The sequence below is a fragment of the Zingiber officinale genome, chromosome 1A, assembly GCF_018446385.1.
Source record: "Zingiber officinale cultivar Zhangliang chromosome 1A, Zo_v1.1, whole genome shotgun sequence".
NCBI classification, from domain to species: Eukaryota; Viridiplantae; Streptophyta; class Magnoliopsida; order Zingiberales; family Zingiberaceae; genus Zingiber; species Zingiber officinale.
In genome coordinates this window covers 142,476,500-142,548,336 of record NC_055987.1, presented here as the reverse complement: position 1 = coordinate 142,548,336, position 71,837 = coordinate 142,476,500, and the positions used below count along the sequence as shown (strand labels likewise).

Sequence of the window (71,837 nt, the reverse complement as noted above, 5' to 3'; positions counted from 1 at the left end):
AATATCTGATATAAAAAATTAAATTAATTTTTTATTAGGAAGAGTTCGTTACAGTAGATTGCTGTAGGGCTTTTTAAGCAACTCATGTGCACGATAGTTATTATACATGAAACTACATCCATTCCACAATCAATAGACTGATAGATGAAGTTTTTATTCCAAAAAATGTGAAACTGTCATATTAGTGGTCTTTCTAGAGTCTGTCCCACAAATATGAAAGGAGGTAAATGTAAGTACATAGTTGAAAGTACATGACCGGGACGCTAACCCTAGGTAATGATACTTTGAAGTTCGAACTCTAGAGTTCTCGACTATGAAATCATACGCCTCAGTTGTGCTATGTCCTAGGGACGATGAAGTTTTTATTCCAAGATATGATGGATTGTTATTATCCCAATAAACGATAATTAACTTTGGGATTGCCATTGATCCTGTCCGAGCGCTGAGTCGACGGACGCTGGGGACGTGGCACGCTCCGCTATCTTCGAATGGTGGTGTAGCTCTCCGACGATCCTGCAAAGAAGCCGAGCCGGGTGGGGTTCCCCGGCGATGACCTTCCGACGCTCAAGTCAGGTAACGAACAAGGCAGAGTAACGTGGCTACAGTAAATCGTTGCCCATACCTTCGTCGACGTCTAGGGTCTTTATATAGGACCCCGGAGAAGCGCGGGCACGTTTCCCGTCACGTGCACGCTTCCCCAAACATACCTTAACAAGCCTGTGTCAGAAAAGTGCTTCTGGCGCCATTCCGCAATCGTCCGAGCATATCCCGAATGCGACGGTGGAAGCTTACACCGTACGATTCTGTGTACGGCTCGGTCGCCAACTCTGCTGCTTGTCGGCGGCAGGCGTCTCGAGGATGACGTTACCCCGTATCCTCTGTCCTCTTGCGCTCCTTGTCTGTTCCAGGGCCGAGCGGATAGGCTGCTCGGCAAGCATCTCACTCCTGCACCGATCATATGCTCGGCTAAGACTGCTCCTGCCTGTGTTGCCTTGCGCACCGGCTGAACGGTGACCCCGCTCGACCCTTGAACCTTTTTATCGTGAGCATCGGAAACCCGAACCCTAGTCAGGTTGTACTCCATTCGGTTCGGAGAACTCCAGGCCGGTAGGCCAGTCTTCGGGTTGCTTCGTCCGATCGGCCAGTCTTCGGGTTGACTATCTTGACCTTTGACCTCCACGTGTCGTTGACCCTTTGCCGACGAGGATCCCCCGTCCTTATCACCGGATCACATGTCTCCCCTTCAAGTCTAGTCGAAGGAGGCGCCGAGTCTGACTGACTGAACTATGAATTTGGTCGAGCGACCTTCACTTCGCCACTTCCGAAAGTGTATTTCCGATCGGCTCTAGGAGGTCCCCTAGGCCGATCGGCAAGTTGATGGCCATGCCTTGTAGTTTTGATCTCCTTTCGTTGTTTGTTACGCTACTGTTCTGGGGGCGGTCGGCGTTGTCGGGTCTCCTCGGAATTCGTGCCAATCCTCATTAAGCTGCCCACGCGCGGGTAATGGCGCTCATTAAATGTCGTCCAATCGTTGATAGCCACTTGGCATATCCGCCGTCATCGTACGGCGAGGGCGTAAACTTCGATGGGACATACGTCGGTTCAAATCTGACGGTCCGATGTCCTCGCTTCTTTCGATGACTTGGATCGGACGACTGTTGTGAACCGAGACCGGGGTTTAAGAGGCGCCGTCACTGAACCTCCTTCTATCACCTTTGCCTTTGCGTTTTTGGCGACTTCTTCCTCGACCATCCTCCCAGTGTCCGCTTGCCTTGGTGCTCCGACAAACTCTCGGCCTTCTCCCTCGCATTTTGCTCCCAGTAAGCCCCTTCCTATCTCTGCGTTCTTCCGCTTTCTTCTTTTTTGGTGACCTTTGCACTTGTTCACTGTAGTTTCAGCCTTCTCCTTCAACCCTTTCATTTTTCTTTCCTCAGCTTTTCCTTTCCTGCTATTGTCCCGGCGATGGCTAGCACTTCGCATCCTTCTGGTCCTTCCCCTAGCCTATGGTACATGACCATGGTCAGCCGCTTCGACGAAACTGACGTCGGACGTTTCCTTAATGAATTTGAATTGCCTTCCGACCATAGACTATGATCCTGTCCGAATCAGGAGTCAAGGGACGCTGGGCACGTGGCGTTTCCTGCGGAATCCTCGAATGCTCCGGTGAACCTGCAACAAAACCGGGCCGGGAGGGGTGTCCCGGCGACGGCCCTCCGACGCTCAAGTCAGGCGAGGAATAACAAAAAGGTGGTTCCCAAATCAAGATTTTTCATACCTCCGGTGAAGAAATGGAGGCCTTATATAGACCTTTGGAGGAGACCCGAATGCCCCGGTCAAATCAACAACATGCCTTTGACCATGCTCAAGTATGGGTCTGTCAGAAGGGCCATGCACAAATATGGATCTATCAGGAAGATGTTCATGAGACCATACTGCTACTGTACCGACCATTTCACGATGTGACGGCGAGATCCTCCATCGTGCGATTTTGTGTACGGCCTAATCATCAGACATGCTCCTGCTAACATCCTAGATCCAGGGCCGAGCGGATGAGCCGCTCGGCTACCTTTTACCCTCGCCCATATTTCTGCCGAGCGAACTCCCGCTCGGCCCTTATGCTTCTGCCGAGCGGACTACCGCTCGGCCCTTCGATCTCCCAGCCTTGACGTCGGAAACCCAAGCCCTTGGATGGGTTAACTCTAGCTCCGCTCGGACCTACCCCAGCTGCTCGGCTCGCTTAGTTAGCCTACCCTGGGTCTACTGCCGGATCACTTGCCTTCCCTTCAAGTCTAGTCGAAGGAGGCAGTAAGTCCGACTGACTGGACTGCGTGTCCGAGCGGGTAGTCGTCGCCTATAATATTCTTTGAGCCGTTCGGTCCTTACATCAGGTTAGGCCGTTCGGCTATTCAATTGGGATGCCTTGTCGTTCCAGATAAATGTTTATTCGCCTGCATTTCCCGAAAATCGCGCAAAATCTTTCTCATTAAATCACAGCATGCGCGGTATGACGCGCATTAATTGCACTCGGTGACAGAGCGCCACGTGTCGATCCTGGTGTGGCGGCGACGTCACTTACGAGGGGATGCGCCCGTTTGAAATGGACGGCCCGATGGCGTCCTTGTTTCTCGTGCCCTGGATCGGACGGTGGAGGCTGACCTGCCTCTGCAGTATAAAGTCTTCCTCTCCTTCCTTCGCCGCACGCTTGTTTGCGTGTTGCCTTCTGTTCCATTCCATTGCTGCGGCCTCCGGTGATCTAGTGTCTGGGTTTAGGCGGCGATCCCCTCATCGGTGATTCTTCCGACCTCTTTCCTTCCCCGTGAGTCCTCTGCCTTCACTTATTAGGTTTTTCCTGCTCCTTTCGCCCCTTTCCTTCCCCTTTCTTCAATTTCTCGCCATTCTTCCGCTTTTCTGAGATGGCAAGCTCCTCCGCACCCGCTGGTAGCGCTCTGGGCCCTTGGTACTTGACCATGGAGAGCCGATTCGATGAGGAGCATGCCCGGCGCCTCATCCGGACATATGAGCTTCCTGATGACCACGAAATAATCCTAGCCGACGCGACCGATCGGCCACATGACCCGCCGACCGGCTCTATTTGTCTCTTTTTAGACCAATTCCAGGGCGGCCTCAGATTTCCCACTCATTCTTTTATTTTGGAAGTTTGCAACTACTTCCGCATCCCGCTCGGCCAGCTTGTGCCGAATTCCTTTAGGTTGCTGAGCGGGATGGTCGTCCTCTTTAAGTTGCACAGCATTCCTCTCGACCCTAAGATATTCCATTTCTTCTTCTACCCCAAACAATCAGAACCGGGCACTTTTATCTTCCAAAGCAGAATAGGCCAAGTTTTTTGATATACATGCAACTCCGCTAAGGAAGGAGTTCTTCTTTACATTCGACTCGATGGCAATGAGATATGAACTAAATGGATGGACTTCTAAGTTTGCACCAGGAGGGATGGTGGAACAACCTGCCTTCACTGGTTATCTTGCAGTGACAAAATTGACCATTATCTCCAAAGGGTCTTGTACATTTTGGGTTGTCTCCGTTCAGACAATCTCCCATCCGCATGGGTAAGGATTCTTCATTCCTTCGCTTTTTTGTCTAGCGATTTTAATTTTTTCCCTACATTTGAAGTCATGTGGCTCTAAGGCTCTTGCTCATTTGGCTAAGTCCAATGAGATTGGCGGCCACCAAAGGAGCTCGCGGCGGGTCTTATCCTAACCGCCCGTAGATACGGAGGGAGGGCCTGATCCGCCCACAAGCAGGCTGCCTCTTGGATCTGCGGTTGGGAAATCGATCCTGTTCCTCGGCTCCCGCCGAGGTTGGGCGTTCCGCATGTCGAGGATCCCCATTGGAGATGCGGCGGAAGCGTCGAAGAGACCTGAACCTTCCGCGACCCAGGAGGAGGGACTCGCGCCGATCGGCGTGACTTTGCCCGGCCATGCGCCATCACGGATCGGGACCATGGCGTCGCCATGCCTGACCTTCAGTTCTCCTCCCGGGACTCGTCGTCGCTGCGGCGGTTCGGAAACTTCCACTATAGGGGTCTTGGGCGAGCCGCCCGGTGCAGGCGGCGTCCGCCATCCAACCATCAAGACCACCTCCGTTCCCGCCGGAGGAGTATTCTATCCGCCCGTCGGTGGTCGAGCCCCTGTTCACGAAATAACCGCCAGGTCCGCTCGCTAAGCTCTTCGGGCGAGATGGTGACTGATGGCCTTAGCGACTGGCGATAATAATGCGGCGAGTAAACCCATCTTCATTCCGTGTCATGCTATTGTTTGATTCTGATATTATTATTTCCCTTACTTGGGTGAACAAATTGCCACTAGCCGTCGGTGGCCGAGTTAGAGGGCCCTTGAAAAACTTCAAGTGTCGGAGGTTCCACGGCCGGCGGGAGACGCATCTCGGTAGAGCGGAAAAAAGTGGGCGGCTAATGAGGTGGCAGGAGCTAGGAAGCAAGGCGCGACAAAGAGGTGACGTAGTAGCCGGAAGAGGCGGCGATCGCCGATGGACAAAATGAAAGTGGAGGTCCGTGCTAGGTCAACAATCCAAGGATGGAGGCCCGGTGAGCGCCGAGCAGGAGGCCCGTTCGGTAGAGGCACAAAGGTGAAGCAAACTTGAAGGCCCTCCAAGATTCTTTAACTGGCTCCCGGGCGGTCCTCAAAAAATATAAGGAGGAAGAACCGAGTCGCCTGGCTGCAGCGCGCCAAGAATACCTTCAGTCAGAGAGGTTCGGCGTAAAGTTTGGGGGCCACATCTCTTCTACTTTCGCCGAGGCGGTTAAGGTCACCGTGGCGTATCTGAAGAAGAGCGGCCACCTTCCTGAAGGCATGCATATTCCCGCCTCCGACCTGACGGCCCTGCTTGATGATATCCCCGATGCTTTCTTTAATTTCGAGGACCCGGAGTGATGTGCGTCATTTAAGCACTCTTTGTATTTCATCCGCTGGGCGGATGTTAAATTTTTGTAATTGCCGCTCGGCGCAACGGCCTTTGTTAAAATTGTTTACCCTTCATTGCCTTTGTATTCTTGGTGCTCGTTCGTAGAGTCAGTTAAGCTCTATTCGTTTAAATCGCTTAGAGGATTCACACTGCTTGTATTCAGCAAATGCCAAGTGTTGGCAAACTGAAAACCGGTCGGTGAGGCTCTCGATGTCTAACGACAGTTTGTCGGTCTCGAGACTACACTCCCGACGGCACGGGGTCTTCCCATCGAGCGTTTGGCTCGGTCCACATCCTCCCGGCCGAACAGCTCGGGGGTCTTCGGCATCGAGCCCGTGGCTCGGACATAATCCTCCGATCGGCTCGGGGTCTTGACATCGAGCAGGGCTCGGACATAATCCTCCCCCGATCGGCTCGGGGTCTTGGCATCGAGCCGGTGGCTGGACATAATCCTCCGGCGAACGGCTCGAGGCGCCGGTGATAACGCGACCTCGAGCGGGAGAGAATATATGATATCTTTGTCCGTGCGGTCCGGCCGGGAGGTTTATAGTCGGTCCGGCTGCGTCCGACTCTTGGTCGGTCGCCGCGGTTTATAGTCGGATCCGGTGCGTCCGACTCTTGGTCGGTCGCCGGCGGTTTATAGTCGCCGATCATTGCGTCCGACTCTTGGTCGGTCGCCGGTTATAGTCGCCCGGTCCGTGCGTTCGACTCTTGGTTTGCCGCGCGTTTATAGTCGCTGGTCATTGCGTCCGACTCTTGGTCGATCGCCCGTGGTTTATAATGTGGATCATTGGCGTCGACTCTTGGTCGGTGCGTGATTTATAGTCTGGGTCATTGCGTCCGGACTCTTGGTTCGGTCGCCCGTGGTTTATAGTCGCCGATCCGACTCTCGATTTTTAAGACGGTGCTCGTCGGTCTTCAAGTGATACCATATACCCGGCCGAGCCCGTAGCAGCTCCGGGCTTGCATATAATCCTCCCGAGGTAGTCTCGGCTATAATGTACCTGCCGAGCGGCTCGGGCATTCGCTCCTAGGCAATAACCTCCCTCTATCACCTGAACAGTGAGGGTTTTAGTTTCCCATCTGCCATAATAGTATGCAGCCCGGCCGAGCGGCCTGGGGTCTACAAGGCAACGATGCTTATGTTCTATACGCAGCCCGGCCGAGCGGCCGGGGGTCTTCTAAGCGACGATGCTTATGTTCTATCTGGCCCGAGGGCGGCCCGGGGTCTTCTAGTCTTGATGATCCGGTCTTATTTACGCTCCTCGGTTTTTCATTTCGCATTTTCAATAATCACCGAAAAATGTACACGTAGTGGTTTCTGATGATACCCCTTTCTGGTAAGGTGGAGGTGGTTCGCTCCAGCCTATCTAGTTGTCGACGCCCTCATCTTCCGGATAATACTGGCGCCCGGCGGAGCTTTCGATGATTTTGAAAGGACGCCCATGGAGCCTCGACTTCTGGGCGTCGTAGGCCAAGCAGCCTTTCCGGACAAGATCGCCGACTTGGAATGCTCACAGGGAATGACGCGTCGGTTGTAGTTTTGTTTCATCCATGACGATATGCCATCGCGAACCGACGCCTTGGCCTTTCCTCTTCGACCAAATCTAGCTCCATGTTTCTCCGCTCGGCGTTGCCCTCATCGTAGCATTGTATCCGGCGGATTCAACGCCGACTTCAACCGGGATGACGGCCTCACATATACCAAATGGAGCGGTGTGACTCCGCGTCCCTTCTTTCGTCGTCAGGATGGCCTGAGCGCTCGGCACTTCATCCGCCAACTTCCTCCCAAATGATCGAGAGCCTTGCTTAAGGATTTCCGGTTGGCGACTTGACTTGACCTGCATTGCGAGGATAGGCCACGGATGTGAAATGTTGCTCGCCGTAGCTATTGCACCAATCTTCTAACATTTTATTTTTCACGTCCACCCTTGGTAGTCGACACATACTAGTAAAATTTCCTGGATATGCCATGGCAATGGAATATCCATTCATCGAGCGACATGAGATGGTTGATGCCTTCATCTCCTCTGAGTCGGTGGGAATTGTGATACCGGCGAGTGAATCTTGTCGGCGGCGTCTGTAAGGTTGGCCAAAAGTACTGCCAGGAGGATCTTCTTGCTAACGAGGGATGGCCAACATGATCCTTGGTGTACTTCACGAGATATGCGGAATCTTAATCACATTTCAACAAAGGCGCGAAAGCTTTCTTATGCGATTGATCTCCAGTGAGTGTAAACGGCCCTCCTCACGAGTTGGGCTTCATCCGATCGGCAGTGTTTTCCCGGAGGAACTCTATGATGGATGTCCTCCAGTCGTCTCATGAGAGCCCTCCATCCGATCGACGTGCGCCACCAGCTGCGTTTTTTCAATCGGTCATTGAATGGCGATCGGCGTTATTGAGCTCGCAAGTTTGGCTAATTCGCCGGCCGCTGGTTCTCCGTTCGGGAATCTTCGAATAAGCACTTCTCGAAAAGTAGCAGGTTTTCAAAGGCTTGACGTGAAACTTAAGCGAAACGCTATTGATTTCAAAGGTGCCGAGAAAAGTTGTTGAGCGCCAACTGTGAATCGAATAGAGGATCACCCGCCGGCACCCACATGCCGTCTTTGTAATCCGGCTATAATGGCCTCGTACTCGCTTCATTGTTGGTGGCCTTGTAGTCCAGCTGATAGGTGCATCTTTTCTTCTTGCGGTGAGATGAGCAATATCCAATCCCTTGCCGAGTGGAAGACCCATCCACATATATCCTCCATGAGCTTCATTACCGCCTCTGCCTCGGTCACAAAATCGAAGGATTGGGCTTTAATCGCCGGGCGAGGCAGTCTTGGATATCAAATTAAACTCTGTTGTCCACTTGATAAGTCGTCCGGACCACGGATTCAAGGACTCTTAAGTGGACTGTTCGTCCACAATGATTGTGTGGGCTAAAATGCGTCGGGCGGCTAGAACGAGCAAAGCCAACTTCTCGAGTCGGTGTAGCGAAGTTCGACATCTTTCAAAATATGGCTCGGAAAATACAAGGGCTCTTCATCGGCCTCACAAGTCACAAGCCTCTGACATGCTCGATTGATGATGAGATACATATCCTGATGATTCCCTCGGCTTCGCAAGTATAAGGGAATTTAGGTATCTTCAACTCTTCAAATGCTAGTCACCTCCTCATCCCTGGAACTTTAGCTTTCGCAGGATCTTGAAGAAGGCGAGGCTCGATCGGAGGTTCTAGAGATGAATCTGGATAAAGCAATTATCCGGCCGGTCAACCTTGCACTTCTCTTGTATTTCTTGGGGGCGCTTTCACCTTGTTTGGATTTGCTTCGATTCCTTCGGTCACTATATACCCCAAGAAACGCCCTCCTTTAGCTCCAACATTTTTTGGGATTTAGCTTGACTCCATATTTAGTTTGGAAGGTTTCTTCCATATCTTTGAAAAGATCGGTAGCTCGGACGGTTGATAAGGATGTCTCACATAAACTTCTAGATTCAGCGTCTGCTCCTTGAACACCTTGTTCACAAGAAAATAAGATTGCAAAGACAAATACAATTGGCACGACTTTACAACAATTAAGCTTACTTTTCTTGATCTTTTCTTGCTTTAAATTATCTCTTGGTGGTAGGACATGTAGCAGCATTTGTCTCGCAAACCCTCAAAAATTGGTTACTCAAAATGTCCATGAGAACCCCTTTTCTAGGGTTCCTTTCGTGTTGGAAAATGTCTTTCAATTGATTGGTCTTACCCTCAATTGATTACCATGTCAGATCGACTATTCAAAACTAGAACAACTCTTTTTCGTCTGACCAATTGATTGGTGAGTCATATATATTAATATGAAGATTTATATTTTATTTTTAGCAAAAAGCTTCGAGGTGAATTTCCTCCTTTTCAAATTAAATATTGAAAATAATAATTTTCATATATTTAGATATTTGAAATTTTGTTTCTGATCTTTAAAAAAATATATACGATACACCCGCGACGCCGTAATATCTCGCCGCAAAATTCAGTTCCCAATCGGCTCACCAGGAATGGACCGATGAATCATTGACGAATCGGACCAAATCTCTGGCCCACTCGAGTTTAGCAGGGAATAAATGCAATGATCCTTCTCTCTTCGACCCAAATCTTTTCAGATAATTATATTTGATTTTTTTAATTAATTATTTATTTGATTCTCCCTTTGTCAGAAATAAAATATTTTTTTCTTAATTATTTCCACCTCCAAACGGCAAGAAATTTTAATTGACTGAGTTGAAAATGGAATTTATTACCTGTGAAATGTTGCTCAATGCCGTAGCTATTGCACCAATCTTCTAACATTTTCCCCGTGAACCGCCGCCCGTTGTTAGACACTAGTCGGCGGGGGATGCCGAACCGACAAATGATGTGTCGCCAGATGAATTTTTTCACCATTTGTTCAGTAATCTTTGTGAGCGGCTCGGCCTCCACCCACTTGGAGAAGTAATCACCGCCACTAGTAAAATTTCTGCCTTGGCCGCCATCGAATGGACTCACAATATCCATTCCCACCGATCGAACGGACATGAGATGGTTGATGCCTTCATCTCCTCTCACGGGCTTGGGAGAAGTTGATACCTGCATGAAAGGCGTGTAGATACGTCCGACTGCTGTCCGCTTGTAAGGCTGTGCACCCGGCCAAGAGGATCTTCAGCTAACGAGCGCCCGCCCGATGACCGCACATGATCCTTGGTGTACTTCCAAGGATGTATCAGCTCCTCCGAGCTCACACATTTCAACAAAGGGCGCGAGAGCTTTCTTGTATAGCTGATCTCCGATGAGTGAAACCGCCTCCTCCCCGGAAGTCATTTCATCCCGACGGCAGTGTTTTTCCCGAGCGGAGGAACTCTATGATGGATGTCCTCCAACCGTCTGAAATGAGAGCCCTCCATCCGATCGACGGCGCCACCAGCAGCTTTTTCAACTGAATGGCGATCGCATTATTGAGCTCGCAAGTTTGGCTAATTCATCGCCGGTTCTCCGCTCGGGAATCTTCAATAAGCACTTCAAAGTAGCCTTGAGTTTTCAAACAGAGCTTAAGCCGAACGCTATTGATTTCAAAGGTGCGAAAGTTGTTGAGCGCCAACCGTGAATCGGAATAGAGATCACCCGACCGCACCCACATGCCGTACGCCTGTAATCCCGCTATAATGGCCTCGCATCGCTTCATTGTTGGTGGCCTCAGAGTCCAGTCGATAGGTGCATCTTTTCTTCTTGCGGTGAGATGAGCAATATCCCAATCCCACTTCCGAGCCGAGTGGAAGACCCATCCACATATATCCTCCATAGAGCTTCCACCGCCTCGACTTCGGTCACAAAATCACCAAGGATTGGGCTTTAATCACGGGCGGGGCTGGTAATGGATATCAAATTCGCTTAACTCGATAAGTCGTCCGGACGCTTCGATTCAACAGACTCTTCCGAGTGGACTGTTGGTCCTGACAATGATTGTGTGGGCTAAGAAATACGGCCGGCGCCGAGCGGCTAGAATCAGAGCAAAGGCCAACTTCTCGAGTCCGGTGTAGCGGTTCAGCATCTTTCAAAATATGGCTCAGAAAATACACCTACCGCTTCTTCATCGCCGCCTCACAAGTGCCGAGATACAGATGCTCATTGATGATGATACATATACATGATTCCCACGATCGGGCCAAGTATAGCAGGAATTTAGGTATGTCTTCAACTCTTCAAATGCTCTGGTCACACCTCATCCCATCGAACTTTGTAGCTGCAGATCTTGAAGAAGGCAGCTGACTGAGGTTCTAGAGATGAATCGATAAAGCAATTATCCGACCGTCAACCTTGCACTTCTCTTGTATTTCGGGGCTGATGTCTTGCGTGGCTTTCACCTTGTTGATTTGCTTCGATTCCCCGCCGGTCACTATATACCCCAAGAAACGCCTTCCTTTAGCTCCGAACATGCATTTTGGCTTGACTCCATATTTGCGCAGTGTTTGGAAGGTTTCTTCCATATCTTTGAAAAGATCAGCCGTTCGGATTTGATAAGGATGTCGCCCACATAAACTTCTAGATTCCGCCTGATCTCTCCTTGAACACCTTGTTCATCGCGCTGATAAGGGCCCCAGATTCTTAATCCGAACGCATCACGCTGTAGCAATATGTGTCATTCGTTATAAAGCTTACTTTTCTTGATCTTCCCAAGAAAGCACTGATGATACCCTTGGTAGGCATCACATGCAATTAATTCGCAACAACCGAGAGTCCACTCAATGATCTATCCGGCGGAGGATAAAATCCTTGGGCATGCTTTGTCTCAGTCCTCGAAGTCGATGCAGACCTCCACTTGCCGCCCCTTGGAGACCAAGACTACGTTGGCCACCTGAACCGACTCGCGACATGTGGTCCCTAGAAGTTTTTCTACTCGCCCGGATACGGTATTCGCCTCCGTCAAGTCCCTTTTTCTCTGCTTCATCGCCGAGTCCCCGGCCGACATGCACCATGCAAGATCGTGCTGCGAAATGTCGGCAACTCATGTGTCGACTGTGACAAAGACATCATGATTTTGCTGGAGGCATTGGATCAGCCCTCCTTCGCTTTTCCCGTGCAGCCGATGAAAGTGGTGGCTTCCGATCGGCTCGGATGGATCTGAACTCCTCCTTTCATCATAAATTAAAGCAGGGGGTTTCTCGTTATGGCGTGCACCTCAATTCGGGGGACCTTCCGAGCGGAAGAAGCTTCTGCTCGGATCATCTCTATATAGCAACGCCGAGTTGCTAGTTGATCTCCCCGCACTTCTCCAACTTTGTCCTCCACGGGAACTTTATCTTCCGGTGGAAGGTTGAGACAACCGCCGGAATTCGCCGAGCGCCGGCCGTCCCGTAATGACATTGTATGAGAGAGTCGACCACCACGAAGTTTATTGTCCTGGTCCTCCGAGCTGGTTCTTCTCCTGAGATGGATGGCCAAATTAATCTGTCCGACCTACCGAACTTCATTGCTGAAACCCGTAGAGCGGGGTTATCATGGCTCGGTCGATCAATTTGCAACCGATCGAACGCCTTCTGAATATGATGTTGACCGAGCTCCTCGTGTCAACAAATATGCGTGAATGGTGTAATTTGCTATTACCGCTTTAATGAGCAACGGTCACGGGGTACTTCTACACTTCTAAACCCTGCCCGAAGTGATTTCTGGTCCGCGCCTGGCTGGCACCAAATCACGCTGGATCTCGCACCGGACGCCCGCCTTTCTTGCTCTGGTGAGTCTCCTCCGCGGCGCCAAAGAATAACGCTTGATTTCGCCCGGAAATATTGCTCCTGCTTCCTCCCGAGTGGATGGTCGGACTGCCCAGACCCGACGATTCTCTTTGTCTCCGGTGATCGGCCGATCCAAGGCCCGTGATGTTGCCTCCATGCGCCCGCGCCGGCTTCCCGAGCCTCCTCGCCTCCGCCGGGAGACCGCTCACCTCCGGAACTGGATTAGTCACGAAGGAAGACTCCTACTCGTGTTGTGCGATTCGACCGGTGGAAGGAGCGACATAGGAGTCCACCTCTTCTTGCTTGCCGAAAGGCATCCACTTTCGTACATGCGATCCGGTGGGAGATCAATTGTCACCCTTGGTCCTCCTAGGTGGTTCACGAGCGGAGTGCCGCCCGCCGGCATGAATAAGTGCACGCCTTGAGCTTTTTTTCCGAGGCGCTTTCCACGCTTATGTCGCAAGTAGTCTGCGTATGTGCGATCAGTCTCGGGCGGCTTATGAGCGATCCAAGAAGTCCCCATCAACAAGGCCTTGTGTGAAGGCGTTCATCGCTTCCCATGTGTTGTTGGGATGTCCATCGCCACTTGGTGAATCACCGATGTAAGTCAAGCGATCTTTGGCTCTTGTTTGATGGCGAACAAGTCGACGCTTGTTTTCCGATAACGCCGACACCGGCGAAGTGGTGGAGGAAGGCCTAAGTCCTCAAGCTTGTGATGGATCCGTCCTGATCAACACCGATCCCGAGAGCGTGGTAAGGAAGACTCTGCACTTCACTCCATCGCTGTATTGGTGGAGCGTTATCAAACTTACCCAAATGATCATCCGGTCCGTTGTTCCATTATACTCGCGATCGTAGGGGGCACGAGTGCTTGGGCAAAGGATCTCAGAATGGCTTCCTAAGGCGTTGGTCCGCCGGGAGATGAGTCCGTCCGGGCTTTTTTTCTCATCCCGCCTTGGCATTTCGTCTGAGGAAGAGCCTCTATCTCTTCGAGCTGGTGCTGCTTCAGGGGTGCGAAATAGGGCCCGATGGAATGCGATGGTGGCTTGAGGTGCTTCCGCTCGGCCACCAGACGCAGATGTCGCTTGTTGTTCCGCTCGCTCGGCGGATGCTTTTTGTTTTTGCTCCACGAGTTTGGCGGCCCTTATCTCGACCAGAGCGCCGAGTTCCTCCCTTGAAAGCGCCACCGCAGGCCGCCGCCCGCTCGCCCATTGTTTCCGACGGAAGGTGAGCTGCTCCCACAGACGGCGCCAATTTGATCCCGTCCGAGCGATGCTGGGCACGTGGCGTTTCCTGCGGAATCCTCGAATGCTCCGGTGAACCTGCAACAAAACCGGGCCGGGAGGGGTGTCCCGGCGACGGCCCTCCGACGCTCAAGTCAGGCGAGGAATAACAAAAAGGTGGTTCCCAAATCAAGATTTTTCATACCTCCGGTGAAGAAATGGAGGCCTTATATAGACCTTTGGAGGAGACCCGAATGCCCCGGTCAAATCAACAACATGCCTTTGACCATGCTCAAGTATGGGTCTGTCAGAAGGGCCATGCCCAAATATGGATCTATCAGGAAGATGTTCATGAGACCATACTGCTACTGTACCGACCATTTCACGATGTGACGGCGAGATCCTCCATCGTGCGATTTTGTGTACGGCCTAATCATCAGACATGCTCCTGCTAACATCCTAGATCCAGGGCCGAGCGGATGAGCCGCTCGGCTACCTTTTACCCTCGCCCATATTTCTGCCGAGCGAACTCCCGCTCGGCCCTTATGCTTCTGCCGAGCGGACTACCGCTCGGCCCTTCGATCTCCCAGTCTTGACGTCGGAAACCCAAGCCCTTGGATGGGTTAACTCTAGCTCCGCTCGGACCTACCCCAGCTGCTCGGCTCGCTTAGTTAGCCTACCCTGGGTCTACTGCCGGATCAGACTAGTTTTAGCCACCTTTTCCAATCGGCCCCATAACCCGCCGACCGACACTGTTTGCTTCTTCCGCGATCAATTTGTGGCCGGTCTGCACTTCCCTCTACACTCCTTTATCCAGGAAGTTTGCAATTATTTCCGCATCCCGCTCGGCCAACTTGTCCCTAACTCTTTTAGGCTGCTGTGCGGCGTAGTAATCCTCTTTAAGCTGCACGGTATTCCCTTAACCCTCAGAATGCTGTGCGGCGTAGTAATCCTCTTTAAGCTGCACGGTATTCCCTTAACCCTCAGAATTTTCCATTACTTTTACTACCCAAAACAGTCCGAGTGGGGTCCTCGTCTTCTTCGATAAGATGCCGACCTCGAACAAGCACTGGAAGGAAAATTATTTTTTCCTTCGTTTTCCCGAGCTGCCTTCCTTTCGTACCAAGTGGCAAACCACCGTGCCGGACCCGCCTAACCTCGGCAAGTACAAGAACCAGCCGGAGTATCTTCATGCGGCTAATCTACTGGCCGGCCAGAGGTTCAATATCGACAAACTACTTCACGAGGGGGTGTTGTATGTATTTGGCTTGAGCCCGATCCGCACAAAGCTCCCGAGCAGCTTGGGTAAGTACTTTCCTTGTCCTTTTTCCTTTTGGTCTAACTGATTTATTCTTCTGTTATGCAGCTGACATCATGTGGCGTGCCAAGGTTGCCGAACGGCTGAAGTTGAAAGCCACCGAGATTGAGGCGGTGACATCCAAGGAGATGGCCGATCTAGGCATCACGCCGGTCGGCTCGCACGAGGGCGAAAGTGAAGAGGCTCCAACTGAGGCTCGAGAGTCTGCCGCTCAGGGTACCGCCACTGGAGCGACCAGGGATGCTATTTCTTCGGCCGGTCAGCAACCCGCATCAGAGGACACGGAGCGATCAGCCGACGATTCCCTATTGATAACTCACAAACGTCGCCGGACCGCCATTGCGCCCGTTGAGCCGGTGCTTGGGCCAGTCGACGCCCTCCCAGAAGCAATCGACCCGCTGCCTGCCGCGCACGAGACCATTTCTTCTGATCGGACCCCCTCCCAGCTTGACCAGCCAACACCCTCGACTGGAGCACCACCCGTTAGCTCCGTGCCTCGGGTCCGCCTTCGGCTCAAGCGCTCGGACATTACTTCTGCACCAGTCGGCGAGTCTTCCAGCCGAGCCGTTTCTACCCAAGCCGATCCGAGCGGCCGCCTCCGCCTCCCATCGAGGAGTTCCCCACGGCAGATCACCGCCGCCTCGAGCACCGTGTCACCATCCGGGTCCGCCGCACGGAAGATGCGAGGGCTCGCTCTCGATGACTCTGGCCACCGCGATGCCCACGCAAGAAGCCACCGGGTATGTTTTTAACGCGCTATCATGATGACTTTATCGTTATCGACGTTATCCATCCAAATGCAGATTGGGTGGAGAATATCAGTGCAGAATCGTCTCGAGTCGAGATGGAGAGGAGTCAAGAAGCCAAATTTTGAGCTAGAGTTATCGTACAAGAGCCAAGTCGAAGTGGCAAAATGGAAAACTACTAGCAATGAGCACAAGAGCAACTAGAAACCAGGGTGGCCGGACTTGAAAACCAAGTCAAGTCCCATGACCACCAGATCACTGTGGCCACCAACAGAAAAAACAGGGTCGTTGCTGATCTGGATGCGATGAAGGTGGAGGTTCGAGTGCTGAATTGACCGACTTGCTAGTCGCTGAGAAAGAGAGTCGATCGACCACTGAAGTTAAATCACAAGCTGATTTGAAAGATCTTCAGGAATCTCTTGATTCATCCCGCGCGGCGTTGAAGGAATATCAGGGCGGAGAGTCCGACCGCTTAGAAGTGATGAGACGGAACTATCTCCGATCGGACAAGTTCGGTAACAAGTTAAGCGATCGGCTCGTCTTGTCCTTCGAGGAGGCTATCCGGGCGACCATTGCATACTTGAAGGCCAAGGGCCATCTCCCAGAGGATACCTCCATCCCCCGAGATATGGCCGGCCTGCTGGAATTCGTTCCGGAGTCCATCTTCGAGCCCCTGGAGTGAGGAGAGTTTGTGGGTTTCTTGGTGTTTTTTGTAACTCTTCCGACCAGCTCTAAGGGTCAGGCTTTTAATGGATATATCATGTCCTGTTATTTAACTTTTTTAACTTTGTCAATACTTGTGTCCTCCGATCAGAGCGCGAGCTACAATCGTTATGTCTCCTCCCTTTCTTTTCGTTAATCGTTTCTCGTGTTTATAACTAAGCCGCTCGTATGGACCCCCTCACTTCTTATACTGGAATTTTCGTTAAATGGTCACGAAGTACCTTTGGTAACTGGGCCGCGCGGCTGCTCGGCTCACATGCCGACCCCCAGAGTACCTTCTCGTCGATGTATTCGTACGGAAGTACATTATCACTATTTTATCGCAGAGTCGGGCCCCATATGACTTGTCGCGTCTACACCAGAGAGTCTTCCGACCGGGGGATTTATAGTCGCCGGTCCGACTCTAGAGTTTAACGTCGCCGCTCGACAGTCTTCAAGCCGGGGGTTTATAGTCATCGGTCCGACTCTAGAGTTTAACTTCGCCGCTCGACGGTCTTCAAGCCGGGTGATTATAGTCGCCGGTTCGACCCTAGGGTTTAACGTCGCCACTCGACGGTCTTCAAGCCGGGGGGTTTATAGTCGCCGGTCCGACTCTAGAGTTTAACGTCGCTGCTCGACGGTCTTCAAGCCGGGGGGTTTATAGTCGCCGATCCGACTCTAGAGTTTAACGTCGCCGCTCGACGGTCTTCAAGCCGGGGGGTTTATAGTCGCCGGTCCGACTCTAGAGTTTAACGTCGCGGGGTTTATAGTCGCCGATCCGACTCTAGAGTTTAACGTCGCCGCTCGACGGTCTTCAAGCCGGGGGGTTTATAGTCGCCGGTCCAACTCTAGAGTTTAACGTCGCCGCTCGACGGTCTTCAAGCCGGGGGGGTTTATAGTCGCCGGTCCGACTCTAGAGTTTAACGTCGCTGCTCGATGGTCTTCCATGGTGAGCTCATAGCTCGAATAATATATTTCCGCCCGAACGGCTCGGGGTCTTCGCCATCGAGCTTTGGGCTCGGATAATATACTCCCGGCTGAGCGACTCGGGGTCTTCGCCACGGCATCACGCTGCTACCCGCTTGGTGCGTCAACATCATGCCCTTGTTCTTATAGCTTTCATTCCTGCAACCAAGTAATACATCCGAACAGAATATTTCAAAGTATATTACATCAGCGCACCTTTCATCCAGCCCGATAGAGCTGGAGGTGGTTTGCGCTCCACGGCCTCTCTAGCTTTCGTCCATCCTCATCTTCCAAGTAATAAGCTCCCGATCGGAGCTTCTCGATGACTTTGAACGGTCCTGCCCAGGGAGCCTCCAACTTGCCCACGTCCCCGACCGGCTTGACTTTCTTCCACACCAAGTCGTCCACTTGGAATGTTCGAGGAACCACGTGACGGTTGTAGTTCTGCTTCATTCTCTGCCTGTAGGTCATTAGCCGGACGGATGCTTTTGCTCGCTCCTCGTCGATCAAGTCCAATTCCAGCTGCCTCCGCTCGGCGTTATCCTCATCGTAGTTCTGGATCCGGGCGGACTCTACGACGACTTCGACTGGGATGACCGCCTCCCCTCCATATACCAGGTGGAATGGGGTGACTCCCGTTCCCTCCTTAGGGGTCGTGCGGATGGCCCATAAGACTCCCGACAACTCGTCCACCCAGTTTCCTCCCATGTGGTTGAGCCGAGCCCGAAGAATTCGGAGTATCTCCCGGTTGGCTACTTCGGCTTGACCATTGCTTTGGGGATACGCCACGGACGTGAAATGCTACTCGATGCCATATCCCTTGCACCATTTTTCGAGTTGATTCCCGACGAACTGCCGCCTATTGTCTGACACGAGCCAACGTGGAATGCCGAACCGACAGATAATGTTTTGCCAGATGAATTTTTTGACCATGTGCTCGGTTATCTTGGCCAATGGCTCAGCCTCCACCCACTTGGAGAAGTAATCTACCGCCACCAAAAGAAATTTCCTTTGTCCGGTCGCCATAGGGAATGGTCCTACGATGTCCATGCCCCACTGGTCGAACGGGCAAGACACTGTGGACGCTTTCATTTCTTCCGTCGGCCTATGTGAGAGGTTGTGATACTTCTGACAGAAAAGACACGTTGCGACGGTCTGAGCGGCGTCCGCGTGTAGTGTTGGCTAGAAGTATCCGGCGAGCAGGATCTTCCTAGCCAAAGACCAGCCGCCCGGATGGCCTCCGCATGACCCTTGATGTACCTCCTGGAGAATGTATTCGGCGTCTTCCGAGTTGACGCACTTCAGCAGAGGTCAGGAGAATGCCTTTTTGTAAAGTTGCTCCCCGATGAGCGTGAACCGGGCGGCTCTCCTTCTTAATAGCTGAGCTTCGTCCCGATCGGAGGGCGTGGCACCCGAGCGCAGAAACTCCGCGATGGTTGCTCTCCAATCGTTCGGGAATGTGAGGTCGTCCATTCGATCCACGTGTGCTACCAAACATATTTGCTCGACTGGTGGCTGGATGATGACTGGCGATATTGAGCTTGCGAGTTTAGCTAACTCATCTGCCGCATGGTTCTCCGTTCGGGGTATCTTCTGGACTACTACCTCGGTGAAGCCGGCCTTGAGTTTTTCAAAGGCCTCCGCGTACAATCTGAGTCTGACATTGTTTATTTCAAAAGCGCCCATGAGTTGCTGAGCGACAAGCTGTGAATCCGAGTGGATCACGACCCGGCTGGCTCCAACATGCCGCGCGACTTGCAATCCGGTTATGAGAGCTTCGTATTCTGCCTCATTATTTGTTGCCCGATAGTCCAGCCGGACGGATAGATGCATCCGCTCTCCCTGAGGCGAAAGTAGTACTATCCCCATTTCACTCCCGAGCCGAGTGGACGATCCATCCACATATATTTTCCATGTAGCATCGGGCTCGGGCTTCTGTACCTCTGTCACGAAATCCGCCAAGGATTGTGCTTTGATCGCCGAGCGGGGTTGGTATTGGATATCAAACTCGCTTAACTCCGTCGTCCACTTAATAAGCCGTCCGGATGCTTCGGGGTTCAGGAGTACCCTTGCTAGCGGGTTGTTTGTCATCACAATAATTATGTGCGCCAGAAAGTAAGGGCGCAACCTCCGAGCTGCCAGAACCAAGGCGAAAGCCAACTTCTCGAGACCGGTATAGCGAGACTCAGCATCCTTTAAGATATGGCTTAAAAAATACACTGGCTGCTCCTCGCCGCTCGGGCTCACTAATGCTGAGCCCACAGCATGCTCCGTTGATGATAAATAAATGCGAAGCGGCTCACCTACGGCTGGTTTTGCCAGCACGGGTAAAGAATTCAGGTAAGTCTTTAATTCCTCGAACGCCCGATCACACTCCTCGTCCCATTGAAACTTGGTGGCTTTACGGAGTATCTTGAAAAACGGAAAGCTCCGGTCGGCGGTCTTAGAGATGAACCTTGACAGCGCCGTTATCCGACCGGTGAGACGTTGCACTTCTCGGAGGTTTCTGGGAGGCGGCATGTCCTGCAGCGCCTTTATCTTGCTGGGGTTCGCCTCTATGCCCCGCTCAGTCACAATGTAACCCAAGAAGCGCCCGCCCCTTGCTCCGAACAGGCACTTCTGTGGGTTAAGTTTGACGTCATACCTCCTTAATGTTTGGAAGGTCTCCTCCATGTTCGCGTAGAGGTCGACCGTCCGGAAGGACTTGATAAGTATGTCGTCCACGAACACTTCCAAATTGCGTCTGATCTGCTCTCTGAAGACCTTGTTCATCAAACGCTGGTAGGTGGCTCTCGTGTTCTTCAATCCGAACGGCATTACATTGTAGCAATAAGTGTCATCCGCCGTGACGAAGCTGTCCTTCTCTTGGTCTTCTCGGGCGAGCGGCACTTGATGGTAGCCTTGGTATGCATCCAACATGCATATTAGCTCGTACCCGGCCGTGGAGTCCACCAGCTGATCGATCCGGAGAAGAGGATAGATGTCCTTCGGGCACGCCTTGTTCAAGTCCCGGAAGTTGATGCAGACTCTCCACTTGTTGCCCGGCTTGGAGACCAGGACCACGTTTGCAAGCCAACTCGGGAATTGTACTTCCCTTATGTGGCTGGCCTCCAGAAGCTTCTCTATCTCCGCCCGGATGATTACGTTTTGCTCCGTGCTGAAGTCCCTCTTCCTTTGCTTCACCGGGCGAGCATCTGGCCGGACATGAAGTTCATGCTGCGCTACGCTTGGCGAGACCCCAGGCAGCTCATGGGTCGACCAGGCGAAGACGTCGTAGTTCCGCTGGAGGCATTTGATCACCTTTTCCTTCTGCCTCTCCTCCAGATCGGATGCTATGAAGGTGATGGCCTCCGGTCGGGATAGGTCAATTTGCACCTCCTTTTTTTTCTTCATAAACTAAAGAAGGTGGCTTTTCAGTAATAGCATGTACCTCGACACGCGGCACTTTCCGAGCGGACTTTGATTCGGCCCGGACCATCTCCACGTAGCATCTCCGAGCGGCCAGCTGGTGTCTCCCCTCACTTCCCCTACTTGATCCTCCACTGGGAATTTGATCTTCTGGTAGAAGGTGGAGACGACCGCCCGAAACTCGTTGAGAGTCGGTCGCCCCAGGATGACGTTGTATGCAGAAGGAGCATCGACCACGATGGAGGTGGTGGTCCTTGTTCTTCTGAGCGGCTCTTCACCCAACGAGATAGCCAGCCGGACCTGGCCGACCGGCAAGACTTCATTCCCCATGAATCCGTATAGGGGGGTCGTCATTGGCAATAGTTCGGCTCGGTCAATTTGTAATTGGTCGAAGGCCTTCTTGAAGATTATGTTGACCGAGCTGCCTGTGTCAATGAAAATACGGTGAATAGTGTAATTGGCTATTACCGCTCGGATGATCAGAGCGTCATCGTGAGGGACTTCAACTCCTTGAAGGTCCCTGGGCCCGAAACTGATCTCGGGTCCGCTTGCCCTTTCCTGGCTGCAGCCGACCGCGCGGATCCTCAGCTACCTTGCATGCGCCTTTCTGGCTCTATTCGAATCTCCGCCGGTCGGACCCCCGGCGATGATGTTGATCTCTCCCCGAGACACGTTGCCTCTGTTCTCCTCCTCCCGAGCTGAAGGTCGAGGTCGTTCATTTGACGCTCGATGGTGGGCTTCGCGTGGCTGATGGTGATGTCGCTCGGGGGATCGCCTTTCTGTCCTTTGCATGGGGCTCCGTTGCCGATGCTGCCGATCTTGTGAAGGCGATCGACGGTGGTAACTCCTCGGTGCAGGATGAGCGATGGGGGGAGGCTCCGACAATCGCGAGTATTGTGAGTGACCGACTGATGGTGTGAGCAAAACATTGGGGTCCATACCTTCCCCTTGTGTTTGGGTCGATCAGCCGCAACTTGTTGGACGGCGTGCGGCCGAGTATGCTGATGAGGACGGGCGGTTTCGGCCCACGGTCCTCTTGGTGGCTGGTGACTGATGGGTTGCTTCCGCTCGGCAGGAGCAGGTTGGTCGCTCGGGGCTTCTTTCCTTCTTGCCGCCTGGGCCTCCTCCACATTGATGTATTCGTTGGCTTTATGCAGCATGTGATCATAGTCCCGAGGCGGCTTCCGGATGACCGATCGGAAAAAATCACCGTCCACGAGCCCTTGCGTGAACGCGTTCACCATTGTTTCCGAGGTGATAGTTGGAATGTCCATGGCCACCTGGTTAAAGCGCTGAATGTACGCTCGGAGCGGCTCCCTTGCGCCTTGCTTGACGGCAAACAAGCTAACGCTTGTCTTCTGGTGGCGCCTACTGCTAGCAAAATGATGAAGGAACGCCGTCCGGAATTCCTTGAAACTGGTGATTGAGCCGTCCGGTAGTCTTCGAAACCACCGATACGCCGATCCCGAAAGAGTTGTGAGGAACACTCGGTATTTTATACCATCTGTGTACTGATGCAGAGTGGCGGTACTGTCGAATTTACCCAGGTGGTCGTCTGGGTCGGTCGTCCCGTTGTACTCCCCGATAGCAGGGGGCACATAATGCCTCGGCAGTGGATCGCGGAGAATGGCATCTGAGAACTGCTGATTGGTCCGCTCGGGCGATGCGTCCGATCGGGGCGCCTTTCCTTTTCTGACGTCCCGGATGGGTGCCTCGTCTGATGAGGATCCCTTGTCTTGATTGGCTTGCGCCACCTCCGAGGGCGTCTGGAACAGAGCCCGATGAAAAGGTATTGGGGCGGGCGGTACACCCATCTGTGTGCCGGCCGACCCCTTGTTTTGCCCCCATATTGAGCTTTCTGCTGTTGCTCCACAATCTTCGCTGCTCGCGCTTGGACGAGTGCTTCGAGCTCTTCAGGGGAGAGCATTACCAAAAGTTGACGTCCAGCTTCTTCCATCTTCTTGGCTCGGATTCAGGTGCGTTCCCACAGACGACGCCAATTTGATCCTGTCCGAGCGCTGAGTCGACGGACGCTGGGGACGTGACACACTTCGCTGTCTTCGAATGGTGGTGTAGCTCTCCGACGATCCTGCAAAGAAGCCGAGCCGGGAGGGGTTCCCCGGCGACGACCCTCCGACGCTCAAGTCAGATAACGAACAAGGCAGAGTAACGTGGCTACAGTAAATCGTTGCCCATACCTTCGTCGACGTCTGGGGTCTTTATATAGGACCCCGGAGAAGCGCGGGCACGTTTCCCGTCACGTGCACGCTTCCCCAAACATACCTTAACAAGCCTATGTCAGAAAAGTGCTTCTGGCGCCATTCCGCAATCGTCCGAGCATATCCCGGATGCAACGGTGGAAGCTTCCACCGTACGATTCTGTGTACGGCTCGGCCGCTAACTCTGCTGCTTGTCGGCGGCAGGCGTCTCGAGGATGACGTTACCCTGTCTCCTCTGTCCTCTTGCGCTCCTTGTCTGTTCCAGGGCCGAGCGGATAGGCCGCTCGGCAAGCATCTCACTCCTGCACCGGTCATATGCTCGGCTAAGACTGCTCCTGCCTGTGTTGCCTTGCGCACCGGCCGAACGGTGACCCCGCTCGACCCTTGAACCTTTTTATCGTGAGCATCGGAAACCCGACCCCTAGTCAGGTTGTACTCCATTCGGTTCGGAGAACTCCAGGCCGGTCGGCCAGTCTTCGGGTTGCTTCGTCCGATCGGCAAGTCTTCGGGTTGACTATCTTGACCTTTGACCTCCACGTACCGTTGACCCTTTGCTGACGAGGATCCCCCGTCCTTATCACCGGATCAGCCATCTTTAGGAAAAAAATGATAATTAATTCAAATTAATGAAATTGGACAAAGGAATCAGCTGCAATTAATGAGATGATAAAAAGAATTTAATGTATTAACTCTTTCATTTTATTATAAAAAAGAGGTTCAGCCTAAAAGAGGGGAAAATTGAGGCAACTTTTCTGCTTTCTAGATAGGTAATAGGTAGTCTTTAGGATTACGATATTTTGATAGGATATCTAGATTATCATTCAGATATTTATAATTTGATCTTTAGCTATGATGTATTTATAAAAAAAAATTCTTCAAATGAGGTACGTAATCAAAGGATGTTGGACTTCTCGGTTGCCTGCCGCGCGTTTCCTGATTTATCATGTTGGCCGGTTATTCTTAAGACTAGTCAATGAGACTAACTGAATTTATCATTTTTATTTTTTTTCTAAATAGGTATTAGGTAGCTCACAGGTATAACCCAGTTGATACACGGATGATAAATTTGTCAAATTGGACATGAGTTAATTCTCAGAGACTTCATTGCCCTAGGTTATGCTCTCCCACTTAGGAGTTTATTGCATATCATGATTTACCTTTTTTTGTATTTTATCCGGGTGTTGGTGATATTAAGTTGCTTGGGTAGAACAATTTCACCTTTTGCCTATATATAGATACTAAATAGATTCGTCCATCATAAATATAAAAAATAATATTATTCTCAAATTTAAGATGAAAATCAACCCTCTATCGATATTGATATTATTTGCTTTTTTTTCTCCTTCCAACTTTTAATCACTTGCCGATCAATTATAAGTTAAACCTATAATTTATCTTCATTCATAATTTGATAATGAATTATGAGAGACCGTTTGAGATAAATGTAATAATCTTTTATTACAATGATTTGTTTTCTTTGTTTTGAATAATTGAAGCTATTATTATTCTTAAAATCTTAAACGAAGCTATTAATTTATTTATATTTGATGATTAAGACAATCCATTCTTACAGGATTGCAAGGCAAGTTAAATGTTTTTTTCATAGTAATACAAATGAGTAAATATTATTTTTTTTTTTTAAAAAAAGGGAAAAAGAACAAGAACAAGAAAAAGTGCTTCCACTACGGTAACCTCCGTCATCAACCGTTTTCCGTTTTTCAAATAGTTGGCAGCATAGTTATTTTCAGTAAGATTTCTCCCTTTATAGCAAAGCCAAAACAGATCGATCTAACGAAGTTCCTTGATTAAGGTTGAGTAAGCAAATTGCTTTGCTTATATCTTTTTCTTCTTCAAAAAAGGAAAAGAACTTGGCCAAATCTAACAAGAATCGTAACTAAATTTAACAAAATCCAACAAAACAGCCTATAAACAGGCAACAGCAAATCATATAACACAACCTTCTCCTTTAACAACGAGATAAATTCAAAGTGTACCAAAAAAGGTTGTCTCCAATAAAAGAAAGAAGTAAAATGGCCAGCTCGGCGCCTCGTCTCTCTTTTGCTTTATCGGTTCGCCCCCTTTGTTGATGCGATTTCCAAGTCTCCATTCATCTCCTCGTTTGCTCGACATCTCCGCAGCCTCCTCCTGCTCACAACTCTCCTGCTTCTTTGAAACCGTAGGAGATTGGTAAGAAAATGAACTCAAAATCATTGCCTTTGCCCCTCTCTCTTCTCTCTCTCTCTCTCTCTCTCTCTCCATCCCCCTCTCCTGTCGATATTTCCTTTTTGTTGGAAGATTAGTTCATGCTTTTGTGGTTTAAGAAACGGTACTTGTGCCCACATTCAAGTTAATGATGTTTAAAATGTCTTCACTATAACGTCGACAATGTTTACCTTTTTTATCTCTTCTCTCTTGACTACTTGCAGTAACCTGGCTGCATGCTGCCTGTGTTGCAGTTTAATGATTTTTATCTATGATCATCAGGTAAAAATGCCAGATATTCAGATGGGGCCCCACACACTGAGATCCCATGGAACCAAAGTCTTAAGATTTCACATGCAAGACTGGATCATACTCATACTCCTTGCTATAATAGACGGATGCTTAAATGTCATAGAGCCTTTTCACCGGTTTGTGGGAAGAGATATGATGACAGATTTGAGGTATCCAATGAAAAAGAACACGGTGCCATTTTGGGCTGTTCCGGTATGTTCTGTTTTCCATTCAAACTAGTATAAAGAGTGTTTCTTCCATCGTGGAATAGTAAGATCGTCTTCTTGGCAGATACTTGGAATTGTGTTGCCATTCTTAATTATTTTGGGCATCTACTTTAAGAGGAATAATGTTCTTGATCTGCATAACGCTGTATTAGGTAGATTTCTTGTTCTTTATGTTTACACAATTGGTACCTTTCGTTTGGCTCTGTCACTGCGAGCTGATGGAAACACATAATCAGGCTTGCTTTTTTCGACATTCATCACTGGAGTTTTAACTGATGCGATCAAGGATGCAGTTGGCCGACCAAGGCCAGATTTCTTCTGGCGATGTTTTCCTGATGGAATTCCTGTGAGTCTTGGATGATTAATACATGCTCGCTCTGTTCTTCTTTCCATTTTCATTGAAGACTTTGAGAAATTACCATTACAAGTATTGATATGCAGAAATATGACAACATAACAACTGGTGTTGTATGCCATGGGGTAAAAAGTGTTATCAAAGAAGGGCACAAGAGTTTCCCAAGCGGCCATTCGTCCTGTAAGCATCGAGCAATCCGTGTTCTCTTTTTTTTAAGGCTCTAACTACAGATTTTATTTTGTAGCAAGTTCTATCTTTTTAGGCTATTAAAACTAATGGCTTCTGTGTCATGTCTCCTGATGCTTCTATATTTTATGACAAATTTATATGCACACTAAACTAGAAGTTTGATAAGTGGTCAGTGGTCGATGGATAATTGATTTCACCAAATAAAATTCAACAAACCGCAATTTTGTTCTTTGTGGAAGAAAGAAAAACACATCATAATTTCAAAAAGAAACAATGTATTATCTAAAGTCTCTCATTCTTATGCTAGAATCCAAGTGTTGTAAATTTCACTCGCTTGGAATCCAAGTTTTTGCCTCTTCATGATATATATATTCTTTTGACCTTATTTTGAGAAAAAAGAAAAATAAGTCTTTCAGTTTCCAACTCTATGGCTTTCTGGTTGCCTTGTATCAGTGTAAAGAATGATAGTTTATTATGTATCGTGTTCCTCGATCAGGGTCTTTCGCTGGGCTAGGCTTCCTATCATGGTACCTGGCAGGAAAACTCCAGGCTTTTGACGGTAGAGGTCATGTTGCAAAACTGTGCATTGTGTTTCTTCCTTTGCTCTTAGCATCACTTGTGGCGATTTCTCGAGTTGATGACTATTGGCATCATTGGCAAGATGTATTTGCAGGAGGTTTCCTAGGTCTGTTTAGAATATTGAAATCTACATTTGGATTTCAATTGTGGAAGTATGAATACTAATTTGTGTCTGATTTATTTATATTGCAGGACTGGTTGTTGCTTCATTTTGCTATCTGCAATTCTTCCCACCCCCATACGACCTAGATGGTATCAACTAGTTCAAGTGAAAGAATGCATGCGTTTCCTTCCTAGTTCATCTAAAATCTCTCATTCTTGTGCTTCTTCTTCCTCTGCAGGTTGGTTGCCTCATGCATACTTGCGCGAAATGTCTGATTCTAGAAACAATGTTCCATTGCAGCCGACTGCAATTTTCCGACAGTCAAGGCCATCAGAAGTTGAAACAAACACAATTCTAGAGTCAATTGAAGCTGGTAGGAGATATTGATGCACCATCATTCCTTCTTGGCATACATTTAGCCACCATCTTCAATTTGTTCTTATGCTGCTATATATGTTTGCATAAGGTTTGTTCTTGTTTTTTTTTGTTTAACCTTTTGGTTCTATTATGAGAACCGAATAACTGTTCATAAGATGTCAAATGAAGTTTGGATTGGGTTACCTCTTACTCCAAATGAATTCGATGAAGCTGAGAAGTTAACATGGCATAAGATTATAATAAAGTCATAATCTCCCTCATGTCTTGGCCATTTGCATTAATGGTTAGTAGTCATCCGTGATTTACCTCCTCCGTGTTGACCTAGGAACGAGTTGGCGAGGGCGCTGAGGGCGAGCGAATAACCTTTTGCCATATAATAAATTTATTAAAGTGTTGTGATCAATATAGACAATTAATCGATAATGTGGCAAAAGGATTTTCGCTATTTCCCAAAGAATTGTTCTTCAATAGATTTAATCTCTACTTTCATAGGACAATTTACCATAATTTACCATCCAAATACAAGTTCAGTTGCGTCTGTGTAGATATAGTTATTATATAAATACTCTGCGATAAAAAAAAATTTGAAACTTTTAAAAAAATAACTACATTTTTTTTAATCAATTCTCTCTAATTTTTAAAATCATCCGTTTGCTCCATAAGATTTTAATGCCATCAACATTTTGCTCCAATCATTGTTGAAAAGCTTTTGACATTATTATTTTTTATTCAGAATTATAATATTTATACAACTTTATTAAGTTTTTAGTTAGGGGAGATTTTAAAGGGCTGTTGTTCTGATTTTTTTTTTTTTTTTAAAAAAAAAATGAAGTTGAGGTATCTTTAGATTCCTTCCGACGCAGCAGAGCTACTCATTTTCTTACTTATCTTAACCCCATCGATGTCACCAGTCTTGGCCGCCGCTATCGCATTGGTTCGATTTCCGCTCCGCCTGCGCTGCTCCCTCCTCCGCCGTCGCTCCAACTGTCGCCCTTTGTCGTCGTCGCGTCTCTTTCCAAGACACTTCTCCACCGTCACCACGTAATCAGTCCGGTTGCTCTTAAGATCGATTTATTTCATCTCTCAGTCCTCTTTTCCCCCCTCTCCCAGCACTTGTTCGATTATTGTTCGCTGATTCGTCTCATCCAAGATTCCATCTTGACCAGTCGGAAACTGTCTGTGTCTTCGTCTGCGCAAGCAATCTTTGCCAAGGAAATGCCCTCCGTCGCGATCGACCCGGCGAACGCCGATGAGTACGCCTCGCAGTCTAAATTGCTCCAGGAGTTCACGAACGTCCCCACCATCGACAAGGCTTGGATCTTTAAGTCTGGAAATGGTTATATTCTTCAGAATGATGATGAAGGCTTCTTCGTGTTGCCTATTTCTTTCATCTTATTGATTTTGCTCTTTGTTCCTTACTGTAAATGTAGCAAATACCTCGCGGGCGATGTTTATTGTCCGGCAAGTGGATCTTTTGACTAACAAGGAGAGGATGATGGTTTTGTCTTCTCATATCTCGAAGGCTAGTGAAGACTCTGTCGACTTTCAATGGTCGCCATTTCCTGTGGAGATGAACGGGGCGTCTGCAGTTGTCCCATCGCCATCAGGCTTGAAGCTTCTGGTGGTTCGTAATAAAGAGAACGATTCACCAACGGTGCTCGAAATTTGGGGGCCGGCGCTATTGGAAAAGGAAATTCACGTTCCCCAATCAGTTCATGGTTCAGTATACACCGACGGATGGTAAGAAGAATTGATGATGTAAATTATTATTTTTCCTGCTACAAAATGCGCTTGATAAATTATACCCTCATGGTGGTTACTTCATCTGCATTTTGTTCTTTTTTTGAAATGATTATATTGGCTTTGTTATAGGTTTGAGGGGATTTCCTGGAACCATGATGAGTCAATGATCGCCTATGTTGCCGAGGAACCACCTTTAGAAAAACCAGTGTTTAATTATTTAGGCTTCAAGAAAGAAGGTTCTTCTGAGAAAGATTTTAATAGCTGGAAAGGGCAAGGGGACTGGGAAGAGGGCTGGGGTGAAACATATTCTAAGAAAAGGAACCCTTCACTCTTTGTTGTCAGCATCAATAGGTCTGACCTAGTCCATTTAATGTTGTAAACACTGGAAAATTATACAAATAACGACATTGTTTTCATGTTTTTTCCAGTGGAGAAGTACGGCCTGTTAAAGGCATTCCCAGGAGCTTAAGTGTGGGTCAAGTTGTTTGGGCTCCATCAACTTCTAAGGCAAATAATTCATTGGTTTTTGTTGGGTGGTCAATTGAAAATGGACCTCAAAAAACTCCAAGAAAGCTTGGAATCAAGTATTGTTACAATAGGCCATGTGCCCTATATGGAATTGGTGATCCTTTTCAAGATCAAAGTTCCAGTGAGTCGTCAAATGGGTGAGTCTGCCATCTTTTTCTATTACCTACAATTATCTTAGTTTGGAGATGTTTGCTGTGGCAATTACCTCATATTGCTGGCCACCATTCATCAGGAATGAAGATGTTGTCAATTCTGCAATCAATTTAACTCAAGACTTAGGTAGCGCATTCTGTCCCCGTTTCAGGTAACATTGGCTCTCTCCTTAATTTATATTTTTAGGATTTTATTTCTGGTAATAGGTAATGTACATCGAATAAGTTAGATGTTTTGGTACTTTAAATAATGAAGGTAGAAATTATGTATTTTTTCATTATTTTTTCCGGAAATATGTTTGATTTTTTATGATATAACTATTTGAAAGACACACATTCAAATGTTTCTTGAGGGCACATTAGTTGGTGGTGGGGCCAACAAGATGCAAATGGGAAGTTGTTTGTATTATGACCTCTTCTTCCAAGTGATTATACATAAATAGTCTTTGTAAGTAGCAAGAAGATAGTAATGATATATGAAACTTCTCTTAGCAATTTGTTCAGCATTACTTATTAGGGCTCTGTCTATAATGAACAGGAAGATATAAATGGCTTATCAAACTTCTCTTAGGATTTGTTTAACATTATTTATTAGGTCCTAATCTATAATCTGATTTGCTCTTTAATTGGAATTTTTAGGCAAATGACAGATTTCAGTATAATAGTCATTAGTGAAAAAAGAGTACTTGTAGAAACAAATGAGGTCATTTCAACTTCTAAAAATTTCATATATGCCTTCCATTGTCTCTAGGAATTTCATAACTGAACGTGAATTGTATATTTTTTTAACTTGTATCGCCAGTTACAAAATGCAATGTTTAAAATTTTCGTTTTTACCAATTATTTATTACTTTTCATCAGAAAAAAAATATGTAGGAAGGTGCTCGCTCAGATTTGTGTTGATTTAGGGAGTGATATCCATCTTTAATGCGCTTGAATGAGCACGACACTAATAATTGTTGCACCTCAAGTTGGGTTCTTAGGTTGGACATTTTCGAGCTATATGATAATGATATCAAGTTCATTAGAAAGAACTTTCCTTCTATTAGATTGTTATGCAAAAACCAAAAGCCTTATGGGCATACATGCATCCTTTTTAACACTATCACTTGGCCTATTTATTTATTTTCCTTACAGTACTTTGTTCCATATCTCAGTCCACATTGTCTTATTGTTTTTTGTCATTTTTCTTTTTAAATTTTGATATGATGTATGTAGTTTGTGTGAATTAGCTATCACAATCCGGTGTGGTACTTCATTCAAATCTGACTATATTATTGCAGTCCAAATGGGAAGTATTTGGTTTTTGTATCTGCAAGGAACGCTGTTGAAAGTGGTGCTCATATTGCAACAGATTCACTTCACAGAATTGTTTGGCCTTCTGATGGACTGCTTCATCATTCCCTGGATATCATTGATGTGGTATCTCTTCATCTCACGGGCACAATTTTGTTGGCCAGGACATATTTCTGCTGTATCAATGCACATGCATTCTATAACCAACATTCTATTCTTAATTGATCGTGACTTGTATGTTACCTATAAAAAACAAACAGTCCACCTTGTGCATGTTGATCTCTAGTTTTGCTGCTATATATGGACAGACATTTCAGTCGGATGATCTTTTCTTGAAATACAATGGCAGATTATTTTAACTTTTCTTTCCAGTCTACATATGTACACCAACATCTTATTATGGATTATTTTAGGTTTCGTAAAGAAAATTGAAGGTTGAAAAATCTCATTATGAGCCCTGATTTTGTTCCCCGGATGGAACAAAACAGATACGTGCCATTTTAACCATGCTGACAAATGGCAGCAATGGCAGCAGGCATTCCAAAGAGAAGAGTAATAAAGGAGGAAGCATTGCTGATGTTGGAGACCTCGCGAGTCACGACATGCCTTGGGTATATGCAGAAGTCATGCATAGCGGTGCTAGGAGCTCATGAATCACTTCCAATCCTTGCAGAAGAGGCTCTAGGATTTTGGGAGTTTGTGACAGTCCTGACAGAAGACTCTAGAAATGGTGATGGTCCTTGTACAAGATGTTGGAACTCACTACAGAGTTCATGATGATCCTTATAGAAGACATTGGAAATCATGAATCCACAACATCCGCATGGAAGATGCTAAAAATTGCAAAGCCACTACTTGTCCTCATTGCTGGAACCCCTTCTGTTGGTTCGGTCAAATACTGAATGTATTAGAGCTCTTCACATGCCGATCAATAGACAAAACGAAAAATTTTGCTTGCATTGATTATCATTGAATGAAATTTGAAATGTTGAGAAATTACTACCCTAGGTTTTCCTTTATGTCATCTCACCTTTATAGTTCGCCGAGTATCAATATTGGGATCCATTGAGTCCTAATATGTTAGGGCCTCAGCAATTTGGGCTAGTGTGATTGGGATTGACCGAGCTTGAGTGATTATCTCTTGATTTTTGTGGGTTGACGAGTTTTCATTTATTATCTTTCAGTTTCGGATAGTTTACTTTGTAATTTAATAATAGCTGCTAAATAACTCATGACATTCCTGCTTACATGAACAAAAACTATGACTTCCTTTTCCTGATTGCAGATACATTTTTATAAAATGTAAAGGTCAAGATTGATGGGTATTAGATGCAATCCTCCTATTACTAGGAATAAGCAGCAAAGGATCCCCCTTTCTGTTTATTGAACCATGAACTTTTTAGTTCTTGTATGTGTAAACTACAGATATTCGTATGTGGAAACTTAAATCAAAATAGTCATTATGAGGGATTACATGCCATTGCCCTATATGTGTATGCTGTATTGAGGTTTAATGAATGGGATAAAATTTTGGAATACAGTTTAAGTTAACATAGTCAAATGATTTTGTAAGTTGGGCATAGCTTAGTTCCATATCTATTTTACATTGATACTGAGTATGATGGCTTCCCTTCATTTGTTACCATTCTGATTATAGACCTGTGCCTTTCAGGTCCCTGTTATCATGTGTCCTGAGGATGATTGTTTTCCTGGACTTTATAATTCCGAATTTCTACCATATCCATGGCTTTCTGATGGCTCTACAATGATTGTTTCATCTGTATGGTGCAGCACCCAAGTAATTCTTTCAGTAAATATTATCAGGTACTTCCTATCGCAGATAAAAACTCTGAAGTTAATACTGCATTATTCTTGCCTGTAATGCACAAAAATAATTTCCAGTGGCAAAGTTTTACGTATCAGTCCACATGAATCAAATTTCTCATGGGGTATTCTTGCTCTACATGGAGATGATATTCTTGCTGGTAAGCTAACTTTAGTTTGCAAAATAAAAGGAAATTAACTAACTCGTTGTCACGTTACACATGTTTTCCTTGTTTTCCAAGTTTACAGCAGTCCCATTAGCCCACCACAAATCCAGTATGGATGCCATACTTCCCAGAAGGACCAATTGAGTACATGGACTTGGTTAGGTGTGCCTACTCCCACTTTAAGATACTCTGACAAGGTAGGTATACTCAGTCATATTCTTCTCAGTTAAGTATATTTTAGCTATTTCAACTTTAGATTATCTTATGATAAAGCATTTTACTTCTTATGTTTCTCAGGTTAGCTCTTTGTTGTCATCACTTAAGTTTAGTATATTGAAGATTCCTGTCAGAAATCCTTCTGCAGAACTTTCTAAAGGTAAATGTACAGGCTAGGTCTGTTTTTAGTTGAATTACATAAGCCTCTAGGGGTGTTTATTTGCCTAAAAATGGTCTGCAAGCTGCAATTCCATTTCCATTGTCATAGAAGGCATTTTTTACTTGTAGTCTGAAACAATTCGCATTTAACACTATTTGCACAAATTTCAACTACCAATATGTGAAATATTATATATGTTTATAAATATATATAATATATATTATGTTGAAGTTTATTTCTTTGTACTTTAACCATTAGTGACTTACTACAATTAATTTTATCACGCCCCGGGAGAGTCCCTGCCAGAGAAATTCCGGCAGCATCTCCCCTGTATCTACAAAGCACTCGGGCCCCTCAATCCACGACCAACACGACCGGAACATGTATAATAAAATATGATAAGCATTCCACGCAGTTTATATAATTCAACCTTCGGCCGATACAACCACGCAGTTATAATGGTAAAAACCTACTCCACTACAACAAGGAAAACACAACACAACGGAAAACCTTCGCAGCAGAACACATGGGCATCATACCCAAAGCACGACATAGAATCCATAAGTACAAAAACTACACATCATAAGTATGTAGACATAACAAAACAAGGAAACAACGAAAGTCTGAACCAGAAAGCCATCTCGACACCTAGTGGGGGACTAGACTGGAACCTCCTGACAGCTTCAACTTGAAATAGAAAATATATCAATGATGCGAGTCCAACACTCAGCGGGTATCAAGCTGACATACATAGTACAATATATCCAATAATAATAATTATGTCGTACAGTCTCCTAGACAATAGCTCGAAATGCAAAACTGAAAAGACAGGAGAAAATTGTACTCACCTGGGCCTTCTATCCTGACATAAAGGTCGTCAGACCCAACTCATCTTGTCTCTTGTATGCATGTTAATCATATGCAACCATAGAAATGTAGCATTCGATATGCAACAATCACAAATAATAAATGCAATCTATGCATATGATGCAAATGACATGGTCACCCCTGACGCCAGGCAGCCATGTTACACATGATGGTGAGACCGAGTGGGTAGGGCTATGACAACTGTGCACTCTGCCATCACTACTCCTGAGTGACCGAGTGGATAAGATGCTGTCAGAGTACACCTATCCTTCTATCCCAAATCATAAGTGGGGGAGCTTAATGCTCTCATCTCCCTGAGACAATTCAGAGGAGGGATCCCTGTCCTGCTACCACGTCGCGTCACCACTACCCATGAGCTGGTCAGCGGAGCCCTTGACAGAGCAACCTGCTGCAACACACCCTGTCTGATATACCATTAACTCATGAGTGGTTGTGTGTGCAGATCCATGTAACTGAAGCGATGTGCTCAACAATAATGGAGCCGACAATCGCTCAGCATGCAATCATGCAAAATGATGCATATCACTAAGCATGTAAATCCTGACACCTCCATAATAAATACCAAAAGGTAAAGAAATCCAACAAGGATCTAAGTATCATGAAACTAGGTACACATGTCAAATATGTCTAGTAACTAGTCCTGTACATAGTAAGGCAATGTATGTCACTACTTATATGCTCATAAGTACACATGGCAAGAACAAAAGAATATAAGTTTAAATGCATACAAATAATAACAAACAAAGGCATGCTATAGGTATCAAGTAGTGACATACCAAAATAAGGATAAACATAATTATTACTAGTGGCTATAACCTACTATGCATATCGAAATGACATTATCAAAAGAAATAAGTCAAGGTATCCACCTCAAAAAGAAGATCGTATCCAACCAATCCGACGTTGAGACACTCGTCTCGAATCAAAGTCCTGCATCAATCAAGACATATATTTTATTTAACTAAATTCATATGAATTAAGTAGCTAAATAAAATCCCCCAAACCTGGTTATAATCCACCGGTCAACTAGGTTAGCCCTATTAACCCTAATCATTCTACCATTCGGATTTAATCTAACTATCCTTAAATCAATTTGCATTGTTAAGTCCAAACAATGAACTGACCTCCAACAACTCATATCAAGCTAGACTTAAATCAATTCTATTAACAATTCATTCTTCAATCTTACCACCATATAACCTAACCACAAATGAACAACTTAACTACAATATTCAAATCAAACCTTGACCTACAGCTAAGCACAGTTAATCCACTAAAATCCCAATTCAAGTATGCAATCAACCCATCAGCAGAACTTACCCCTTAATCAGATCCGCAACTGCTCGAAGGAGACCCCAAGTGCAGCTACGATGAATAGGGAGTTCTCCTCTCAGATCTGCAATGCTTGATGATGATCCCAGATGTATCAGTTAGAGATAGCGCATAAGGAAGAGGACAAAAGCACACAGAGGGACGGGTAATACCTCAACACTAGCGCACGAGAGGAGGGAGACCTAACTAGGGCTCGTACCCTCCTCCTTTAGCCGAAGGTCGCCTTGTGCAGAGGTGGTGCCTCTGATCGAAAAGACCAGAAATGGTCGGTAATGGTTGGGGGCTAGGGCACGGAGTAGCCACAAAGACGTGACCACAGTGAGGAAGGAAGGAGAGGAGGCAACAGCGCGAGGGAAGTTCCGTTGGTGTCGATTGGGATGATCCGGGGCTCCTTACTCGATTTCCGGCAAGCTCCGAGCGTCTGGGGCCGGAGAAGAAAGGCGACTGGATCAGAGCTTAGGGGGTCGATGTCGGCAATCGGTTGCGCGGTGGAGACGAATCGGGGAAGAACGACGATGAAGAAGGGAAGAAAAGGGATCGGGCAGAGAGAAGGGCGACAGGAGTTGGACGAAGAAGGGAAACCGCCCCCAGAGGAGTCCCTGCCAGACAAAAATCCGGCAGCATCTCCCCTATACCGATGACAATATGAAGCATACATACATACATCACACTATATAAACATAAACAACATATTCATCAGCACACACGGCTGGAACATACATAAAATAGAAACAACATAACCATGAAATGTATCAACTATATGTATATGTCATAGTTTTCATAAACTACAATTACTATACAGATAAATGACATCTGTAACAAAATTGCAAAATGTAAATACAGCAAAACAAAGGTAAAACAAACCAGAAAATCAGCACGTCAAGATCTCTGAGCAACTCTATGAAAGTCCAAAATCAACTATAATATCAAAATGATCCCTGTGTCTGCAAAACTGGAGACCAAGGAATGTAGCAAATTAGCCAAATGACTAAGTGGATACTCAAGAAAGATGTGCATGAATTTAATCTTATTGAAGAAGTCAAGGAAGTAGAATAAATCATCATCTTTTGTTACAACTTTAGGATTATTCTTAAAGTTCTACATTTATACATATATAGGTATAATCATCTTCTCATTATCTATAATCAGGTAAAAATTTTTAGATAGAGTTTGGGATCTTCACCTTATCATCACTTGTCATCATTAATAAAATCAATTCTTCAATCTTATTATTTAATCACTCAATTATAAGTTATCATGGTAAGATCAACATGTATATCAATAGTTTGAATCTGATAAATCAACTAAAAAGTGAATCACTGGAGCCAATATCATCAGAGTGAAATATCATATGGATAGGCTAAAAGTCTCCTAAGAGTATAAAACTGTCGCATACGTCATCTGACGTACGGGCTATCAGCCCTCACCGGTGGAAGACATAATAAACACTGACCGAGGGCTACATCACGCCAACACGCCTCGGGTGTACGGTCAGATACTCTGGACCGCGGCCGCCGCGCTACCACAATAACATGTGGGCGGTCCAGTACTCTAATATAGAGCTCTGGTATAAAGCTAGGCTCATGGTCTTCACTTTTTAATTCTTCATTTACTATCTTTATTAATTCACCGTTATGATTATATTCATCCATTTATCATGATTATTCTCTTTTCATATTAATTGGTCAATCAAGGTAATATTTTCGTATCAAATATATTAATTTATCATTATAGGGTCCACAGATAAAAAGCTACAAGTATCAAGAGATAGAGTATCAAAAGCATGAAGTATGAAAGGTCAAGCAAGTCAAAAGAGACAAGGTATCAACAGAAGAGTAATTCAGAATATTTCTTTAATTTAAAAAAAAACAACCCTTCCCATATCAATCCCAATATGAACCCACATGTGAACAAGAAATAATATTAATTATTTACCCTCCAATAATTTTAAAATTTTAACCCATTTCGCTATTTATAATATCAGTTTAATCCCCATTTTGAAAACAATAATACAACATATACATATTCCAATTTATATATTTATTCATGCACAAGGAAATAGACAAGAGTAGATGTATCCACCTTATGTACAACAAAATCTCCGAGTATCGGTAGGTCACCGTGCTCCACTCGAGCTCGGATCTACAAACACAATATCAAACATAACTTAAATAATCAAAATACTATCTAATAATAATAATGACGTAAAATCTACACATTATCTCTGATTCAAAATCAGTGAATTATTTTGATCTCGATACCTCGTACCACTTCGCATTCCTAAATACAACATCTGTTCTAATCTAGATAACCCTTCTAACTACACATCAATTTAACCCAAAGCAACCTAAAATATACCTTCTAAGGGTTTTATGTGGCTACTGGAAATGAGGGCAGCAATTAGGGTTCTCTTCCCCTCTTTGTTGGCAACTCCAGCAAGTTGCGGCGAGCTCCGATGGTTGCTGCCAAGAAGCAAGGACAACAAGAGTAGGTATTTGCTAGGAAAAGGAAAGGCAAGGTACTGCCGTTGAAGCTATTAGAGAAGAAGAGAAGGCTGAAAACAAAAGAGCACGAAAATGGATGATCTTTCTCTCTTTACCAGTGACCTCGGCGAGTTTGGCGTGACCACAGCTAGCTCCGGCGGAGCTCCGATGGTGCTGCCCAGATGCAGGAGAACAAGGAAGAAGAGAGGGAAGGGAGGGCTGTTGCTCGCGTCCCTCTTGTTGGTTGGTGAGGATGAAGGAGAAGGAGGTCTCGTGCTGGAGAAGAGGAGTGAGCTACTGCGATTTCACTTCTGCCGTTGAAGAGAAACAGAACAGAGAAGAGGGAATGAGAGAAAAAGAGAAGTCATGGGGGAAGAGGAGAAAAGAAAGGGGGAAAAGGAGGAGGTGGGGGTGCACGTGGGTAGGTATGGGTGTGTTAGTGGTTTTTTTTTTTTCTTATACTTAACATTCCTCCCCACTAAAAGAAATTTGGTCCCCAAATTTAAGTAATTAAGGCGCATTGATACCTGAGGTAAATAAATGAGGATATCTGATACGCATATCCTCTCACGCTCCCAAGTTGCTTCTTGATCAGAGTGGTGCTGCCACCCAACCTTTACGGGACGGAGGCATTTGTTCCGCAACCGATGTTCTTTGCAATCCAAAATACGAACAGGGAATTCTTCGTATGTCGCATCAGATTGTAGGGGCACTACAAAATCCTTCAAGACATGTGTCGGATCCGGAACATACTTCCGCAGCATAGAAACATGAAAGACATTATGTACTCCTGCTAACGCTGGGGGTAACGCAAGTCGATATGCAACAGCACCAATCCACTAAAGGATCTGGAAAGGTCCGATAAATCTAGGAGCCAATTTTCCTCTCAACCCAAATCTCTTATTTCCTTTTATGGGTGAAACACGAAGAAATACGTGATCACCTACCATGAATTCTAACATTCTTCGTCTTCTATCTGCGTAACTCTTTTGACGACTCTGAGCCGTCAACAATCTCTGTCTAATGGCTCGTACTAGCTCAGCATCCTGCTGAACACTCTGAGGGCCTAAGAGTTGACGTTCACCAACCTCATCCCATAAGATAGGAGATCTACATGCTCTGCCGTAGAGTGCCTCAAACGGTGCCATTTGAATAGCAGAGTGGTAACTGTTATTATAAGCAAATTCTACCAAATGTAGATGGTCCTCCCAACTATCCCCAAAATCTAGCACACAAGCACGCAACAGATCCTTTAGAGTCTGGATAGTGCGCTCCGACTGTCCATCAGTCTGAGGATGAAAAGCGGTGCTAAAGCGCAGCTCGGTTCCCAACGCCTTTTGGAAACTTTGCCAGAATCTCGAAGTAAAACGTGGATCTCTATCAGAAATAATACTGAGGGGAATACCATGTAGTTTAATAATCTCTCTGCAATATAACTCTGCTAGACGATCTAGAGATTCTGTCTTACGAATCGGTAAGAAATGTGCAGATTTAGTTAACCGATTGACAATCACCAGATTGAATCATGTCTCCTCTGTGTCCTTGGTAACCCCGTGATAAAATCCATAGTGACATGCTCCCACTTCCATTCCGGCACTGCAATCTTCTGAAGTAACCCGGCCGGTCTCTGGTGTTCAGCCTTAATTTGCTGGCAAACTAGACACCGAGCTACAAAGTCTGCAATATCTCTTTTTATACCTTTCCACCAATATGATCGCTTCAAGTCTTGATACATCCGTGTACCACCAGGATGAACTGCAAATCTCGATCGGTGGGCTTCTCGAAGGAGATCCTCCTTAACAGGATGTACCTCTGGGACACATAATCTGCTTCGGAACCGAAGAGATCCATCCATATCACGTGTGAATTCTGGCTTGGGGCCTAACTCCAACTCACTAGCTATAGATCTGAGATACTAGTCTTCCATTTGACTTTCCTTAATCCGCTCCACCAATGGGGACTGTGCGATCAAGGAGACCAGTATACCACGCTGTGTTTGCCCTACTTCAGATAAATCTAATTTTGAAAACTGTCTGACTATATCTACAACTGCCACCCTGTGAGTTGCCAATACTCCTCTAGACTTCCTGCTCAATGCATCTGCGACTACATTAGCTTTTCCAGGATGGTAGTTGATAGTGCAGTCATATTCTTCAGAAACTCTATCCACCTTCTCTGTCGAAGGTTTAACTCTTTCTGAGTGAAAAGATATTTCAGACTCTTGTGATCGGTGAATATCTCAAAGGTAATACCGTAGAGATAATGTCTCCAAATTTTAAGGGCAAAAATGATGGCTGCTAATTCTAAATCATGAACGGGATAATTCTTCTCATGATCTTTTAGCTGACGAGAAGCATAAGCTACTACTCTGTCATACTGCATCAAAACTGCCCCTAATCCTTGAATAGATGCATCCGTGTAAAGAAATGAATCCATCATCTCCAGAGGGAATAACTAATACTGGAGCACTCACCAATCTCTGCTTGAGCTCTTGGATGCTTGCTTCACAAGCCTCAGACCAAGTAAACTTGACTCCTTTTCTAGTTACTCGAGTCAAAGGTGCAGCAATACTAGAAAATCCTTCCACAAATCTCCGATAGTACCCAGCTAATCCGAGAAAGCTACGAATTTCCTGCACTGACTTTGGTTGTTCCCATCTGTCAACTGCTTCAATCTTCTGGGGGTCTACTGAAATCCCTTTGCTAGAGATTACATGCCCTAAAAATCCCACAGAACTAAGCCAAAAAGCACATTTACTGAACTTAGCATATAAGTGTTTCTTCCGTAAAGTTTCTAGGACTTTTCTGAGATGTTGTTCGTGCTCCTCTTCTAATCGCGAATATACCAGAATGTCATCAATAAAGACAATAACAAACCGGTCTAAAAATTCTAAGAATACCCGGTTCATCAGATCCATAAAAGCTGCAGGAGCATTGGTAAGCCCAAACGACATTACCAAAAACTCATAATGTCCATACCGAGTACGGAAGGTAGTCTTCTGAATATCTGTATCTCTAACCCGTAACTGGTGATAGCCTGATCTTAAATCAATCCTTGAGTACACACAGGTACCTTTAAGCTGATCAAATAAATCATCTATTCTAGGTAGAGGATACTTGTTCTTGATAGTTACTGAGTTTAACTGCCTATAATCAATGCAGAGCCTTAAGGATCCATCCTTTTTCTTAACAAAGAGCACCGGAGCACCCCAAGGAGAAACACTAGGACGGATAAAACCTTGTCTAGTAACTCCTGAAGCTGGATCTTTAGTTCCTCCAGTTCTCTTGGCGCCATCCGATATGGAGCTTTCGATATTGAAGCTGTGCCAGGAAGCAACTCAATGACAAACTCTACCTGTCGTCGAGGTGGCAAGCCAGGAAGTTCTTCAGGAAATACATCGGGATATTCACGTATGATGTGGACATCAGAAAGCTGGACAGAACTATTCACATTGGAACTCACTAAAGATAAGAGATATCCCTTGCATCCCCGAGCCAACAACTGCTGAGCCTGGAGAGCTGAGATAATAGATATTCCTCGATCATTGATCCCAATAAATTCCCATGATGATTGATCTAAGGATTGAAAAGTCACCACTTTGGCTCGACAATCGACAGTGGCATGATGCTCTGAAAGCCAATCCATACCCAAAATAATATCAAATTCAGTCATCTCTAGCACCTGGAGATCCACTGTAAGGATATGACTATCGAAATTTAAAGGACAATTCTTAACCTCTTGATCCGCCATCAATACGCCTCCTGATGGTGTCAATACTGATAATCCATAAGGTCGAAGAGTTGGGAACCTCCCAATCTTGCATACAAACTCAGGCGAAATAAAGGAATGCGAGCTGCCAGTATCTATCAGTATATCCGCAGAAATACTATAAACTTAAATGATACCTCGGATGACAGATCCTCCAGCTCGCTGTGCCTCCTCACGAGTCAAAGCATATACGTGTCCCGGCTGAAGACCCGATGGCTGACCCCTCTGAATAGAAGAAGAGGGCTGACTCTGCTCCTGTGCAGGCTGGTATGACTGGGTCGAAGGCTGATAAGATAATGGTGGCTGATACTGCTGGGGTGGAGGTAGCAAGTACTGCTGGGGTGGAGCTACCAAATACTGCTGAGATGGAGCTGGCAAGTACTGCTGAGATGGAGCTGGCAAGTACTGTTGAGATGGAGCTGGCAGATACTACTGAAGTGGAGGTACTGAGTGATACTCACTCTCCACCTGGGACTGCAAATGATAGAGTTGTTGCTGGTGAGCAGACTGTGTAGGTGGGGGATTTCGTGGCTGAAACTGCTGAGATCTCTGCGGGCCTTTCTGCTGCCGAGACTGTGGAGGTCGTGAGGTAGGTCGAGCCTGCTGAGACTGTGATCCTCCTGCTTGATGTTGTGCCTTCAAAGTGCAATCTTTCTGCATTTGTCCTGGCAGTTTACAATAAAAACATATACTCTTATCTAGTGGACATTCTGATGCCAGGTGATTTGGTGCACCACATTGAAAACACTTCACCGATATCTGACCCCGCTGTGATGAAACTGGGCGACTAGATCCCTGTGATACTTTGGCCACCTTTCGTGACCGTGAAGACTCTCTAGTCGTATCCTGACCACGAGATCGACGACCTCGACTCTGCTGTCTAGAGTGTGAGCTCTGCGAGGTCTGTCGGCTGGCTTCTCTTTCTTGAGAGATTTGCTGTTGAGTCATCTCAATAAATATGGCTCGATCAAGTGCCTCTCGATAAGTAGTAACAGGAAATCCAGACATCCTGATCCGAATATATGCTGCCAGTCCCTGTGTAAAGTGAAACCATATGCTGCCGGTCTGAGTCCTGAGCAACCATATGTGGGCAAAACTCAGCAAGTCTGCTAAATTCTGCACTATAGTCTAGCACGCTTCGGTCACCTTGCTTGAGACTCATGAATTCCTGGCGTCGAGCAACACAAAGTGCTGCAGGAAAATACTGTATCTCGAACGCCTCTCGAAAAGACTGCCAAGAGATAATCTGATCCCCAGTCTTTTGCATCTTCCACCATGTGGATGCTTGCCCTCGAAAATGATAAGCGGCTAGCTCTACCTTCTCTGTGTCTGAACAGGACATATACCCAAAAGTGCCCTCAATATCCTCCAACCATGTACGCGCAACTCAAGGATCGATGCCTCCATGGAACAGCGTAAAACGATCCTTTGCTGAACTAGCAAGCAAAGGAATACGGGCCTTTTCCATAATAAGCGATGCTGTAGGAATGGCTGGTACGGCTACCTGAGCTGTAACAAGATGAGGTTGTCCCTCAGTCTTACCACCAACTCCAATACTGGGACCAACCTGAGCTCCCGGTATCAACTCAGATGGGGAGATAGGAGCCTCATCCAAACCATGATCAGTAGTAGTGGCACGCTGACATGCACAACCACTACCACTGTCGCAACCACGATTGCGACTACGAGCACGGCTACTGCCCCAACCGCGACCACGGGCTCGTGGCATTGCCTATAAAATCAGATGAAAATTTTCAATAATCATTTATAATCAAGATAATTAAAACAAAGAATGACCCGTAAATCCTATAGCTCAGAGATACAACTCGACTTGTATAAAAATTCCTTTTCTCGAGAAGTACATAAACTGAAAACAAAAATCTCGAAATAAAGCCAAAACCCACGAACAGAAAACGGAAAACTAAGCTCTGATACCAATAAAATTGTCACGCCCCCAGAGGAGTCCCTGCCAGACAAAAATCTGGCAGCATCTCCCCTGTATCGGTGACAATATGAAGCATACATACATACATCACACTATATAAACATAAACAACATATTCATCAGCCCACACGGCTGGAACATACATAAAATAGAAACAACATAACCACGAAATGTATCAACTATATGTATATGTCATAGTTTTCATAAACTACAATTACTATACAGATAAATGACATCTGTAACAAAATTACAAAATGTAAATACAGCGAAACAAAGGTAAAACAAACCAGAAAATCAGCACGTCGAGATCTCTGAGCAACTCTATGAAAGTCCAAAATCAACTATAATATCAAAATGATCCCTGTGTCTGCAAAACTGGAGACCAAGGAATGTAGCAAATTAGCCAAATGGCTAAGTGGATACTCAAGAAAGATGTGCATGAATTTAATTTTTTTGAAGAAGTCAAGGAAGTAGAATAAATCATTATCTCTTTTGTTATAACTTTAGGATTATTCTTAAAGTTCTACATTTATACATATATAGGTATAATCATCTTCTCATTATCTATAATCAGGTAAAAATTTTTAGATAGAGTTTGGGATCTTCACCTTATCATCATTAATAAAATCAATTCTTCAATCTTATTATTTAATCACTCAATTATAAGTTATCATGGTAAGATCAACATGTATATCAATAGTCTGAATCTGATAAATCAACTAAAAAGTGATCACTGGAGCCAATATCATCAGAGTGAAATATCATATGGATAGGCTAAAAGTCTCCTAAGAGTATAAAACTGTCGCATACGTCATCTGACGTACGGGCTATCAGCCCTCACCGACATACTGACCGAGGGCTACATCACGCCAACACGCCTCGGGTGTACGGTCAGATACTCTGGACCGCGGCCGCCGCGCTACCACAATAACATGTGGGCGGTCCAGTACTCTAATATAGAGCTCTGGTATAAAGCTAGGCTCATGGTCTTCACTTTTTAATTATTCATTTACTATCTTTATTAATTCACCGTTATGATTATATTCATCCATTTATCATGATTATTCTCTTTTCATATTAATTGGTCAATCAAGGTAATATTTTCGTATCAAATCTATTAATTTATCATTATAGGGTCCACAGATAAAAAGCTACAAGTATCAAGAGATAGAGTATCAAAAGCATGAAGTATGAAAGGTCAAGCAAGTCAAAAGAGACAAGGTATCAACAGAAGAGTAATTCAGAATATTTCTTTAATTTAAAAAAAGCAACCCTTCCCATATCAATCCCAATATGAACCCACATGTGAACAAGAAATAATATTAATTATTTACCCTCCAATAATTTTAATATTTTAACCCATTTCGCTATTTATAATATCAGTTTAATCCCCATTTTGAAAACAATAATACAACATATACATATTCCAATTTATATATTTATTCATGCACAAGGAAATAGACAAGAGTAGATGTATCCACCTTATGTACAGCAAAATCTCCGAGTATCGGTAGGTCACCATGCTCCACTCGAGGTCGGATCTACAAACACAATATCAAACATAACTTAAATAATCAAAATACTATCTAATAATAATAATGACGTAAAATCTACACATTATCTCTGATTCAAAATCAGTGAATTATTTTGATCTCGATACCTCGTACCACTTCGCATTCTTAAATACAACATCTGTTCTAATCTAGATAACCCTTCTAACTACACATCAATTTAACCCAAAGCAACCTAAAATATACCTTCTAAGGGTTTTGTGTGGCTACTGGAAATGAGGGCAGCAATTAGGGTTCTCTTCCCCTCTTTGTTGGCAACTCCAGCAAGTTGCGGCGAGCTCCGATGGTTGCTGCCAAGAAGCAAGGACAACAAGAGTAGGTATTTGCTAGGAAAAGGAAAGGCAAGGTACTGCCGTTGAAGCTATTAGAGAAGAAGAGAAGGCTGAAAACAAAAGAGCACGAAAATGGATGATCTTTCTCTCTTTACCAGTGACTTCGGCGAGTTCAGCGTGACCACAGCTAGCTCCGGCGGAGCTCCGGTGGTGCTGCCCAGATGCAGGAGAACAAGGAAGAAGAGAGGGAAGGGAGGGCTGTTGCTCGCGTCCCTCTTGCTGGTTGGTGAGGATGAAGGAGAAGGAGGTCTCGTGCTGGAGAAGAGGAGTGAGCTGCTGCGATTTCACTTCTGCCGTTGAAGAGAAACAGAACAGAGAAGAGGGAATGAGAGAAAAAGAGAAGTCATGGGGGAAGAGGAGAAAAGAAAGTGGGAAAAGGAGGAGGTGGGGGTGCACGTAGGTAGGTATGGGTGTGTTAGTGGTTTTTTTTTTTTTTTTTTTTCTTATACTTAACATTCTCCCCCACTAAAAGAAATTTGGTCCCCAAATTTAAGTAATTAAGGCGCATTGATACCTGAGGTAAATAAATGAGGATATCCGATACGCATATCCTCCTCACGCTCCCAAGTTGCTTCTTGATCAGAGTGGTGCTGTCACCCAACCTTTACGAGACGGAGGCATTTGTTCCGCAACCGATGTTCTTTGCAATCCAAAATACGAACAGGGAATTCTTCGTATGTCGCATCAGATTGTAGGGGCACTACAAAATCCTTCAAGACATGTGTCGGATCCGGAACATACTTCCGCAGCATAGAAACATGAAAGACATTATGTACTCCTGCTAACGCTGGGGGTAACGCAAGTCGATATGCAACAGCACCAATCCGCTCAAGGATCTGGAAAGGTCCGATAAATCTAGGAGCCAATTTTCCTCTCAACCCAAATCTCTTAATTCCTTTTATGGGTGAAACACGAAGAAATACGTGATCACCTACCGTGAATTCTAACATTCTTCGTCTTCTATCTGCGTAACTCTTTTGACGACTCTGAGCCGTCAACAGTCTCTGTCTAATGGCTCGTACTAGCTCAGCATCCTGCTGAACACTCTGAGGGCCTAAGAGTTGACGTTCACCAACCTCATCCCATAAGATAGGAGATCTACATGCTCTGCCGTAGAGTGCCTCAAACGGTGCCATTTGAATAGCAGAGTGGTAACTGTTATTTTAAGCAAATTCTACCAAATGTAGATGGTCCTCCCAACTATCCCTAAAATCTAGCACACAAGCACGCAACAGATCCTCTAGAGTCTGGATAGTGCGCTCCAACTATCCATCAGTCTGAGGATGAAAAGCGGTGCTAAAGCGCAGCTCGGTTCCCAACGCCTTTTGGAAACTTTGCCAGAATCTCGAAGTAAAACGTGGATCTCTATCAGAAATAATACTGAGGGGAATACCATTGAGTTTAATAATCTCTCTGCAATATAACTCTGCTAGACGATCTAGAGATTTTGTCTTACGAATCGGTAAGAAACGTGCAGATTTAGTTAACCGATTGACAATTACCCAGATTAAATCATGTCTCCTCTGGGTCCTTGGTAACCCCGTGATAAAATCCATAGTGACATGCTCCCACTTCCATTCCGGCACTGCAATCTTCTGAAGTAACCCGGCCGGTCTCTGGTGTTCAGCCTTAATTTGCTGGCAAACTAGACACCGAGTTACAAAGTCTGCAATATCTCTTTTCATACCTTTTCACCAATATGATCGCTTCAAGTCTTGATACATCCGTGTACCACCAGGATGAACTGCAAATCTCGATCGGTGGGCTTCTCGAAGGAGATCCTCCTTAACAGGATGTACCTCTGGGACACATAATCTGCTTCGGAACCGAAGAGATCCATCCATATCACGTGTGAATTCTGGCTTGGGGCCTAACTCCAACTCACTAGCTATAGATTTGAGATACTAGTCTTCCATTTGACTTTCCTTAATCCGCTCCACCAATGGGGACTGTGCGATCAAGGAGACCAGTATACCACGCTGTGTTTGCCCTACTTCAGATAAATCTAATTTTGAAAACTGTATGACTATATCTGCAACTGCCACCCTGTGAGTTGCTAATACTCCTCTAGACTTCCTGCTCAATGCATCTGCGACTACATTAACTTTTCCAGGATGGTAGTTGATAGTGCAGTCATATTCTTCAGAAACTCCATCCACCTTCTCTGTCGAAGGTTTAACTCTTTCTGAGTGAAAAGATATTTCAGACTCTTGTGATCGGTGAATATCTCAAAGGTAATACCGTAGAGATAATGTCTCCAAATTTTAAGGGCAAAAATGATGGCTGCTAATTCTAAATCATGTACGGGATAATTCTTCTCATGATCTTTTAGCTGACGAGAAGCATAAGCTACTACTCTGTCATACTGCATCAAAACTGCCCCTAATCCTTGAATAGATACATCCGTGTAAAGAATGAATCCATCATCTCCAGAGGGAATAACTAATACTGGAGCACTCACCAATCTCTGCTTGAGCTCTTGGAAGCTTGCTTCACAAGCCTCAGTCCAAGTAAACTTGACTCCTTTTCTAGTCAATCGAGTCAAAGGTGCAGCAATACTAGAAAATCCTTCCACAAATCTCCGATAGTACCCAGCTAATCCGAGAAAGCTACGAATTTCCTGCACTGACTTTGATTGTTCCCATCTGTCAACTGCTTCAATCTTCTGGGGGTCTACTGAAATCCCTTTGCTAGAGATTACATGCCCTAAAAATCCCACAAAACTAAGCCAAAAAGCACATTTACTGAACTTAGCATATAAGTGTTCCTTCCGTAAAGTTTCTAGGACTATTCTGAGATGTTGTTCGTGCTCCTCTTCTGATCGCGAATATACCAGAATGTCATCAATAAAGACAATAACAAACCGGTCTAAAAATTCTAAGAATACCCGGTTCATCAGATCCATAAAAGCTGCAGGAGCATTGGTAAGCCCAAACGGCATTACCAAAAACTCATAATGTCCATACCGAGTACGGAAGGTAGTCTTCTGAATATCTGTATCTCTAACCCGTAACTGGTGATAGCCTGATCTTAAATCAATCCTTGAGTACACACAGGTACCTTTAAGCTGATCAAATAAATCATCTATTCTAGGTAGAGGATACTTGTTCTTAATAGTTACTGAGTTTAACTGCCTATAATCAATGCAGAGCCTTAAGGATCCATCCTTTTTCTTAACAAAGAGCACCGGAGCACCCCAAGTAGAAACACTAGGACGGATAAAACCTTGTCTAGCAACTCCTGAAGCTGGATCTTTAGTTCCTCCAGTTCTCTTGGCGCCATCCGGTATGGAGCTTTCGATATTGAAGCTGTGCCAGGAAGCAACTAAATGGCAAACTCTACCTGTCGTCGAGGTGGCAAGCCAGGAAGTTCTTCAGGAAATACGTCGGGATATTCACGTATGATGTGGACATCAGAAAGCTGGACAGAACTATTCACATTGGAACTCACTAAAGATAAGAGATATCCCTTGCATCCCCGAGCCAACAACTGCTGAGCCTGGAGAGCTGAGATAATAGATATCCCTCGATCATTGATCCCAATAAATTCCCATGATGATTGATCTAAGGATTGAAAAGTCACCACTTTGGCTCGACAATCGACAGTGGCATGATGCTCTGAAAGCCAATCCATACCCAAAATAATATCAAATTCAGTCATCTCTAGCACCTGGAGATCCACTGTAAGGATATGACTATCGAAATTTAAAGGACAATTCTTAACCTCTTGATCTGCCATCAATACGCCACCTGATGGTGTCAATACTGATAATCCATAAGGTCGAAGAGTTGGGAACCTCCCAATCTTGCATACAAACTCAGGCGAAATAAAGGAATGCGAGCTGCCAGTATCTATCAATATATCCGCAGAAATACTATAAACTGAAATGATACCTCGGATGACAGATCCTCCAGCTCGCTGTGCCTCCTCACGAGTCAAAGCATATACGTGTCCCAGCTCAAGACCCGATGGCTGACCCCTCTGAATAGAAGAAGAGGGCTGACTCTGCTCCTGTGCAGGCAGGTATGACTGGGTCGAAGGCTGATAAGATAATGGTGGCTGATACTGCTGGGGTGGAGGTAGCAAGTACTGCTGAGATGGAGCTGGCAAGTACTGCTGAGATGGAGATGGCAAGTACTGTTGAGATGGAGCTGGCAGATACTACTGAAGTGGAGGTACTGAGTGATACTCACTCTCCACCTGGGAATGCAAATGGTAGAATTGTGGCTGGTGAGCAGACTGTGTAGGTGGGGGATTTCGTGGCTGAAACTGCTGAGATCTCTGCGGGCCTTTCTGCTGCCGAGACTGTGGAGGTCGTGAGGTAGGTCGAGCCTGCTGAGACTGTGATCCTCCTGCTTGATGTTGTGCCTTCAAAGTGCAATCTTTCTGCATATGTCCTGGCAGTTTACAATAAAAACATATACTCTTATCCAGTGGACATTTTGATGCCAGGTGATTTGGTGCACCACATTGAAAACACTTCACCGATATCTGACCCCGCTATGATGGAACTGGGCGACTAGATCCCTGTGATACTTTGGCCACCTTTCGTGACCGTGAAGAATCTCTAGTCGTATCCTGACCACGAGATCGACGACCTCGACTCTGCTGTCTAGAGTGTGAGCTCTGCGAGGTCTGTCGGCTGGCTTCTCTTTCTTGAGAGATTTGCTGCTGAGTCATCTCAATAAATATGGCTTGATCAAGTGCCTCTCGATAAGTAGTAACAGGAAATCCAGACATCCTGATCTGAATATATGCTGCCAGTCCCTGTGTAAAGTGAAACATACGGTCTGAGTCCTGAGCAACCATATGTGGGCAAAACTCAGCAAGTCTGCTAAATTCCGCACTATAGTCTAGCACGCTTCGGTCACCTTGCTTGAGACTCATGAATTCCTGGCGTCGAGCAACACAAAATGCTGCAGGAAAATACTGTCTCTCGAACGCCTCTCGAAAAGACTGCCAAGAGATAATCTGATCCCCAGTCTTTTGCATCTTCCACCATGTGGATGCTTGCCCTCGAAAATGATAAGCGGCTTGCTCTACCTTCTCTGTGTCTGAACAGGACATATACCCAAAAGTGCCCTCAATATCCTCCAACCATGTACGCACCACCCAAGGATCGGTGCCTCCATGGAACAGCGTAAAACGATCCTTTGCTGAACTAGCAAGCAAAGGAATACCGGCCTTTTCCATAATAAGCGATGCTGTAGGAATGGCTGGTACGGCTACCTGAGCTGCAACAAGATGAGGTTGTCCCTCAGTCTGACCACCAACTCCAATACTGGGACCAACCTGAGCTCCCGGTATCAATTCAGATGGGGAGATAGGAGCCTCATCCAAACTATGATCAGTAGTAGTGGCACGCTGACATGTACGACCACGATCGCGACCACTACCACTGTCGCAACCACGACTGCGACTACGAGCACGGCTACTGCCCCAACCGCGACAACTCGTGGCATTGCCTATAAAATCAGATGAAAATTTTCAATAATCATTTATAATCAAGATAATTAAAACAAAGAATGACCCGTAAATCCTATAGCTCAGAGATACAACTCGACTTGTATAAAAATTCCTTTGCTCGAGAAGTACATAAATTGAAAACAAAAATCTCGAAATAAAGCCAAAACCCACGAACAGAAAACGGAAAACTAAGCTCTGATACCAATAAAATTGTCACACCCCCAAAGGAGTCCCTGCCAGACAAAAATCCGGCAGCATCTCCACTGTATCGGTGACAATATGAAGCATACATACATACATCACACTATATAAACATAAACAACATATTCATCAGCCCACACGGCTGGAACATACATAAAATAGAAACAACATAACCATGAAATGTATCAACTATATGTATATGTCATAGTTTTCATAAACTACAATTACTATACAGATAAATGACATCTGTAACAAAATTACAAAATGTAAATACAGCTAAACAAAGGTAAAACAAACCAGAAAATCAGCACGTCGAGATCTCTGAGCAACTCTATGAAAGTCCAAAATCAACTATAATATCAAAATGATCCCTGTGTCTGCAAAACTGGAGACCAAGGAATGTAGCAAATTAGCCAAATGACTAAGTGGATACTAAAGAAAGATGTGCATGAATTTAATCTTATTGAAGAAGTCAAAGAAGTAGAATAAATCATCATCTTTTGTTACAACTTTAGGATTATTTTTAAAGTTCTACATTTATACATATATAGGTATAATCATCTTCTCATTATCTATAATCAAGTAAAAATTTTTAGATAGAGTTTGGGATCTTTACCTTATCATCACTTGTCATCATTAATAACATCAATTCTTTAATCTTATTATTTAATCACTCAATTATAAGTTATCATGGTAAGATCAACATGTATATCAATAGTCTGAATCTGATAAATCAACTAAAAAGTGATCACTGGAGCCAATATCATCAGAGTGAAATATCATATGGATAGGCTAAAAGTCTCCTAAGAGTATAAAACTGTCGCATACGTCATCTGACGTACGGGCTATCAGCCCTCACCGGTGGAAGACATAATAAACACTGACTGAGGGCTACATCACGCCAACACGCCTCGGGTGTACGGTCAGATACTCTGGACCGCGGCCGCCGTGCTACCACAATAACATGTCGGCGGTCCAGTACTCTAATATAGAGCTCTGGTATAAAGCTAGGCTCATGGTCTTCACTTTTTAATTCTTCATTTACTATCTTTATTAATTCACCGTTATGATTATATTCATCCATTTATCATGATTATTCTCTTTTCATATTAATTGGTCAATCAAGGTAATATTTTCGTATCAAATCTATTAATTTATCATTATAGGGTCCACAGATAAAAAGCTACAAGTATCAAGAGATAGAGTATCAAAAGCATGAAGTATGAAAGGTCAAGCAAGTCAAAAGAGACAAGGTATCAACAGAAGAGTAATTCAGAATATTTCTTTAATTTAAAAAAAAATAACCCTTCCCATATCAATCCCAATATGAACCCACATGTGAACAAGAAATAATATTAATTATTTACCCTCCAATAATTTTAATATTTTAACCCATTTCGCTATTTATAATATCAGTTTAATCCCCATTTTGAAAACAATAATACAACATATACATATTCCAATTTATATATTTATTCATGCACAAGGAAATAGACAAGAGTAGATGTATCCACCTTATGTACAGCAAAATCTCCGAGTATCGGTAGGTCACCGTGCTCCACTCGAGGTCGGATCTACAAACACAATATCAAACATAACTTAAATAATCAAAATACTATCTAATAATAATAATGACGTAAAATCTACACATTATCTCTGATTCAAAATCAGTGAATTATTTTTATCTCGATACCTCGTACCACTTCGCATTCTTAAATACAACATCTGTTCTAATCTAGATAACCCTTCTAACTACACATCAATTTAACCCAAAGCAACCTAAAATATACCTTCTAAGGGTTTTGTGTGGCTACTGGAAATGAGGGCAGCAATTAGGGTTCTCTTCCCCTCTTTGTTGGCAACTCCAGCAAGTTGCGGCGAGCTCCGATGGTTGCTGCCAAGAAGCAAGGACAACAAGAGTAGGTATTTGCTAGGAAAAGGAAAGGCAAGGTACTGCCGTTGAAGCTATTAGAGAAGAAGAGAAGGCTGAAAACAAAAGAGCACGAAAATGGATGATCTTTCTCTCTTTACCAGTGACTTCGGCGAGTTCAGCGTGACCACAGCTAGCTCCGGCGGAGCTCCGGTGGTGCTGCCCAGATGCAGGAGAACAAGGAAGAAGAGAGGGAAGGGAGGGCTGTTGCTCGCGTACCTCTTGCTGGTTGGTGAGGATGAAGGAGAAGGAGGTCTTGTGCTGGAGAAGAGGAGTGAGCTGCTGCGATTTCACTTCTGCCGTTGAATAGAAACAGAACAGAGAAGAGGGAATGAGAGAAAAAGAGAAGTCATGGGGGAAGAGGAGAAAAGAAAGGGGGAAAAGGAGGAGGTGGGGGTGCACGTGGGTAGGCATTGATACCTGTGGTAAATAAATGAGGATATCCGATACGCATATCCTCCTCACGCTCCCAAGTTGCTTCTTGATCAGAGTGGTGCTGCCACCCAACCTTTACGAGACGGAGGCATTTGTTCCGCAACCGATGTTCTTTGCAATCCAAAATACGAACAGGGAATTCTTCGTATGTCGCATCAGATTGTAGGGGCACTACAAAATCCTTCAAGACATGTGTCGGATCCGGAACATACTTCCGCAGCATAGAAACATGAAAGTCATTATGTACTCCTGCTAACGCTGGGGGTAACGCAAGTCGATATGCAACAGCACCAATCCACTCAAGGATCTGGAAAGGTCCGATAAATCTAGGAGCCAATTTTCCTCTCAACCCAAATCTCTTATTTCCTTTTATGGGTGAAACACGAAGAAATACGTGATCACCTACCGTGAATTCTAACATTCTTCGTCTTTTATCTGCGTAACTCTTTTGACGACTCTGAGCCGTCAACAATCTCTGTCTAATGGCTCGTACTAGCTCAGCATCCTGCTGAACACTCTGAGGGCCTAAGAGTTGACGTTCACCAACCTCATCCCATAAGATAGGAGATCTACATGCTCTGCCGTAGAGTGCCTCAAACGGTGCCATTTGAATAGCAGAGTGGTAACTGTTATTATAAGCAAATTCTACCAAATGTAGATGGTCCTCCCAACTATCCCCAAAATCTAGCACACAAGCACGCAACAGATCCTTTAGAGTTTGGATAGTGCGCTCCGACTGTCCATCAGTCTGAGGATGAAAAGCGGTGCTAAAGCGCAGCTCGGTTCCCAACGCCTTTTGGAAACTTTGCCAGAATCTCGAAGTAAAACGTGGATCTCTATCAGAAATAATACTGAGGGGAATACCATTGAGTTTAATAATCTCTCTGCAATATAACTCTGCTAGACGATCTAGAGATTCTGTCTTACGAATCGGTAAGAAATGTGCAGATTTAGTTAACCGATTGACAATCACCCAGATTGAATCATGTCTCCTCTGTGTCCTTGGTAACCCCGTGATAAAATCCATAGTGACATGCTCCCACTTCCATTCCGGCACTGCAATCTTCTGAAGCAACCCGGCCGGTCTCTGGTGTTCAGCCTTAATTTGCTGGCAAACTAGACACCGAGTTACAAAGTCTGCAATATCTCTTTTCATACCTTTCCACCAATATGATCGCTTCAAGTCTTGATACATCCGTGTACCACCAGGATGAACTGCAAATCTCGATCGGTGGGCTTCTCGAAGGAGATCCTCCTTAACAGGATGTACCTCTGGGACACATAATCTTCTTCGGAACCGAAGAGATCCATCCATATCACGTGTGAATTCTGGCTTGGGGCCTAACTCCAACTCACTAGCTATAGATCTGAGATACTAGTCTTCCATTTGAGTTTCCTTAATCCGCTCCACCAATGGGGACTGTGCGATCAAGGAGACCAGTATACCACGCTGTGTTTGCCCTACTTCAGATAAATCTAATTTTGAAAACTGTCTGACTATATCTGCAACTGCCACCCTGTGAGTTGCCAATACTCCTCTAGACTTCCTGCTCAATGCATCTGCGACTACATTAGCTTTTCCAGGATGGTAGTTGATAGTGCAGTTATAGTCTTTCAGAAACTCCATCCACCTTCTCTGTCGAAGGTTTAACTTTTTCTGAGTGAAAAGATATTTCAGACTCTTGTGATCGGTGAATATCTCAAAGGTAATACCGTAGAGATAATGTCTCCAAATTTTAAGGGCAAAAATGATGGCTGCTAATTCTAAATCATGTACGGGATAATTCTTCTCATGATCTTTTAGCTGACGAGAAGCATAAGCTACTACTCTGTCATACTGCATCAAAACTGCCCCTAATCCTTGAATAGATGCATTCGTGTAAAGAATGAATCCATCATCTCCAGAGGGAATAACTAATACTGGAGCACTCACCAATCTCTGCTTGAGCTCTTGGAAGCTTGCTTCACAAGCCTCAGTCCAAGTAAACTTGACTCCTTTTCTAGTCAATCGAGTCAAAGGTGCAGCAATACTAGAAAATCCTTCCACAAATCTCCGATAGTACCCAGCTAATCCGAGAAAGCTACGAATTTCCTGCACTGACTTTGGTTGTTCCCATCTGTCAACTGCTTCAATCTTCTGGGGGTCTACTGAAATCCCTTTGGTAGAGATTACATGCCCTAAAAATCCCACAGAACTAAGCCAAAAAGCACATTTACTGAACTTAGCATATAAGTGTTCCTTCCGTAAAGTTTCTAGGACTATTCTGAGATGTTGTTCGTGCTCCTCTTCTGATCGCGAATATACCAGAATGTCATCAATAAAGACAATAACAAACCGGTCTAAAAATTCTAAGAATACCCGGTTCATCAGATCCATAAAAGCTGCAGGAGCATTGGTAAGCCCAAACGGCATTACCAAAAACTCATAATGTCCATACCGAGTACGGAAGGTAGTCTTCTGAATATCTGTATCTCTAACCCATAATTGGTGATAGCCTGATCTTAAATCAATCCTTGAGTACACACAGGTACCTTTAAGCTTATCAAATAAATCATCTATTCTAGGTAGAGGATACTTGTTCTTGATAATTACTGAGTTTAACTGCCTATAATCAATGCAGAGCCTTAAGGATCCATCCTTTTTCTTAACAAAGAGCACTGGAGCACCCCAAGGAGAAACACTAGGACGGATAAAACCTTGTCTAGCAACTCCTGAAGCTGGATCTTTAGTTCCTCCAGTTCTCTTGGCGCCATCCGATATGGAGCTTTCGATATTGAAGCTGTGCCAGGAAGCAACTCAATGGCAAACTCTACCTGTCGTCGAGGTGGCAAGCCAGGAAGTTCTTCAGGAAATACGTCGGGATATTCACGTATGATGTGGACATCAGAAAGCTGGACAGAACTATTCACATTGGAACTCACTAAAGATAAGAGATATCCCTTGCATCCCCGAGCCAACAACTGCTGAGCCTGGAGAGCTGAGATAATAGATATTCCTCGATCATTGATCCCAATAAATTCCCATGATGATTGATCTAAGGATTGAAAAGTCACCACTTTGGCTCGACAATCGACAGTGGCATGATGCTCTGAAAGTCAATCCATAACCAAAATAATATCAAATTCAGTCATCTCTAGCACCTGGAGATCCACTGTAAGGATATGACTATCGAAATTTAAAGGACAATTCTTAACCTCTTGATCTGCCATCAATACGCCACCTGATGGTGTCAATACTGATAATCCATAAGGTCGAAGAGTTGGGAACCTCCCAATCTTGCATACAAACTCAGGCGAAATAAAGGAATGCGAGCTGCCAGTATCTATCAATATATCCGCAGGAATACTATAAACTGAAATGATACCTCGGATGACAGATCCTCGAGCTCGCTGTGCCTCCTCACGAGTCAAAGCATATACGTGTCCCGGCTCAAGACCCGATGGCTGACCCCTCTGAATAGAAGAAGAGGGCTGACTCTGCTCCTGTGCAGGCTGGTATGACTGGGTCGAAGGCTGATAAGATAATGGTGGCTGATACTGCTGGGGTGGAGGTAGCAAGTACTGCTGGGGTGGAGCTACCAAATACTGCTGAGATGGAGCTGGCAAGTACTGTTGAGATGGAGCTGGCAGATACTGCTGAAGTGGAGTTACTGAGTGATACTCACTCTCCACCTGGGACTGCAAATGATAGAGTTGTTGCTGGTGAGCAGACTGTGTAGGTGGGGGATTTCGTGGCTGAAACTGCTGAGATCTCTACGGGCCTTTCTGCTGCCGAGACTGTGGAGGTCGTGAGGTAGGTCGAGCCTGCTGAGACTGTGATCCTCCTGCTTGATGTTGTGCCTTCAAAGTGCAATCTTTCTGCATATGTCCTGGCAGTTTACAATAAAAACATATACTCTTATCCAGTGGACATTCTGATGCCAGGTGATTTGGTGCACCACATTGAAAACACTTCACCGATATCTGGCCCCGCTGTGATGGAACTGGGCAACTAGATCCCTGTGATACTTTGGCCACCTTTCGTGACCGTGAAGACTCTCTAGTCGTATCTTGACCACGAGATCGACGACCTCGACTCTGCTGTCTAGAGTGTGAGCTCTGCGATGTCTGTCGGCTGGCTTCTCTTTCTTGAGAGATTTGCTGCTGAGTCATCTCAATAAATATGGCTCGATCAAGTGTCTCTCGATAAGTAGTAACAGGAAATCCAGACATCCTGATCCGAATATATGCTGCCAGTCCCTGTGTAAAGTGAAACATACGGTCTGAGTCCTGAGCAACCATATGTGGGCAAAACTCAGCAAGTCTGCTAAATTCTGCACTATAGTCTAGCACGCTTCGGTCACCCTGCTTGAGACTCATGAATTCCTGGCGTCGAGCAACACAAAATGCTGCAGGAAAATACTGTCTCTCGAACGCCTCTCGAAAAGACTGCCAAGAGATAATCTGATCCCCAAAGACTGTCTTTTGCATCTTCCACCATGTGGATGCTTGCCCTCGAAAATGATAAGCGGCTAGCTCTACCTTCTCTGTGTCTGAACAGGACATATACCCAAAAGTGCCCTCAATATCCTCCAACCATGTACGCGCCACCCAAGGATCGGTGCCTCCATGGAACAGCGTAAAACGATCCTTTGCTGAACTAGCAAGCAAAGGAATACGGGCCTTTTCCATAATAAGCGATGCTGTAGGAATGGCTGGTACGGCTACCTGAGCTGCAACAAGATGAGGTTGTCCCTCAGTCTGACCACCAACTCCAATACTGGGACCAACCTGAGCTCCCGGTATCAACTCAGATGGGGAGATAGGAGCCTCATCCAAACCATGATCAGTAGTAGTGGCACGCTGACATGCACGACCACGACCGCGACCACTACCACTGTCGCAACCACGACTGCGACTACGAGCACGGCTACTGCCCCAACCGCGACCACGGGCTCGTGGCATTGCCTATAAAATCAGATGAAAATTTTCAATAATCATTTATAATCAAGATAATTAAAACAAAGAATGACCCGTAAATCCTATAGCTCAGAGATACAACTCGACTTGTATAAAAATTCCTTTGCTCGAGAAGTACATAAACTGAAAACAAAAATCTCGAAATAAAGCCAAAACCCACGAACAGAAAATGGAAAACTAAGCTCTGATACCAATAAAATTGTCACGCCCCCAGAGGAGTCCCTGCCAGACAAAAATCCGGCAGCATCTCCCCTGTATCGGTGACAATATGAAGCATACATACATACATCACACTATATAAACATAAACAACATATTCATCAGCCCACACGGCTGGAACATACATAAAATAGAAACAACATAACCACGAAATGTATCAACTATATGTATATGTCATAGTTTTCATAAACTACAATTACTATACAGATAAATGACATCTGTAACAAAATTATAAAATGTAAATACAACGAAACAAAGGTAAAACAAACCAGAAAATCAGCACGTCGAGATATCTGAGCAACTCTATGAAAGTCCAAAATCAACTATAATATCAAAATGGTCCCTGTGTCTGCAAAACTGGAGACCAAGGAATGTAGCGAATTAGCCAAATGACTAAGTGGATACTCAAGAAAGATGTGCATGAATTTAATCTTATTGAAGAAGTCAAGGAAGTAGAATAAATCATCATCTTTTGTTACAACTTTAGGATTATTCTTAAAGTTCTACATTTATACATATATAGGTATAATCATCTTCTCATTATCTATAATCAGGTAAAAATTTTTAGATAGAGTTTGGGATCTTCACCTTATCATCACTTGTCATCATTAATAACATCAATTCTTCAATCTTATTATTTAATCACTCAATTATAAGTTATCATGGTAAGATCAACATGTATATCAATAGTCTGAATCTGATAAATCAACTAAAAAGTGAATCACTGGAGCCAATATCATCAGAGTGAAATATCATATGGATAGGCTAAAAGTCTCCTAAGAGTATAAAACTGTCGCATACGTCATCTGACGTACGGGCTATCAGCCCTCACCGGTGGAAGACATAATAAACACTGACTGAGGGCTACATCACGCCAACACGCCTCGGGTGTACGGTCAGATACTCTAGACCGCGGCCGCCGCGCTACCACAATAACATGTGGGCGGTCCAGTACTCTAATATAAAGCTCTGGTATAAAGCTAGGCTCATGGTCTTCACTTTTTAATTCTTCATTTACTATCTTTATTAATTCACCGTTATGATTATATTCATCCATTTATCATGATTATTCTCTTTTCATATTAATTGGTCAATCAAGGTAATATTTTCATATCAAATATATTAATTTATCATTATAGGGTCCACATATAAAAAGCTACAAGTATCAAGAGATAGAGTATCAAAAACATGAAGTATGAAAGGTCAAGCAAGTCAAAAGAGACAAGATATCAACAGAAGAGTAATTCAGAATATTTCTTTAATTTTAAAAAAAGCAACCCTTCCCATATCAATCCCAATATGAACCCACATGTGAACAAGAAATAATATTAATTATTTACCCTCCAATAATTTTAATATTTTAACCTATTTCGCTATTTATAATATCAGTTTAATCCCCATTTTGAAAACAATAATACAACATATACATATTCCAATTTATATATTTATTCATGCACAAGGAAATAGACAAGAGTAGATGTATCCACCTTATGTACAGCAAAATCTCCGAGTATCGGTAGGTCACCGTGCTCCACTCGAGGTCGGATCTACAAACACAATATCAAACATAACTTAAATAATCAAAATACTATCTAATAATAATAATGACCTAAAATCTACACATTATCTCTGATTCAAAATCAGTGAATTATTTTGATCTCGATACCTCGTACCACTTCGCATTCCTAAATACAACATCTGTTCTAATCTAGATAACCCTTCTAACTACACATCAATTTAACCCAAAGAAACCTAAAATATACCTTCTAAGGGTTTTGTGTGGATACTGGAAATGAGGGCAGCAATTAGGGTTCTCTTCCCCTCTTTGTTGGCAACTCCAGCAAGTTGCGTCGAGCTCCGATGGTTGCTGCCAAGAAGCAAGGACAACAAGAGTAGGTATTTGCTAGGAAAAGGAAAGGCAAGGTACTGCCGTTGAAGCTATTAGAGAAGAAGAGAAGGCTGAAAACAAAAGAGCACGAAAATGGATGATCTTTCTCTCTTTACCAGTGACCTCGGCGAGTTCGGCGTGACCACAGCTAGCTCCGGCGGAGCTCCGGTGGTGCTGCCCAGATGCAGGAGAACAAGGAAGAAGAGAGGGAAGGGAGGGCTGTTGCTCGCGTCCCTCTTGCTGGTTGGTGAGGATGAAGGAGAAGGAGGTCTCGTGCTGGAGAAGAGGAGTGAGCTGCTGCGATTTCACTTCTGTCGTTGAAGAGAAACAGAACAGAGAAGAGGGAATGAGAGAAAAAGAGAAGTCATATGGGAAGAGGAGAAAAGAAAGGGGGAAAAGGAGGAGGTGGGGGTGCACGTGGGTAGGTATGGGTGTGTTAGTGGTTTTTTTTTTTTTTTTTCTTATACTTAACAAAGAGGGCTCGAGTTTGTACTCGTGGAGAAGGGGAAGCGACGCGAGGTGGCGTCGGGTTGGGGAAGAGGAAGAGCTCGGGTTCGGCGCAGGAGAGGGGAGGTGATTGGCGTGGGTGAGGATGGGTTCGTGACTACAGGAGGCTAGGGCATGGGTATGAAGAGGAAAAGAAAAGAAATATAAAAAAATCAAACATTTTCTCGCTCAAATAGGGTAGCTTAAACAGGCTTTCCCCTAGCCCAATAATTTATCCCATTAACATATGCCATACGAGCTCCAAAAAATTTCCAGAAAATGTCTAAAAATTCCCCTAAGGTTATTTGTCCTTTTTCGGTATATTACAAATTCATCATATATTTGATTTTGTCATCTGGTACTTATTGGCTTATCTTATAGAACAATTACCATCCCTTGCATTTATGTTTGTTATACTATCCAATGAATAGTCTTATAGAACAATTTGGTTATTGTCAAAATGCAGGTGCTAAAAAACCATTTGAGGCTATCTTTGTTTCTCATCCACCTTTTGCTTCTGGTGAATCATGCAAGCAGACTCAAGAGGATGGCTTATGTGCTCCATTAATTCTCGTCCTTCATGGCGGACCACATTCAGTTTCATTGACAAACTACTCAAAGTCATTGGCATTTCTTTCTTCACTAGGCTATAACTTGCTCGTGGTGAACTACAGGTGAGTCTTCCACATTTCGGTAGATTGAGTTAGTCAAGTTTCTATTCTATCTATTAGGACCTAGGTGTTCATGTATTATTTTACTGTAATGAGAAGATTCTCAGTTCTCATCCTGTTGTAGTGATGCAAGTGTTGTAGCCTTTTTTTTTTCATATATTGGTACCCTGCAGTTGGTAACTTTTAAAACATTTCTTTTACCTGGTATAACTTGACTTCCAAGGTTTAGTGTGGTGATTTTGCAAATTGGTTTCTTAGTTTACATGACATAAGGATGCTATGTAGTTTCTTTTATCCCCTAGTTCAGGTAAAGATCCTTTTCTCTTGGTGGATTACAAGATCTCAGTGGATACTGAGTTTTTTCTCTAGCTACTTGATCCCAGCTTGCTGTCGTTGAACTCTGTAAAGTTATATCTCCCTCTTGAAATATCTCATGATTTATAAGAGGATTCCTCTTGTTTTTCAGTGTTTATGGTTTTTCTAGTTTGTATCCTGAGAACTTCCTTGACTATTGGTATTCCCCATATTTTACTGCACTCCGCAATTTAACCCAAACATCAAAAGCAATAGAAATATCGATAAAATGTCCATTTCTCCTTATCTTCATCAAAACTGATGAACATTTCTTTTGATAACTATTTTACTTTCTTTAGCTCGGTCTTCTTCCTCATGTTAGAGCTTCTCTGTTTCCATTATCTTCTTATGATTTTGTTTGGCAACTGTTAACAGGGGTTCACTGGGATTTGGTGAAGAAGCATTGCAGTCTCTCCCAGGAAGAATTGGTTGCCAGGTGCTTGCTTTGCCATGCTTTTGAAACGGTTTCTGATTATGTTCAATAGTCTGTGGTAAGGACTTTTCTGCAGTTTCTGACAATGAACATAACTTTTATTGTGGTCAGGATGTAGATGACGTACTTACAGCTTTAGACTATGTCATTCATAAAGGGCTTGCAAGCTCATCTAAGGTAGCTGTTGTTGGAGGCTCGCATGGAGGCTTCTTAACTACTCATTTAGTGGGCCAGGTTAGATCTCTTAAATTTCATCCATGTTTGTGGTTCTTCTGATGTGCTTTCACTATCATTCTGTTAATTTGATACAATGATGCAAGTTGTTCCATAGAGAAACCGATCAAGCAAATTGGGTTGCATAATGTGTTTTTATCCAAATATTTGATTTTTAGTGCCTTCAGTGGAAGCTTTATTTACATAGGATGTGTAATATGGATCACTATTATGTCATGACTAAACATTGTATGTGTTGGAATTGGAATCCTACAAGATTCTGTGATGAGGTAGTTGCTTCATGAACTTGGTCATTTTGTTTTCCTCTGCTTGTATTTTTCCTCATGTTTAGTTAGGAAGTGTTCCTGCTCAGCTCTCATGGATGTTGTATCATCCGTTAGAATGTTCTTTTCAGTATCACACAAAATTATATGCCATCTAGCATACACGGCTCATGAGGAATAATGATTGTATATGTTGAAATCTTACAAGATTATACCACCAGTTATGTTCTTTCTCCATTTGCATCATGAACATGAGCATTTTGTTGTTGTTCCATTTAGCTTTTGTATGGAGAGGAGCATGTGTGATCTTCGTGGTGTCCCTTAGACTTGAAGAAAAATTTTATAAGACAGCGGTATCACTCACCACACTATATGAACCAGTTTCGCCAAGGAGACATTAATGTACCTGAGGTGAAATGCTAAGGTGGATGTGTGAGATTATTGGAAAAGATAAAAAATAAAACATCAGTACTCGTGAGCAATCCTTTTAAGTTCCAATTTCAATAGATAAAATAAACTAAAATGGGTTAAAATGCTATGAATATGTTCAAAGTCAACCAATAAATTTTTTAGTTACATGAGTTGAAGTAGAGTTGCAAAATAAATGCCTAGGGAGACCAAAGAAAATTGCAGTTAATGTAATAAAAGTGATTTAATTAAGTCGAATACTGGAAGTGGCTTAGAGTTCAAGAGGGGGGATAACATCCATGTGGCAAAAGGCGATTCGCTCGCCCCCAGCGCCCCCGCCAACCCGTCCCTAGGCCAACACGGAGGAGGTAAATCACGGGTGGCTACTAGCCATTAATGCAAATGGCCAAGACATGGGGGAGGTTATGCTCGGTCACGCCGAGTTTCGACCCCAAGACCTCATGTGGCAACACCCCATGCCTTAACCATCGCACCGCCCCGAGGGGATGGGGGGATAACATCCATGTTGCTAGATCAGGTTGATTATGATGATAAATTGTATATGCACACGGCTGCTCATTTAGATTGAGTCCGTGATTGTCATTGTAGGTACTCATTCCAGTTTTTATGGAAACCGGAACTGGACCAGTACTTCAAAGTTCAAACCTGTAGTGTCTTTTTTTTCATCGATATTAAGCATAGATTCAACTAGCTTATTGGTGAAGAAAGTAAGCCATGTTTCTTCTCCCTCCAACTTCTTTGCTGGATATCATGTGTATTAAGTGGTTTCTGTTTATTATTTAGTCATTCGAAAACAGTCAACATGTGTTGATTTCTGTTTATTCAGGAAACATTTTTTGTTCAAAGAACTATGAACTGCTCTTTAACCAAATATGAGCCAGTCCAATTAACAGAGAATGTAAAAAATGTTTCTGTCTTTGTACCAGGCTCCAGACAGATTTGTTGCAGCAGTTGCTCGCAATCCCGTCTGTAACTTGTCAATAATGGTGGGCACCACTGATATACCTGATTGGTGCTATACAGAGACCTTCGGAAAGGAAGGGAAGACTTTTTTCTCAGAAGCTCCTACTGTTGAAAATCTTCAGATTTTTTATGAGAAATCTCCTATCTCACATCTTCCAAAGGTATGAATTGTGAATATTTTTCTTGCAAGTAAGTTTTACTTATGCTTGCACCGTTGTACCAAACCCTGAGCTATGATTGTTACCCTGCTCATGAAGTTGGTCATAGGTACTGTCTTTGATGATGCACTGTGTTATTATTATTTTTCATCATGCTCTAGTAGTTATGTCGGTCTACCTGCCTAACAGCCACTGATCAAATCCCAGAGACGCTTCACCGGTCCCTTTAATATGTCTAAAATGTTGATGTTCATAGAATTTGCTTCAATTCAGAATATGTTCAGTAAGAGTAGAATTCCTAGCATAAATGGGCATAATCTAGACAATATTTGTTTCAATTCCCTAGCATGAACAAGCACAGTCTCAGGAAAACATTGCCAATCTGGTAATTTCAGGTCAAAACACCAATGCTTTTCCTCTTTGGAGCACAAGATCTTCGTGTTCCTATATCAAATGGACTTCAGGTAAGCTAGAGTTTTCTGGTTAGTTTGACATCTATTGCAGTTCATTCCGACTTTTTTGTTTGTTTTAAAATATTGCATCTATGCTTATGAAGTGAAAAAAAATCATTTATACGCTGGATATTATTTGTATCTAGGTTTGAGTTCTTGTTCAAGAGAAAAACAATTATTATTTACTACTAAGGCTCGGTTTCACAGAAACTACAGCTTTTCTCTCTCTGTTTTTTTATATTGAAAAAACTTATACTGGGGGAGTATGATTCCCAAGTTACATGCTTGCTTCAATGCGTGTTTTATATCCAGGTTTTGGTTTTTATCCAGTAGAACAAAATCTACTACTAGGGTTCATCTCGGTGTTTCTTAGCACTGAAAAAGTTAAAACTAGCAGAATATGGTTTCTCCTTTTAAAGATGAAATCATTTTCCTAAACAAGAGTCATCATTCTTGGATTATGCTACATCAGCTGCCATTACACCATTTGGATGTGTAGCCGATATGATCTCAAACTCACAAACATGCTTCTGGTTCAGATATGAGCAACACACCATGAGAAATTTTGCATAATATCATCAGGCAGTGCTGATGCCATCGCCTCTGACTTCATTATTAACCGACTATTTTCACTTGTCCAGTGCTAATCTTTTATTCTGCTCTCCTTAATTTTTTCCCCCCTTCTTATATCCTTTTCCATTTCATACCTATATTGCTTTAATTTTCAGTATGCCCGTGCTCTGAGAGAGAAAGGAGTTGAAGTCAAAATCATTGTATTTCCAGAGGATGTACATGCAATTGACAGGTATCTCCAAATTAGTCATAAAGATTTCATTCTGAATAAATTCAAGACTTGCTTTCTCCTCGATGCTAAGTTTATCTATTGATTGTAGGCCGCAATCTGATTTCGAAAGCTTCCTCAACATTGGCGTATGGTTTAAGAAGCATTTAGGTTGAATTGCCGATATGGGAATCAAAAATATGAGGAAAGGGAAAATAATTTATCATTAGCAACCATCTGGACTTTCACATCCTAAAATGTGGATGCAATTCTAAAGGAAAGAAAAAAAAATTGATCAGGACAACCAATTGTAATGGCTAGCTTTTGAATTGTAGATTATTATTATTCACTAAACTTAAGGCGTGTAACTATGTTGTTCTCAGGAAATTATCTGTCCTGTTTCAAAGAAAATAGGAAAAAACAGCGGAAGCATACAAGCCTTTTGGGCACCGCCAGCAACAGAAACACACGAAGAACAAAATATGTTTAAAAACGAAACATGTGATGTACAGGAGAAAAGAATTATACTTTTATGATATAAGAAATTATATTTATATATATATATTCAACGCTAAATACATTACTTCTTCGAGATTAGATGATGCATCGTAGCAATAGTTTTCAGATGCATTTGTTTGTTAATATTAGAGGCAATGACAGAGATGGAATACTGGAACAAAAGGAACGGATCGAAAAGGATGTGAGAGACCATCACCCACATGAAGAACAAGAAGATGAAGGGAAAAGAAAAGTAAAAAAAGACACTGTAAAAGACACTTGAGAAGATGGAATAGTAGCAATGCTCGGTAATCGCGCTGCCAATCTCTCCACTTTACCACCCTGATGTGTTACTGAACTGAACAGCAAGCATGTTTATGAATGAATGCATGCATGCATGTATACTGATCATACATACAATCCATGCTTGGTGGTCCCACCCCAATCCCTATCTAGCCAATCTAAAACACATGCTGGTCCCACCCATGCCATGCATGCATCCCTCTCCCTCCCTCTCTCTCGTCTTGGATGCCTCATCCTTACCTTTGCCGGTGCCTTGTCCCCCTTACGACCTAAACCAGCCAAAACAACCTCAGGCCTCCACTCTCATCCACTTGAGCCTTCTCTATCAATCACTCACTCCCCTCCCTCGAATGCCATTTAAATCCTCCATGCCTTTAACTTATTTTAAATATTACTCCGATCTCCTTCCTTCCTTCCTTCCTTCCTTCCCTACCTACGTCTAGCCTTTCTTCCTTCATTCACCTTAATTCCCATCAATCAATTTCTGACTAGCTAGCTACGTTCTCCATGTTTTCCCACGGAGACAACGACGCCTTGCCCAACGACCATAATGCCAAACCTCCTCGCCAAGAAGTCGATGACTCCATTCTGTTGCTCTCTCTTTGGCCCCCCGGATCCCATCCCACCACCACCCCTACGCTCACTTCCTCCCCGGCTTCCTTCTCCACTTGTTGCTCCTCCAATTGGCTCCAATACTCCAGCTCCAACCAATGCCAAGCCGATCGCGCCGACGTGACGATTGCACTCTCCATCGGCATGCCGAATTCAAGCGGCATTGGCGGCGGTAGTAGTGCTATTGGTGCAACAGTGACGACCGCAGCTGCTGCTACCACCGGTGTTGGTGGCTCGGGGTTTAACCCAGCCCTGCCCAGCCAGTACTGGATCCCCTCCGCCGCCGAAATCCTCATTGGCAACACCCAGTTCTCCTGCACCGTCTGCAATAAAACCTTCAATCGTTTCAACAACATGCAGGTTCATGTGTTCATTGATTAATTACTCGCGTTCTCCCGTCTGGAATTTACCCATATAATTTAAACTCAAGATACGGAGATTTAATCATCCTTATATACGTTAGTGATTTCGATTTCCAAATTAAATTGGGAAAATGCAGGTTCATTAATTAAATTTGCTCCGTTGCATGTTTTCTTAATTTTATGACATGGATGCGGTGCAGATGCACATGTGGGGGCACGGATCGCAGTACCGGCGGGGATCTGAGTCGCTGCGTGGGGCTACGCGGCCGATGCCGTCGCCGGCGCTGCTGAAGCTTCCGTGCTACTGCTGCGTGGAGGGGTGCAAGAACCACATCGAGCACCCGCGAGCGCGGCCGCTCAAGGACTTCCGCACGCTGCAGACGCACTACAAGCGCAAGCACGGGGCTCGGCCCTTCGCGTGCCGACGCTGCGGCAAGGCCTTCGCGGTCCGCGGCGACTGGCGCACCCACGAGAAGAACTGCGGCAAACTCTGGTTCTGCATCTGCGGCTCCGACTTCAAGCACAAGCGATCCCTCAAGGACCACGTCCGCTCCTTCGGCACCGGCCACGCCCCCCATATCCTCGACACCGCCGCCGCCACCGTCGCCGCCATGAGCGTCGACGAGGAGGAAGACGACGAGGAGGAAGAGGACCTGCAGGATCAGACCGATGAGGTGGAGCTAGCCAACTAATCGATCGATCCAGCCAGCCAGCCAGCCATCCATCCATCCATCCATCCATCAATCAATCTCACTAGCTAGCTTAATTATTAATTATACGATGATCGATCTGATGTTTCCATGCACATAGATTTGGTCTTTACTTTTTCCCTTTAGGTTACTGTCCAGTACTGTCATAGTGTCTCGTGCATGAGAGGCTGAATCGTTTTAATTATATCCTAGGGGAGACTAGCTAGCTACATGTTATCTTTTCTAGCTCTTTCAATTCAGTGCGTACGTCAAGTTTATGCTCCTTCCGATCCATCCAGTCTCTCTCTCTCTCTATGATATCATATCTCTCTCTCTATGATATCATATTATATATAATATAATATGATAGTAAACACTAAGTAATTCAATCTTTCAAGTTAGTATATCCATAGATCTGAATGATAGTACTTGGAAATAAACTCTTTTACTATTGATTAATTATGGATATGTTATTGAATCATCTGTGAGACGCAGATGATGAGTGGGTGGGAGAGCTTAAAATAGGCAATGTTAGCCTCTTCTGTTTTAGTTTGCACATTTAAAGCAACTCTTCTACTAGTGATGCGAGAGAAAGGATGTGCGATTTTAGTGGTAGAGGCCAGGACCTGTCTGTTAGCTGCAGCAGCCATCGATGCGATTTATAAAAACAGGGACCCTCTGAATTGACAAATGAACACGTTACCTTTCTCTGTTTCTACATATCCAAGTCTCGAGAGTACTTGCACTTGCACTTACTCTGTGGTTGTTTTTCTCTCTTGATGCGTACGTCTTCCACGATTACCACTGTTGGAGCAGTGGCTTTATGCAGCGCAGGGTGGTGTCAGCACTACTGTTACGTACGTAGCACTGGTAGCTGCTGGGCGATGGATGGGAGATCAGTGTGTGCGTAGTCGAGTGAATGAGCAAGCAAGGATTGGGCAGAAGCAGTAGTCGCACTGTAGCGGGTTTCCTTTGTGAGCCAGTGAGGAACAGAGGCAACAGACGAAAGCGAGGTTTTGCATGCCTGCTCGTTCGCTCGGGTTCCATCACGTCTCATTATATTGCACGGAAAGTGAAACCCAGATCACTACGTGCCGGCCGGGCGCTGCACCGTTTGTACGTCTCTCATTGTATGCATATGACTAGAGTTTACACCGACACCCCATAATATATCAACAGATATATCGAATTTTATTAATCCCTCCTAAATCTAAATCTCATTGCATACAATAAATTCTCTCTTATTTAATTACATACAATACTAGTATTTAAAAATCAACACCATCTTATTACTAATTTGTAGATGCTGATTTTTACAAATCAATATCAAGATTTAATACTAATTTTCAGCCTTGGTACTCGTTTCTATAAACCAACCTTAGTGCTTATTTATAGAACCTTGGTACTGGTTTATAGCTTTAATGCTGATTTTTATAAACTAGCACTAATTTCTACAAACGAATGCGCTACGGACTTGAAAGTTGACGTTTTAGAAGTGATCCGGACACCTAGACTCTAATGTGGCCAAATCACTTCCAGACGTCCTGACTCACTAGTCCATAACATAGGTACGGAAGCCTAGTTTGTAATATATATATATATATATATATGATTAAAACTCTAAATCTTTTAATAACTGATTTTATAGAAGTTCAAAATGATATTATGTTAATATCTTTTTTTTTCATACTTAAAATAATTTTAAAATTTATTAGTAATTTTTTCTGGTTGTTTTATATAAAAAAAATACATAAATATAGTTTTCTTTAGTCTCATATCTTAGAATTGACAATACCACGAGCGAAGATACTTTTATAAATACTTTAGGCTTTCAACGTTAGAAAACATACTTTTCTTAATTTTTTTTTTTTGACTAAAATCAAGTGTGATATTAGATTAATTTTTTATGAGGTATAGTTCATTATAGTAGTTTGCTACTAGGATTCTCGAGTGTCGCCCTTGCGTTGCATGGGCACCCACCCTACCAAGTCCAATTTATGGGCTATCAAGTGTAGTATCTATTTTTATTAGTTTAATATATAATATAAAAATTAAATTAAATTTTTATGAGGGATAGTCCATTACAATAGTTTGCCGGGGGTTCTCGACCGTCAAGGGTACGTACGTCAGACTCATGTAGTAGTGTAACGCAAGAGTGACACTCAAGAACCTAAATAGTTTGGATTCTCATCCAATTATATTACACATGCAACGCGTGTGCGCGTTCGCTTATATATATGTGTGTGATTATTTTTTTTTATCCTGCACACCCATCGTGGGTGATCATGGTGAGCGACTCTCTAGTGTTCGGGCGCTCTGACCACATCGGAGTGCCCTGATATGATCCGGGTGGCCTGGACCTGTGAGTACTCATATAATTAACAGGAGTAGAGAGAAATTAAATGGTTTAAGAATGATCTCTCACTCTGGTAAGTGGTAAGCCTGAGCCTTTGTAAACAACTGAGATGAGATTACGACAATTATAATATAAACACAACTCTCCTAGAATATATGTATATGTTTTCATGGTAAATTGCTTACAGGTTTCATATAGCTGTGATGAAGACGAAACGGAGGTAGAAATATCATAGTGACCGACTAATTCATGACTCCGGTAGCTAGCGGCTAGCCACACTAGTAATTAAGTGCACCAACAACACGTACGTGCATTATGAAAATAATCTTCTACTTCAATCCCAAGCAAGCAATATTCAATTCATCATCGGAATCAAGGAAATGAGGAAGCTACTTGAATGCATTATGAAAAGTTGCATTCATGATTGTTTTCTGATCATCAGGCTGCACGCAGATGAGCAATTTGCTTAATTGCATCTTTGAAATCATGATTATTCTTTGAGATTAAGCGGAAAACTACGTGGGTTTTTGGGTAAGCATCTAACAAAAATTTACTGTCCAATAATCATGGTAGACTGAGCCTGATATTTAACTGTTGACTTAGTCCAAGGTAATTGATTTTCCAACCAAGTTTATGACAAAACATCAAAATATTATATTTATTTGGTGTTCTATCCAAGGTCAGAATTAGTCTTCACTAGTACGTATCACCAAATT

The 71,837-nt window shown here is 44.4% G+C and overlaps 3 protein-coding genes and 1 pseudogene across 4 annotated transcripts; all 4 read left to right on the top strand.

Moving 5' to 3' along the window:
* Window positions 1-97, top strand: part of LOC122039327 — a 153-nt pseudogene extending 56 nt beyond the window's left edge.
* A 25,161-nt stretch (window positions 98-25,258) lies between these two features.
* On the top strand, window positions 25,259-27,786 carry LOC122010567 (lipid phosphate phosphatase 2-like). Its single transcript, XM_042567091.1, has 8 exons — window positions 25,259-25,439; window positions 25,737-25,958; window positions 26,037-26,124; window positions 26,209-26,318; window positions 26,414-26,507; window positions 27,013-27,201; window positions 27,288-27,347; window positions 27,437-27,786. Exons 2-8 carry the CDS (start codon window positions 25,743-25,745, stop codon window positions 27,583-27,585), a joined length of 906 nt encoding a protein of 301 aa, XP_042423025.1. The 5' UTR covers window positions 25,259-25,439; window positions 25,737-25,742; the 3' UTR covers window positions 27,586-27,786.
* Window positions 27,787-28,455: 669 nt separating this feature from the next.
* On the top strand, window positions 28,456-66,494 carry LOC122036726 (acylamino-acid-releasing enzyme 1-like). Of its 2 annotated transcripts, none has more exons than XM_042596132.1 (18): window positions 28,456-28,617; window positions 28,743-28,912; window positions 29,007-29,316; window positions 29,449-29,670; window positions 29,748-29,984; window positions 30,080-30,151; window positions 31,283-31,421; window positions 32,968-33,119; window positions 33,198-33,280; window positions 33,362-33,483; window positions 33,584-33,662; window positions 62,030-62,237; window positions 62,964-63,024; window positions 63,133-63,255; window positions 64,874-65,071; window positions 65,464-65,532; window positions 66,249-66,325; window positions 66,414-66,494. In XM_042596132.1, the coding sequence occupies exons 1-18, from the start codon at window positions 28,478-28,480 to the stop codon at window positions 66,475-66,477; spliced, it is 2,526 nt and encodes an 841-aa protein (XP_042452066.1). In that variant the 5' UTR covers window positions 28,456-28,477; the 3' UTR covers window positions 66,478-66,494. The 2 variants fall into 2 exon arrangements, with proteins under 2 accessions (XP_042452066.1, XP_042452074.1); XM_042596140.1 differs by having other exon boundaries at window positions 28,492-28,629.
* An 878-nt stretch (window positions 66,495-67,372) lies between these two features.
* On the top strand, window positions 67,373-69,059 carry LOC122010556 (zinc finger protein WIP6-like). Its single transcript, XM_042567080.1, has 2 exons — window positions 67,373-68,074; window positions 68,277-69,059. Exons 1-2 carry the CDS (start codon window positions 67,610-67,612, stop codon window positions 68,766-68,768), a joined length of 957 nt encoding a protein of 318 aa, XP_042423014.1. The 5' UTR covers window positions 67,373-67,609; the 3' UTR covers window positions 68,769-69,059.
* The last annotated feature ends 2,778 nt before the right edge of the window (window positions 69,060-71,837 follow it).

Excerpts from the sequence above, each read along its gene's own strand:
- LOC122010567 (XM_042567091.1), top strand. The coding sequence starts at position 25,743 with ATGCCAGATATTCAGATGGGGCCCCACACACTGAGATCCCATGGAACC. Across the intron at positions 26,508-27,012 it reads CCCAAGCGGCCATTCGTCCT|GGTCTTTCGCTGGGCTAGGC; the intron begins GTAAGCATCGAG and ends TTCCTCGATCAG. Across the intron at positions 27,348-27,436 it reads ACCCCCATACGACCTAGATG|GTTGGTTGCCTCATGCATAC; the intron begins GTATCAACTAGT and ends CTTCCTCTGCAG.
- LOC122036726 (XM_042596132.1), top strand. The coding sequence starts at position 28,478 with ATGTCACCAGTCTTGGCCGCCGCTATCGCATTGGTTCGATTTCCGCTC. Across the intron at positions 33,484-33,583 it reads CTTTAAGATACTCTGACAAG|GTTAGCTCTTTGTTGTCATC; the intron begins GTAGGTATACTC and ends TATGTTTCTCAG. Across the intron at positions 63,025-63,132 it reads CAGGAAGAATTGGTTGCCAG|GATGTAGATGACGTACTTAC; the intron begins GTGCTTGCTTTG and ends TATTGTGGTCAG.
- LOC122010556 (XM_042567080.1), top strand. The coding sequence starts at position 67,610 with ATGTTTTCCCACGGAGACAACGACGCCTTGCCCAACGACCATAATGCC. Across the intron at positions 68,075-68,276 it reads ATCGTTTCAACAACATGCAG|ATGCACATGTGGGGGCACGG; the intron begins GTTCATGTGTTC and ends GATGCGGTGCAG.